We start from the raw sequence: 71,353 nt of genomic DNA, 5'->3' as shown, positions 1-71,353 counted from the left end.
CAACTTTTACACGGGAAGACACCCGAGGACACCAAAACCTGCATATATATATATATATATATATATTGTCAGGGTTTCTGGGAGAGAGGAGGAGATGACAGAGGAGACGGAGAGCGAGTGGGAGGAGGGGCAGAAGGATGAGGAAGAAGATGACGGAATTCTGAGGGAATCCACGAGTCTGAGCAGCGAGTCAGAGGATTCTCAAAAGGGGGTTACCTTAATCAAGCAAAGGGGAGGAGAAGGGAGAAGCGGAGAGGAGCCCAGTGGAAGACAGAGGAAGCAAGAGACGTCTCAGCCGGAACGGAGTAAAGGGGGTGGAGTCGTCAGCCTCTCGGAGGGAGCAGGATTAGGAGAGAACAGAGAGAGGGGGTTGGAGCAGGGTGTTCAGCCGGAAAGGGTGGAGAGCAGAGCAGGGGGTGGTGTAGCGGTCGAAAGAAAGGTCAGCAGCAACGTACGCGCGCCAAGTTCAAACGTAGAGGCGCGCGGAAGTGGAGAGAGCTCAGGGGAGGAGCCCGGCCCTAAAGCCAGAAAGAGGGGGGAAGAGGCGGCAGAGGATTCAGCCTCAGGCGAGTCACGGAGAGAGGGAACCCAGGGGGGCAGGAAGACCCTGCGGAAAAGAAAGGAGAGGAAGAGGTGGTCTAGAGCCAGGCTATTAAGTTGGTGCGGAAGAGGGGAGGAGTCAGAGGGGACTTCAGCGGTCTAACGTGGCAGACGTACGGCCACAATGCTGAACAGTATGAGAAGCAGAAATCTTCAATAAACTTTTCCTGTAAATAAGCTGCAACGGAGTGAGGTCTCTTGTGAGCTGGGACCAGTCCTGGGTGGCCGTGACAGTAAGTCCCCTCTCTGAAAGCAAAAAATTTTTTTTTGCGAAGCTCACGAACGGGAGCAGCCATGAGCGCTGAGGAGCAGCTGGTTGCATTGCGGAATCAGGTTACCGCTCTCACATCGGCAGTCATTGCTTCGCAGAAGAAGAATGACGACTTGGAGAAGACGTGCCAGGATTTGCAGGCAAGGTGGGAGCGCGCGGACAAGGCGGGGGCCCCAGGATCCAGAGCGGAGGGCATTGCGCTTGGACGAAGGGGGGGTGCCCTAGTTCCGCATTTTAATGGCAACTTGCAAGACTATCCCAATTTCAGAGCGGACGTTGTATATGCACTGCACTTACTCCGTCACGATTTTAAAGATGAGGAGGAGAGAGTGGGGTTCATTGTTTCGCACCTGCATGGGGAGGCCAGGGCTTGGCTACGCAATTTGTGGCGCGAAGATGGACCGGCCCGTCGCGATTCAACTGCGTTCATCAAAGCGATGGATTCTTGTTTTCAATCCTCTGTGGATGTGGACATTGCGCGCCGTCAAATGCACGGGCTGAGGCAGGGGAAAGCGACTGTGCGCCAATACCACTCTAAATTTTTTGCATTGCTCACCGCCTTAGATTGGCCAAAGGACAGTAAACCGGTCAGAGATCTTTTTTGGGAGGGATTGAGCCCCCCCATCAAGGATGAGATCGCTAGGGGGGACAGACCCCAGACCCTAGAAGACGTGGTGCAACGGGCTTTAGCTCTTGGAATTCGACATGAGGCGCGTCCGTGGCACGAGGAGGACGGGCCCCAAGCGCGTGCGCAAGCAAGGACTCTCCCTTTTGTGCACAGGGACTTCAGCCGTGCGCACCCCTCGCCAATGGGGAAGGACAGAGAGGAGCCAATGGAGATTGGTGGTGCTAGGGCTCAGAAGTCATCCCAGAGCCCTGTCCCTGGTGCAGCCAAAGCGAAGCCTCCTAGAGGAACCAGGAAGTGTTACATCTGTGACAGTGCGCACCACATGGCGAAAGAGTGCCCCCAGAGGCTCCAGAAGCACACTGCAGCGCTGGCAACTGTAACAGCAGAGGTGCAACCAGGGGAGCAGCTTCAGGGAAACGACAGTGCCTGGCTGGAAGCAGAGCTACTGGGGCTCAGCCAGGCGGATCTGTAGACAAGCCCCCAGCATCACTGCAGAGCGTGGACCCTTTGCCTCCCAAACCGGCAGTTCTGCTCACAGCAACACTCCAGTTGCCTGATGGGAGACTCCTCGAGGTTCCAATAACGATCGATTCGGGAAGCAACGCCGACTTCATGGGACTGCAGTTCGTTAAGCAGCACAACATGGCGCTCCTGCCTGCAACGACGCCTCTGAACGTGGTCACGGTGGACGGCAGGAAGTTGCTGGGGGGGCAAGTGGTGCAGCAAACCCCTCCCATGATGATGCAGATTGGCAACCATCGAGAGCTTATTAGTTTCAATGTCACCCACTTATCGGACACACCCATCGTGTTAGGCATGAGTTGGCTGGAGAGGCACAGTCCCGCGGTTGCGTGGTACCAGAGGCAGATCAACTTTTGTTCATCGTATTGTGCTCAGCATTGCTTTCAGACCGATCAGGGAGGAGAAGCTGAGCAGCCATTGCATCTGGGTATGGTGCAAACAGTGCCTCACAAGTACCAGGAATTCTTGGAGGTTTTCTGTGAGAAGGAAGCTGACAAGTTGCCGCCTCATAGACCTTACGACTGCGCGATTGATTTAGTGCCAGGGGCGCAATTGCCTGCTGCCAAGCTGTACTCCATGTCGGAGGACGAAATGCAAGAGCTTCGGGAGTTCATAGACCATAACCTCAAGCGAGGTTTCATCCAGGAATCTAAAGCAGCGGGAGGCAGCCCTGTTTTCTTTGTGAAGAAGAAGGACACGCCCCAAAAAAGGCTTATAGTGGATTACAGGTTCATCAACAGCTTGACTAAGCCCAAAGCTTTCCCCATGCCCAAGATTGACGACCTTTTAGCGACCGTCAGGAGGGGCAAGATTTTCACCAAGCTGGACCTACGTGGAGCTTACAATCTCATCCGCATCCGGAAAGGGGATGAGTGGAAGACCGCCATGTTCACCCCTCTGGGCACATACGAATACAGAGTCATGCCTTTCGGCCTCCAAAATGGCAGCCACGTTTTTCAAGCATTTATGCACCACGTGCTAGCAGGTCTCCTCTACAAGAAGTGTGTCTGCTTTCTCGACGATATCCTGATTTTCTCGGAATCGCCGGAGGATCACGATAAGGACGTGAGGGAGGTCCTGCAGAGGCTGAAGGAACACAGGCTGTACGCCAAGTTGGAAAAGTGCCAGTTTGATGTCAGAGAGGTTGATTTCCTTGGCTACAAGTTGTCCGACGAGGGACTGGCCATGGACAGGGCTAAGGTTCAAGCGCTGTTGGACTGGAAAAGCCCTCGAAATCGGAAAGAGGTCCAGAGGTTCATCGGCTTTGCCAATTTTTACCGCAAGTTTATTAAAGGTTTTGCGAACGCGACGGCGGCGATCACTGACACCCTCAGTTCCAAGAAGAAGAAGTTCGTCTGGACCGAACAAGCGGAGCGGTCCTTCCGGACGCTTAAAGGTCTTTTCGCCTCCGAAGAGCAGCTGCTCCACGTGAATCCCGGCAGACCCATGCGGGTAGAGACCGATGCGTCAGACAGAGCGGTTGGGGCCGTTCTTTTGCAAGAGGATTCACAAGGCAACTGGCGACCGGGTGCGTTCTACTCCCGGAAGCTCAGCAAGGCGGAGCGCAATTATACCATATGGGACAGGGAGTTGTTGGCCATTCATGCAGCTTTCAAAGCGTGGCGACACTTCTTGATAGGAGCCAAGCACACGGTGCAGGTCCGCACGGATCACAAGAACTTAGAGTATTGGCGGACGGCTAAGTTGCAGACCCAGCGACACATGCGCTGGGCGGAGTTCTTTGCGGATTTCGACTTCAAAATAGAATACATCCCAGGAGACTCCAATGTTATTGCAGACGCGCTGTCCCGAAAGCCGCAATACTTGGAGGAAGCAGCTCCAATCGCAGCAAAGCACATTTTCGCACCGCAGGCGTGGACGTGCGCTACCATCGCAGTCGACCTGGACGCGGTGCGACGCGCGTTGCAAAGGGATCAGTTTGCACAGTCTAAGATGGAGGAGCTACGCGGAGGGTCGCGACACACCGATGAGTTTCAATTACAAGATGGACTTTTGACTCGTAAGGGTGCCCTTTACGTGCCCACCGACGATCTTCGAGCCAAGGTTCTGCAACAGTTGCATGACGCCCCTAGTGCAGGCCATTTCGGCAAAGAGAAGACGATGGAGTTGGTGGCTAGAGACTTTTGGTGGCCCCAGATGAGAGGAGAGGTGGCGGACTACGTCGCCAGGTGTGATATCTGCCAGAGGTCCAAACCGGTGCACCAGAAGCAGGCGGGATTGCTAGAACCGCTGGAGACACCGCAGCAACCATGGGAGAGGGTAGCGTTGGACTTTGTTACAGACCTGCCCAGCTCCAGAGGTAAGACGGCGGTGTTAGTGGTGGTGGACTTGTTCACCAAGATGGCGCACTTCATCCCTTGTGCCAAGGTGGCGACGGCAGAACAGACCGCAAAGCTCTTCATCGATCACGTCTTCAGAGTGCATGGACTTCCGCAGTCCGTCTTGTCCGACAGGGGGCGCCAGTTTGTTTCCACTTTCTGGCGAAAGCTTCTGGGCATCTTGCACGTCAAAATCAACCTGACATCGGCGAGGCATCCACAAACCAACGGTCAAGCGGAGAGGGTCAACGCGATCATGCAGCAGTACCTGCGGTGCTACGCCAACCAGCGACCTGCGGCGTGGGTGGACTATCTGCCGATGGCTGAATTCGCCTACAACAACACGAAACACGCTTCCACCGGGGTGACGCCTTTCTTCGCGAACAATGGCCGTCATCCCAGAACCTTCCCGAGATTTGCGGCACCAGGAGGGGGGGGGCCTCAAGATGCCGACCAGTTTGCAGCGGAGTTGCAAGAGGTGCACGAGGAGCTGCGGAGACATTTGGAGCTGGCAAAACAGGCGTATAAGGTGCAGGCCGATAAGCACAGGAGGGCGGGAGAGGACATCCAGGTTGGGGACTGGGTGTGGTTAGCAGCCCACGCGATGCCGGCCAGGTCATTGGCCAAGAAGAAGTTAGGACACAGGCAGCTAGGGCCATATCAAGTTGAGGCTAAGATCAATCCGGTGGCTTTTCGTCTAGCCCTTCCGGAAGGTTCCAGGGTGCACCCGGTCTTTCATAGGTCGGTGCTCACTCCCTACAAAACCCCACACAGGTTTCAAGAGTCAGGAGCACCCCCAGAGCCACGTAGGAGGGCGCCTGAGAGGGGGGAATCGCCAAGACCAGGACCTCTTAACGAGGTCACAGAGATACTGGACTCGAGATGGGGGGAGGAGGGAGTTGAATATTTTCTCGCCAGGGAGGGCACACCAGCCGCTGCTAATAGTTGGGTGCCAGGCTACGAGTTAGACGAACCCCTTTTGAAAGAAGAGTTCCATGCACTTTTCCCACATAGACCCATGCCAGCTGAGTACTTTGATGACTGGCTTTTCACACCCACATTGTCAGATAGCACGTTCAGGGGTTTCTCTTCCCCCGAGGAAAGAACACCAGAATCAAGCCCGCCCAGGGGATCGTGCTCGGGGGTGGACACGGAAACCCCTTATTGGTGGGAGGAGCAGCCAGAGGAGGAATGGCGTAAGAGGTGGCTGATAGGTCCTTGGCGGGCAGCACCGGAGGAAGTAGCGATGGAAGCAGAGACTGAGAAGCATTTGGGGGAAGAACCCGACTTCGAATACGCTTACACAGAACTGCCAGCAGAGAACATTGACGTAGACGACCTGTATCCTGAGCCTACCCCCGAAGAGCCGCAGTTTCCACAACCGGTCCCCGGCGAGCGGGAGGGGGGAAGGGGGGGCTTCGAGGGGGGGATGGATGTCAGGGTTTCTGGGAGAGAGGAGGAGATGACAGAGGAGACGGAGAGCGAGTGGGAGGAGGGGCAGAAGGATGAGGAAGAAGATGACGGAATTCTGAGGGAATCCACGAGTCTGAGCAGCGAGTCAGAGGATTCTCAAAAGGGGGTTACCTTAATCAAGCAAAGGGGAGGAGAAGGGAGAAGCGGAGAGGAGCCCAGTGGAAGACAGAGGAAGCAAGAGACGTCTCAGCCGGAACGGAGTAAAGGGGGTGGAGTCGTCAGCCTCTCGGAGGGAGCAGGATTAGGAGAGAACAGAGAGAGGGGGTTGGAGCAGGGTGTTCAGCCGGAAAGGGTGGAGAGCAGAGCAGGGGGTGGTGTAGCGGTCGAAAGAAAGGTCAGCAGCAACGTACGCGCGCCAAGTTCAAACGTAGAGGCGCGCGGAAGTGGAGAGAGCTCAGGGGAGGAGCCCGGCCCTAAAGCCAGAAAGAGGGGGGAAGAGGCGGCAGAGGATTCAGCCTCAGGCGAGTCACGGAGAGAGGGAACCCAGGGGGGCAGGAAGACCCTGCGGAAAAGAAAGGAGAGGAAGAGGTGGTCTAGAGCCAGGCTATTAAGTTGGTGCGGAAGAGGGGAGGAGTCAGAGGGGACTTCAGCGGTCTAACGTGGCAGACGTACGGCCACAATGCTGAACAGTATGAGAAGCAGAAATCTTCAATAAACTTTTCCTGTAAATAAGCTGCAACGGAGTGAGGTCTCTTGTGAGCTGGGACCAGTCCTGGGTGGCCGTGACATATATATATATATATATATATATATATGTCGTATCTCCGTTTACGTAACCTTCTGGTTATGTAAACTTCAGGATGCACTCACGGCAAACCTGGAAGTATTTTACCAGGTTTTGCTACGCATGTGCAGAAGCAGTCCTCATGTTGCGGAAACCTCAGGATCTGACCCAACCTCCAGAATGGATCTCATCTGCAACCAGAGGTACCACTGTATATATAAATTTGTCAACTGCCCTGGGAATATTTACTGACGGTTGGCTAGAGAAATAACAATTTCAATGGTCGTGATTTACCCAGGCATGCAAGCCTGTTAACATGAGCAGAAAACTGAGGGTAAGTTGTAGTTTGAGAGACAAAGAGACGTGTGCCACCCTGTGACATCTTCCCCCAAGAAGTACAAGTCCCCAAGTTCCTTTGTTCTTGTTGACACTTCCTATGCATAGGCAGCAGGAGCCAGCAAGGCTTGGCCTCTTGACTGGCAGCCTGAGGAAGAGACAAACAGTAATTGAAGGCAGTGAGACCTCAGGGACAGTGGAAGCCGGTGCCCCAAACATGTGAGTTAAAGCTTTGGCCTCCTGGCTCCAGAGCACCTAAAAAGATTTGTCATCCATGCCATACATTCAAAGCGCTCATATCTCACTGTTAACAGCCATGGTCTCCCAGATAATCCTGGGATGTGTAGTTTGTTAAGGGTGCTGAGAGTAATGCGCTCCCACAGAGCTACAATTCTCAGCACCCTTTATACAAACTACAGTTCCCAGCGCACTTTGCGGGAAGCCATAACTGTTGAAATTAAGGAACAGGAAATTGTCTAAATGGCTTTTGTCATGCATGTTTATAATTGAAACACCATCCTGAGCAAATCAAGCATCTAGAAGTGTAAGCAAGTTTAAACGAAGCTAACATGTGTGGATGTTGATTGATGGGGGAAATTTTAAAATAAATAATAAGAATACAGGGCTAGTTCAATTACACTATACCATAGGGTATCGTAAGTAAGGGTATGGGCAAGAAGCAATTCCAGGAGAAGCAGACGGCAGTGGTGAGGAGAGGGAATGAGATCGGGAGATGCTGGGGAGCTGCCATGCTTGCAGGCAAGCAGTCAAGGCACATGCAGGCTCTTCGGTCAGTGGGGCTCAGCACCCACCTGGACAAATGTGCCAAACTCAAGCACCCTGGATTCAACCAGGGAACATGAGCCCTTCAGGGGGCCTCTGGCATTTGAGGATGATGATAACATGGATAGAATACTGCCCTACTTTACAAAAGAGGTTATGTGGAGAAGGTCCATAGCACCTCCAGCTAGTGCTGGGAGTGCTCCTTTCCTGAAACCCTGGAGGGCTGCTGCCAGTCAGTGTAGACAGTACTGAGTTAGATGGACCGCCGGTCTGACTCATGTAAGGCAGCTTCCTGTCTTCCACTGAAACATTAATGGGGAGACGCCTTGCAAGCGGCTTCTTTTCGTAAGGAAGCCTTCCATTAGCACCTACCGTGTGCCATTTGGCTTTCCTTTTTAAAAATAAGTTTTAAAAATTCGTAGAGTTGTCACATTTATGAGTACTATGAGAGCTAATTAGTGTAGAAGCCATTCGCCCTGCGTCTTTTACTTGGAACGCTGAAAGCACCCCAAAAGCTGCCACTCCAGCTGGAGAGAATTGTGCAAGTATTTGCAGTTTGCACAGCAAGAGTAATTGGCAGAAGCGTGAGAATGTTGTAATCTGCTCAGGAACAGGAAGGCAAATAAAAGATGCATTCATCCACCCCAAACGAGCAGGCAGAAGAATTGGCTGGAAGCCTCAAAAGCCGTCCCGTCCCCCCACCAACTCTCTGACACTGTAGGACTGGTACTATTGAAGTCAATTGAACTACTCCACAGTCTCCCTTGCCACCCCTTTTTCTCCTGTGCCGAGTTAACTCTGCTGCTCATCCTTGCTCAAACCCTATCAAGATTGCAACCTAATAATAATAATAATAAGTAATCCAGTCATTTAAAAATAAAATATTGGCCCATGCCCTCCCCTCCAGGAAGCTATCAGCTGCAAGGGAGCTCTTGTGCAACTTATACCAAATACCCCCCTTCTCAATTATGTCTTAGGGATATTTAGCCTCTTGGTTTTTTTCCCCATATATGAGTTACACTTCTGAATGAATGGACTTTATTACGGTCACAGACCAGCATAAGAAAAAAAAATCATATACCAGTATGTATTTTTTGTACTTTTGCCAACCTCTGGGATTTCCCCTTAGGATGATGCTACCTCCATTCTTGGCTTCCTCTGTTTTCCCTCCATTTCCCTCAGCACTGCCCACCTGAGTTGTTATCAGAGGAAATGGCTGTTTCATTAAAGGCAAACTGAAAGCAAGGTTTGTCACCTGCTTTGGCATTGTATGATTTATTATTATTATTATTATTATTATTGAAACGAAAAGCTGCTGGAGGGAACCAGATTAGGACTATGGGGTGGGAATGGTAGCAGTGGGGACACCAATTGGGATCACTGTAGGAGCAGTGGGTGAATGCACAACCTGCTTTGGTCAGCTAGCAACTGGGTCTTTTTAATTCAGTCTAGTGAAGGATTATAGATAAAGTATACACGCACTTCATATTTATATAGCTTGCACCGTTCAAAGCATTTCACTGCATACACTATTTACAGTAATCCTTACACCAGACCTGTAAAGTAGGCCAGTGTTGTTATTGCAGATGGGGAGGCTGAGGTTGAACTAATAGGGCCAGGTAGTGTTTTTGTGACGGAGAGATATGAACCAGCAGCTTCACAGCTCATTCTCTCAAGTCAATACACCAGGAATGGGCTTTGGGAGGAAAGCAGTGATTCCTGCTGACCCACCCACCAGCAGTGCCTTCTTGAGTTGGCTTTCTAGCAGTATAACTTGCTGTTTAGAGGTATAGGATCAGCCTTGTAGGCCAAATTTGACAGAAGGTGGGACTGCCCTTCTGCCAACCGCCTCACATCACAATGACATTCAGGTGCAAGGTGCTTTGAAGTCCCAAAGTTGGGTTTCAAAGCACCTTGCAAGTCGTTGCTAAAAGGAAGGATTTCCCCCTCTGCTTTTGCAGGGGATTCCATGCAAACCCTTTCCTGAAACATTAAAGGGTTTGGCTGGAATGCTGCCAAACTGAGCAGGATTTAACCCTGATGAGCTGGGGTTAAATCCTGCTCAACTTGGCTGTCCGCCACAATGCCAAACTGAACAGCATTTAACCCTACACAACTGATGAGCAGGGTTGTTAATTCCCGCTGCTTTGGCTGCATGTGTTTGTTCTCTGCTGGTAACAGGCACATGCAGCCAATGCAGGATTTAAGTCCATCGGATGATATAATGAGTGATGTCAGCTGATGGGAAGATGTGCATGGTTAGAGGAAAATGGTCTTATAGGCCAACTTGGATGCCCTGGTGGGCTAAGATTAGCCCACAGGCCAGAGGTTCCCAGTCCCTGGGATAGAGGAATTATAAATTATTTTAACCGCAGATACAGCCAGTACTTACAAAATTGCTGCCTGCCTTTTCTCCCCTATGCCAGTTATATTTCTTGTGTTAAACTTTTGTTTGATGCCAATGCTTTGGAATATGGAAGCCTTTCTCCTGCTGTGATTAAAATCAGTCCAAAAGGGAAAAAATGAACACATTAAGTGTTATCTCTATGACAGTTTTTATTACCCCCCCCCTTGTCACAGGCACTGGCTCGGTATGCTACACAACAAAGAAAGCCACACACAAGTGATTAAAGTACTTGTTTCAGTTAAACACTGCTACAACAAAATCCACAACATCATAGTTACATATTTATGGCTCAGTGGTTATCTAAACAAACATCAAAGGGAGAAAACCAGGGTAAGAGATTGCTTCCCCAGGTGGAGAAACTCAGCCGCACAAGCAACAAAGGTCTTCCAAAGCCTCAGGCTAGACTCTACTTCCTTTGTCTTTCATGAACAGAAAAGCAGCTCACACAGCTTCCACTCCACATATGTCCCATCTCAAGGACAGGTTCCAAGTCACTCTGCTGGGCCCATATTCCACACATTCACACACACATCTTTTCTGCAAGGGTTCCTCTCCAGTGAAGGACAGGAGATTTATCTCCCTGCTCCTTCTGCCACCAAGGAACCTACACACCTTTACTTCTGAAAGAGCTTACGTCAGACCCTCATTCCATCACCAGTCCCCATGGAGATTATCACAAGTATCTCCTACCCACTTACAAAAAACACTCAATATTTTATCCTGATAGAACCCAGACCAATTTGCTCCAACCGTATCCTCGTGAAGACAAGCCCAACCATTTTCCAGTTCCCAAATGTTGCCAGAAACCTCTCGCCCTGAAACCCTGTTTTGCTTTTAAGAATCCAGCCTTTTGCTTTTAACAGAAGTTCGAAAAACAAATCAGTAAGTGAGGCTTTTTGAAGCCTGGAGCCGAATATGCTCATCTGTAGATCAAACTCTTGTTTAAGGGCCACCCGGAGAGGCCAGTGCAAAAGCTCACAACCCACCACAATGGCAATTTCTGCACATCACGCTAAACTAAGCCATGGCCTAGTGCAGATGTGGAAATGTGCTGGCTCCCCAAGTGGAAAGGCAGCTGTGCAAAGTGCTGATTGGTGGGTGGCTGTGATCCCACCTTGGATGTAATATGCTATGGGGAGCGGGAGGGGGAAGGTTGTAAAAGTGCCACATCATTCATGAACTTATCCATCCATTTAGCATGATTCATTTGCAAATAATTGCAAAACTGCTGTGAGGAGAACGAGGGATTACAGACATCAGTAATCAGTGCTCTGCTTAGCTGGCTCTGCTGCAAAACCCAGAGAAGCAGTTTCCCCTGGTGTTAAATTACGGAATGGGAATATGTTGTTAACAGGGCATTAAGTACACATCCAATGCATGGCAACTGCTTTTTCCTGCATGTACCATTAAATACCTTTCCAGGTCTGGGCACAAAGCAAATGGGGAGGGGGGAGAAGTTACCATATACCCCTGTTCTGTGACACGCCGCCTAAACATGACATCAGGCTCCCTAACCTATGACTGACCTGTCAAAGCTCTGGCTTCCACCCCTGAATCTTCCTTGCCCCCTCTTTCTGAGCAGCTCCTAGTTGTACCGGCTCTGTGGGCCCAGTTGCTTAGAAATCTGCACCTGCAGCGTGCAGGGTGAGACATCTCTGTGGGCAACAAATGGTGTGTGATGCAGTAGGCTAACAAAACGGGCATTTCTATATGTTCACGAGAATAGATACATCATCATGAAATAGGTATCTGTCATAGTTCACTTCCCTGCTGCTTTTTTGTTGCCATTTCATCAGCATCAGGCCAGGATCGTGCCCACACAGCTTGTGACCCACCTTGCTGAACGCAGCCCACCCAGGATACAAGGCTGTGGCCAGCCAGGTGCTTGATGATGGCAGGTGGGCAGAAATGCCAGGACATGGAATTTGAGCCCCTGATAGGCCTGCTCAGTATAACGAGCAACAGGCTGCATTTGGCTTGGTAAGTCAGTTGGCTCAGGCGTTCCCTTCTGTAGTTGACTGGGTGCTTCCTGTCCTCTCGCACCAGCCCAGCCATCACACGAGCTCGACGGCCTCCTGCTCCCCCCTGTTTTCCTGGTGCACCATGCAGCCAACTTTGTTGTTGAAGAGTCGAGACAGGCTTCCCTTCTGAGAACGCCTGCCCTGGATCGACCTCTTCTTCCAGCGCCTCTTGCTCCGCTTGCTGACCTGCCGTATGTCCCAGATCCTTAGCGTGCCGTCGTGGGAGGCCGTGTACAGTAATTCGTTGTGAATCTGGAACAAAAGTGCCGTATTTTAAAAGGACAGCTTAACCATAGTCACAACACAGCACACAGAAGCAAAGAGGCAGCTTCTCTGTTCCTTTTTTTGTACAACCTATTTGTGGAGCGGGGTTTTCTCCCTCCCTTCTGAGTCCAATCCCAGATTGGGGGGGGGGGGGAGGCTGGTTACAGAGGTGTAAAGCAACCGCCTCCTTTATTATTTCATTGTACAGTGGACACTAGGGATGCGAACGTGACCCATGCGGGATGCACGTTCACAACCCACAGCGTTTGCAACCCACAGCGGCGCATCTGCGCACGCGTGGGTTGCGATTCGGTGCTTCTGCACATGCGCGACCCCCGAAACCCGGAAGTAACCCGTTCTGGTACTTCTGGGTTTTGGCGTGTCTGTAACCCGAGGTATGACTGTATGGTGGTTCAGTTTGCGGCCCAAGGGCCATATGTGGCCCTCAATGCCATTTTTGATTAGCCCTCGGCAAAACTTGACACACACCCCAACCTTCACACTGCCTCCCCAAATCTGCTTTTCAGGGGAGTTGTAGATCACAACATCTGGAGCACCAAAGGTTCCCCACATCTGTGACACGTGACAGGTAAAAAGACACCCACAGTTTTGTCAGAGGCAGGACCTGTTCATGTGCAACCAAAGGGAGCACACAAAGAAAACAGGAAGTACTCCTTTATTCCCCCTCACCCTGCCTCCAGCATCATGAGAAGAAGAAAGTGTGGCAAGCACAGAAGGAACAAAGTCTGGCAGAGGAGGCCTGCTAATGCCTACCACTCAGAAGCAGACACAACACCCAGCCAGAGTCAGTGTGTGAACCCGGCTTCAAACTGTTAGTGGCAGGAGATGCAATTCTAATTTTATTTATACTTAAAAACCTAAGTAATTTTTAACAAAGTGTTTCAAATGTAACGAAACCTGAAGAGGCATCATTAGCTTGACCTCCTGGCTCCCACTTCCTGCGGGCACCATCCAAAAAACAAAGGGCTCTTGACTCACCCCACTCCGTGCAGCACAAAAGAGCAATAGAGTGTTGTTTTTCCCAGGGAGCTGCTCACTGCCATGTGCCTATCTTGGCTCACGAATGTGAGTGCATAACAGAAGAGCACAGCCAATGCCTCTCTCGCTGCTCACTCTGACGGAAGCTTTTGGCCTTCATCTCAGGCATGCTGGGTGCATAATTATGAGAGGGCTCAGCTAAAGAGTCCACTTCTGTTTACTGGGGAGGAATGGGTGAAAGAGCTTTTTTTGCATGTGCCTTAGCTCCCTGAGAGCCTGCAGACTGGGGTTATAGCAAGCAGCCAGGTATGAAGTCTACGGGGGCTGGCTTGAATCCCCAGGTTGCCTAAGCAACATTTGGTTGGATATTGTAAATTAACTTAGGACCCAGTCACCATGGATGGGTCTGGAACTTATTTTAAAGCTGCCTAAGCAAATCAACTTCACAGGGTGACCCTATGAGCAAGGAAACTATCCCCCCCCCCCCGTAGAGCCTTTTTCTTAAGAAGTGTCCACATCCATCATTGCACAACAATTGATGAATTTAGGTACCAATGTCAGTCCATTATTCCATCTGGCTGAGCCTTGTCTGGACCAGCAGGGAGGGGCTTTTCAATGCTCTTTTCTAGCCTACCTGGAGATGCTAAGGATTGAACCTGAGGCCTTCAGCATCCAAAGCATGTGTTATAAAAGTGAGCTATGGCCCAGCCTGCCATTAACAGCTAACAGAAGGAACCCTTAAGCGGTTGTAAAGGAAGTGACACCAAACCATTCCTGACCCACAGAGCCAAGTGTTGTGCCGCTGCTCTTTGTGAGGCTCACCTGGATGCAGTTAATAACCAGCTTGTGACCTCGGAACACTCTTTGCAGGATGCCGGTCTTGGTATTAAAAGCTCGGGCACAGGCGTCACCACTTCCTGTAAACACTGTAATGAAAACAAGGATGAGGGACATTCTCAGAATAACCTTTTTTATAATTTGTTTGCTATTAAAATGTTTGTTTTCTCCTATTTTCAACCCAAGGGGTCAGCTTGGCAGGCAACAAAGCGAAGATTCAAACTACACAAGGAAAGTGTCATTGAATTCATCAGAGCTTACTCCCTGATAAGTGGGTTCAGGGTTGTAGCCTAAAGCGAGTGAAATTCACAAGGAGGGGAACTGAGCCCAACTATCTTATATATTTTGGCACTCCTCAGCTTTACATTTTTTTAAAATTTATAAGCATTCACCAAATACCAAAGATGGAAACTACTGGCACATGCAAAAAAAAAAAAGCCTTAAAATTTATGACATCAATAAGAATTTATGACATCAATTATAAATTAAATCAAAGCTAAACACCCTATATAGCCATGTAATTTCCTTTTCTATCAGTTAGGCACGAAGACCAAATATACCACAGGATGTAACACAAACAATGAATCACTTAACAAGCAGAATGAGATTTTCTTTTCTTTAATTAATTGTTTGAACAACAGAGCAAGTCATTTTTAATCTTAGTGTCTTCTAAAAAGGGGCATTTCTATTTGGAATGTGTTAAATATTCTTTTTCATTCAATTAACCCAGGGCATTTTTTACTTTGAAAAGGTATCCTGCTATAGACCCATAATCACAGGGTTCATGTGATAAACATAATCAAACAAAGGTTGCACTTACAATCCAGACATGCTATGAAGCAAGAAAAGGCTTCCAAAGGGTCCAGAATGGTGCCATGCCTGTCAATTTTAGAGTCCTCTCTTAAAGGTAATTCTTTGCCCTTTACCACCCACAGAGGTAATAGCTCCTCCCAGCACTCACGTGGTATCTTTCTCCTCCCATCTAGCAATGAATTCTTATTAATGGGTCTAGGTGGCAAACAGTTCTGGGTTGCAAAGAGTGGCACAGCCTCTGTTAGGTGTATTGGGAAGGGAAGGTCATTAGGAGTGAATTACACACGACGTCCAATTCATCCTTAAGCTCCTGTTTCTGTATTCAAAGCTAAAACATATCTCAAGAGGTCAAGGCCCATGGCTCAGTGGCAAAGAGCATGTCTTGCCTGCAGGTTAGATTGCTGGTATCTCCAGACTCCTGTCTGAAACCCCGGAGAGCTGCTGCCACTCTCTGCAAACAATACTGAGCTACAGTAGTTACAGGTAGGTAGCCGTGTTGGTCTGCCGTAGTCGAAACAAAATAATAAAATTCCTTCCAGTAGCACCTTAGAGACCAACTATGTTATTGGTATGAGCTTTCGTGGGCATGTGCTCGGGCTCAGAATAAGGGAGCGCTTGACTGGCTATGGTGTTAGGATGACAAGACATGAAGGAATGCATTACTAAAGCATTCTAGAGCCAGCAACCTTTTTGCAGCTCAGGCTGCAAGGGGTAGACTTCTAGCTTTAGTTGCCAAGGATGCTTTCTGGTATGATTACTTCAGGTAGGCAAACGTCCTCTCTACCCTTTCCATTCTAGCATGTCCAGGCTAAGAGGGAAGGAAGCCTGTTGATGAAGAATGGGCATCAAAACACAACCGCAGCTGTTTTCAGCACAAATCATGCCACTTCAGCTGTATGCTTGCTGCACATCCAATATGCAACTGGGGTTGTGTCAGCATGAATAAAGTCTGAAAGGGGTATCGGATTGGGTATATGTAGAAAAAAGGCATGCAAAGCCAGTAACGCCCTCTGAGAACATTTATTACTTTACATCCAATTACTACGTTGTTGGGTGGTTTTTTTTAACAGAGATCAGGAGAACAGTCCAAGTTTGCCAACTGCCAGGATGATTTTGTGCCATCTGGAAGCATTTATTCCTTAAACGCAAAGGCCTTGGTCTGCTGCTACAGAAGGGGAGAGTATGACTATCTCTGGAGGAACAACTGACTGTTCTGCTTTTCTACCAAGGCCAAGGGTGCGCAGGGGGCAAAAAATAAAGAAAGACCCAACTCAGAATACCTATGCACTTATAGCCCAAAATTACCTTTTTTACCCTCAACGTTCAACTGAACGTGGGAGGGGGGAGCATAATATAATTTGCAGTGTGGCTATGCAGCTTAATCTTTTGGACTAGCAAGGTAGGGTACTGCCAGCAGGGGAAGAGCCCCAATTTAACACTTGGCTTTTAACTACTAGCAGCTAATGCCAAGGGCATAATCTGCCAGGCACACCTCTGATGAAAGCCCCATTGGAATGAAGCCACCTGGACCATGGGCAGTGGGAGCATGAGGAGGAAGTTAGCTGCTAACGTAATTCCTCGCCGCCGCAACCCAATATGCTCATTACCTACCATGCAGCTGAAAAGGATTCCAGCCTTCAAGTTACAGAGTCCCCTCTCTGAAGGCCAGAACTCTGGGCTACATGGATCCATTCCAGGGAGTTCATGCCAAACCCTACATGCTTCTACGACAGGGTAGGGAGTCCTTTTAGGCTGACGTGCCAGATCCTTATCTCCCCACACCCCCATGGAAATAGGACAGCTGGCTCGGCTGACCCATCTGTCAATCATCTGATGTCATAATGGCATCAGGCTACTGATATCTGGGTGGTCCTGCCTGTTATTCTAAAGCACCAAAGCTGCAGCAAGCAAAGGCAGCACCGTCTGCTGCTTGTGGCTGGAAAGCCAAACAGGAAGTTTGTGACTGTTGCCATGGGAACAAAGGGGCAGTCCATTCTGTACTGAGCACCGGATGTTAGCTCAGTGGGTTTGTCATATGACCTGTACAGGATGTACATGGGTGAGTTTCTCTCTGTTTGTTGAAGAGAGCAGACATGTTTTCTGGATGACTGCTAAAAGACACAAATAAAGACATGTAGATACGTTTACTGTCTGTGTCTGATTCCCCTCCCTGGGGATATGCAGGGAGGAGGAGAGAAGGAGAAGCAGTTGGTGTGTTTTCCTCACAGCCTGAGGAAAATCGCCGGAACGGACCTCGTGTTGTTTATCCTGCCGGGAGACGCCGGAGGGAGGTCTAAGGAATTCAGCCGGTGCCTGACCAGATAGGCACATACCGATGACCGGGTAGCAGAATTCCAACATTGGTAGCAGAGGATGGTTCCAGTTTTCATCGCCCTCTGCATCAAGAGGTGGCTTCCATGGATGCCTGACCTGAGAAAGCTGATTCTCTGCAGCCAGAAGCTGACCAGAGCAAGCTGGAAGCAAAAGCCACGGAGCCCAGGTATGTGATTTTCGGGCTTAGAAGAGTGAAAGCAGATTGAGTTATTTCTCTGCTTCGAGGGAGCAGCGTATGGGAAACAGCTCCAGTTAAAAGTGAAACCGCATACCAAACATTCCTGTGGTTTTCTTCTCCAAGGGATTGGAATGTACTGTTGCTAAGCGACGCCTTTCAGTGAAGGCTAATCCTCAGAGAGGAGAAGTGAAAGCAACAGTGAATTGTTATGACTACGAAGTCTGAGGAGCTCCTGGAAATTTCCAACGCAGCCAGCGTTGAGAGCTGCCAGGTGCACAGAGTGTAAATAAGCCAGCTATTGGATTTTAGAGGCTTGTGTTTTAAAGAGTCAATGCAAGGACTCAAAATGGATGCCAAGAAGGGGGGAGCCCTGCCTTCTCCGCCCCTTTTGACCAGTGACAATTATGCATCTTGGTCTATTAAGATGAAGGCCCTGCTGCAGAATCAGAGACTGTTTGGGGTGATTGAAAATCCCATTCCAGCAGCACCAACGCGTGCTTGGGAGTCACAGGATGTGAAGGCCAGAACTGCTATAATTCTGTGTGTGTCAGATTCGCAGTTGATACACATACAAGGCTTAGAGCACGCGAGAGATGTTTGGAACACGCTGAGAAGGACACATCAGAGAGATGCAGGTTCTTCAGCGTTGCTGTATTTTGAGAAGCTGACCAACCTGAGGCTAGCGCCTGATGGAGATGTTCAAGCGCACCTGACGGAAATGAAATTTCTGCGTCAACAGATGGTCGAACGCAATTTCCGTTTGCAGGAGGAAGTGTTTTGCTTCATGGTGATCAACAGCCTGAATCGGACTTACAAAACAGTTGCCAGTCAGCTGGGGTCTCTCCCAGCGAATGAACTCACGTCGGAGAGGGTCTTTGCCGTCGTGTTGAATGAACATGACAGGCTTGCAGCCCTGGACGTGAAGGACAGGGGGAGGGAAGAACGGAGTTCTAACACCCCCACTGCTCAAGCTACTGGAGGAGATGCTGTAGCTATGAACGTTGTCCGATGCTACAATTGTGACCAGACTGGGCATCTACAGCGGAACTGTACGAAGCCACGTCGGAAGAAAGGAGCTAAGGCGAGCTCCACAAAGTCTGAGGCGTCAGACAAAGGTCACACCAAGCCAAAGGCAAAGACTGCAAAGGCTTTGATGTCGCTAAAAGCCACACCAGAAGCGGGAAATTTCTTTGTCATCGATACTGGAGCCACAGTTCACATGACGGACCACAGAGGACTATTTTCTACGTTTAAGAAGCAAAGCTTCGCGGTGCAACTAGCCAACGGTCAAGAACTGGAAGCGACCGGAATTGGGACTGTGCATCTTAAAAGTCTGAACTTGACTATAAACAATGTTTATTTGGTTCCAGAATTGAAGTACAATCTGCTCAGCGCTTCGCAGATTGCCAAGAAGGGACTGAAACTGTCCTATGATGATCAACACTGCGAGATCTACAAAGATGGAGAGCTGTATCTTTCTGCCAAAGAGAAAGATGGACTGTATTTGTTGACTTTTGATCGAAGTGATTACATGGAATGTAATTCTTGTGATTCTAACATGATCTCTTTTGCAGGTGTAGCTGAGAAAAACGTCAAGCAGGTCACCTCGAGGGGCAAAAGAGCATTTCAGCGAGTGTATGCTGATGTGATTGGTCCTTTAGAACCATCTAGAGGCAATGCAAAATATTACCTAATATGTGTTGATTCTTTTACAGGTTTTGTCTGGATTTATCTTTTGGAGAGACCGAAAGAAGCCTTAGAAAGGTTTAAAGAGTTTTGTGACAAGGTTAAAAGTATGCATGATGCTGACATAGATTGTCTTTGCACAGATGAGAAGCCAATTTTTCTTTTACAGGAGTTCCAGAGGTTCCTGAAGAAGAAAGGGATAAGACACAAACTTGCAGCTTCCGAAGAAGCTTGGAATAGATGTGTTTGTGTTAGGGTGAACAAAGAATTGCAAAAGGGAATGCATGCGCAATTGCTAAGTTCACATCTGCCACATGAGTACTGGGCTGAATCGCTAATGTCATATTGTTATACCTGGTTGAGAAAGTTTTCAAAAGAGTTGGGATGTTCTCCTTTTGAGAAACTGTTCCACAGAAAACCTTCTGTTGCCCATTTCAAGGTTTTTGGGTCTCATGTGAGAACAGAAGCTCCAGGTGGAGTAAAGAATGCCAGAGGCATTTTTGTGGGTTATGAAAAGGGTCTCTACAGAGTAATTTTGTCTGAATCTGGTAAGGTGATTCTCACAAAATTTCTAGAAAGCGCTCCTGAACAGGAGAGAGTGGTTGTTCACACATTTCCCACAGGTGATGATGATTCTGATGATGATGATGATGATGATGATGATTTTATTGAGTTCAGTAGTACTGATGATGACAGCGATAGCTCAGACAGCTCAGTTGTCACAGTCATTGAGAGGAAGTCTCACACAATGACTAGACCCTCAGAAGAGGAGGATGAACCACTGATTAAGCTTAGTACTGGTTCTCCAGAGAGTCCAAAGGCTGAACCAGAAAGCAAAGAAGAGCAGCACCTCTTACGTAGGTCTGAGAGAGCAACGAAGGGTGTACCACCCAAGAGGTATTCACAAGAGTTTGCTAACTTAGCTGTTGCTGTTGTAAACGACCAAGGTCAGATTGAAGCTGTGTCTGAGTCAGAGACAAAGGCACAACAGAGAGTTGTTAACCAAGGTAATGCAGAAGCACTCATTCCTTGGAAGTCACACAACCAGAGAGGTACATTGGTAAAACCAGTGGCGGGTAGTTCCAAGGGTGGAACTGAAACAACAGGGGAATGTTATAAGTATAACAACTGTTTGTTTTCTTCTCTGGATGACGCTTTGCTCGCAGCACGCATTGATACTTTAGGGGGAGGATGTTATTCTAAAGCACCAAAGCTGCAGCAAGCAAAGGCAGCACCGTCTGCTGCTTGTGGCTGGAAAGCCAAACAGGAAGTTTGTGACTGTTGCCATGGGAACAAAGGGGCAGTCCATTCTGTACTGAGCACCGGATGTTAGCTCAGTGGGTTTGTCATATGACCTGTACAGGATGTACATGGGTGAGTTTCTCTCTGTTTGTTGAAGAGAGCAGACATGTTTTCTGGATGACTGCTAAAAGACACAAATAAAGACATGTAGATACGTTTACTGTCTGTGTCTGATTCCCCTCCCTGGGGATATGCAGGGAGGAGGAGAGAAGGAGAAGCAGTTGGTGTGTTTTCCTCACAGCCTGAGGAAAATCGCCGGAACGGACCTCGTGTTGTTTATCCTGCCGGGAGACGCCGGAGGGAGGTCTAAGGAATTCAGCCGGTGCCTGATCAGATAGGCACATACCGATGACCGGGTAGCAGAATTCCAACACTGCCTACCTGTCAAAGTTGACGGGGCGGGGGGGGTGCTTTGCCAGTGTGTTCCCTTCACCTAATGAGCAACCTCATCAGGTGATGAGAAAAGGGGTTATATCCTGCTACTTTGGGTGCACAGCCCCAGCCCTGTGGGGAACAGAGGGTGCAGCCAATGAAAACTTTTATTTTTGCTTTGTATTTATGTACTTAAGCCTAGATTGGTTTTTTCTTTGTAATGTTGAGTTTATTGTGTGTTTCATAAACTACTGATTTTCGTTATTTTGAATTTACTGACATGTTCTATATTTTGTATATTTGTACTTTTAATGCTTTGAATGTTTGCTGTAAGCCACTTTGGGCAATCAAAACTGAACCCTGTCCTTGTATATCAGCTGACATCACTCACCCATCAGCGTGTCATCAGCTGGGCATGGTTTGGGTGAAATTGCTTTGTAAGCCAAACTGGACTCTCTAGCAGGCCAGGATTGGCCCACAGGCTGTAAATTCCTCACTCATGTTCTAGGAGGTCTTTGGTTTTTCTGTGGTATAGTTTTTCTACAAATGCCTGGAAAACTGGTTTAACCAGAGACCATAGCAAGCCACCAAAATGAGATTTAAAGCAATAACCACCGCTAAGTTTTTGAAAAGATGTCACTCATTCACAATCTACATCCTTAACAGGATATTTCATTGATACTCATCTGCTTTCACTTCTTGCAACATCTGACAGTCATATTTTTATTGTTTGCAGCCAATTTACTTAATATTTACTTTCAACTATTTATATACCACTTAATCACCACAGTTGCTAAGCGGTGCCATTACAAGCTCTGCAACATACACAAAAGCAATTTCACAGGCCTGGTCTAAAAATATAAGTGTGTCTTCAACTCTAGCAAAGTGTGCCAGGTGAGTAAAATGGCATCAGGGATGAGAGGAAAGAAAATTCAAAATCTGAAACAAGATGTGTGACACCCTTTTTATAAGGAGCTAAAACTCTTCATTTCTGCCTATGTCTGTGTTGTTGGCTTACTTAACAAAAGAAGGCGCATAGCATGGGGATGCTTTTCTCCTTCATACCCTCAGGACTTGGATAGTTGTGGCAAAATTCTGCTATAAGGAGGTGGGCGTTCCTGGACTAACATATCTGTTGCCAGTGGACAAGATGAGAAAAGGCAATTGGGAGGGTTTGTTGGAACTTACATATTCCAGCATGGTATTTCAAAGTGCTGACGCTGTGCTTGTGAGCCTTGAATGTCCGGACTCGCTCCCCGGTATCGGCCAACCAGCATTTCACCGTCCTGTCTGCACTCCCCGAATACAAGCGCCGATTCACAAGCTAAGAAAGGAAAGAGGAAAGATCACTTTCGCGAGGGAGCATTGTTCGGAGTCATGATCATTTTCAGCGCTACCTTCCCCCTGCAAAAAGAAAAACGATGACACAATTCAGTGATGTGATTGCAATGTAGAAAGCAGCACAGCTTTTGGAGCTCTAACACAGACCTCTGATCTTATGTTCTGCACGCAGCCAGGGCTCCCAGTGGGCCTCCAAATGGCTTTGAGATGTCAAAGAGGAACAGATGAAATAGCTCTCACTCTGCTAGTATAATTAGGAGCAGATCCTTTAAAGTTAGTGAAGCTCCATCCCTTTGCATATATCTGTAAATAAACCACGTATCATGAAGACCCCACAGTCTCCGCTGTGCCTCATTCCCAAAAGGAAACACAAGTCCTGGGTGAGCACCTGGAACTCCTGAAATATCTCACCATTCCGAGACTGGGGTGGCATGCGACAATAGAGTATTAAAAACAGTTTAAAACAAGTGACACTCACAAGAAAGGAAGGGGTGTGTGTGTGTGTGTGTGTGTGTGTGTGTGTGTATCAGATGGCAAAGGCCAGGGTAAAGAGTTGCACTTCAGCATAACGAATATGCTAGATGCACTTCTGTGGGGAAGGAATTCAATAACTTCCTGAACTTCTTAGAGCAATAGACCTACTTAGAGGGCCACCTCTGCTGAGCTTAACATCCAATAGTCTGTGGGAGAGGTAATGACTGCACAGTGGTACCTCGGAAGTCAAATGGAATCCATTTTGGAAGGTGCAGCTTTTGATTGGCTGCAAGAAGCTCCTGCAACCAACTGAAGCCACGTTGGACATGCAGGTTGCAAAGAACGTTTGCAAACTGTAACACTCACTTCCAGTTTTGTGGCATTCGGGAGCCAAAACGTTTGAGTCGCAAGGCATTCGTCAACCAAGGTATGACTGTATTTGTTTCTCAGAAAACGGAGGTACAAAGAATCCCTTGTATATGTTTCTAATTTAAAAGGCAGTGGATTAGAATGACTAACACAATGACCTGGCTAACATAGACTGGAGGTGGCAATTCAATTCAGGATTATAAACAAGCTAATCTATATGCGTTTAGTTAATAGCAAGCAGTTTTTTAAAATGTAGGGTCAGATACAAAACTCTGGGCTCATCTACACTTAACATTTCGCCCTGTGCTTTCTAGGCAGAGGTCCATGTTTTAAAGTGTGGTGTCAGAGCACCTCCCCCCCCCCCCCCCGCTTTCCTCAGTAAAAACTGCTTTTTAACACTGAATCTGAACAAGCAGCAATTCGGGTTTTCTGCAGATTGACATTTCCTCCAATGCAGAAGTAAAAAAGCGGGTTTTCATGGGGAAAAGCACCAGGCCAAACAAAAAAGTGCTCGAACACATGGCTTTAAAGAGCAGACATGTTCCTAGAAATGGGGCACAAAAGGAAGTCTGGATGAGCCCTCTGAGAAGCTGCACACTCCGTCACCAAAGCTAATGTCTCCTACCAATTCATATTTTCAGCTATTTTCCTCTACAGAAAACATACATAGGCAAGAAACCCACAAAACAGCAAACTCTCTTGTTCAGAAAACTTCAGTTTGGTGCAGGTTCCCCCTACCCCTCCTCCTGAAGGAATGCTTGCTTCCAGAAGAGATCCATTATTTTAAATAAAAGAAACATTTCATGCAACCTCCCACAACAGTCATTTGGCTAATGGAATGGAAAAACAACTGCAGCCGTAGGGCTTAAGGTATCCTATATCGTGAGGCACATACCAAGTGTGTTACAGGAAAGCCTATACACGGTTTTTGCTTCATTTATGTCAAGATAAAATAAAGTGGCCAATCTCTGCGAAACGTGCTTTTAATTTCTTTCATTAGAAAGACGGGCATGCCTTTCATCGACAAGAACATAGATTAATTTCCCGTGATTAGCAAGGGAAGGCAGAAGCGGGAAAGAGCCCTTTCCACCATAGGTTTCTTCCAAACTTATCCAAACCCCAACAATGCCTGATTTTTTAAAAAATAAAATAGCTGGGGAGACACAAATCCCAATTATAATCTGCCTGTGGCTTGAAGAAGCAGCAAACGGCTTTGTTGCTGTGTTTTTCTTGGCTGGCATTGGAAAAGGCTTTGTTCACTCTGGCTAATTTCCCAACAGAGCGGCTGTTGGAGAAAAGCACAGCAGATCACGGAAAACAAGGAGTACAACTGCGCTCGTACCTCTTAGGGAATGTCTGCAGAGTGGCAACTGCCTGAGCTCCTAAAAGACAGATGCTCTAGCCTTCTGTGGCATTCGCAGGCTGCATCGTGAAGCTGGCTAGGCAGGTCCCCCGCAATCACTTCTGCTGTGTGGACAGCTAGAGAAGCAGACAGCATGGAGGTGTCCGTCCTTTACAACAGGGGTGGGAAGCATCTCTGGCCCTCCAGAGCTTGATGGGCTCCCACTCCGTTCAGCCCCAGCCAGCATGCTCAGTGGTCAGGGATGATGGGAGGTGCACTACAACATCTGGAGGGCCAGAGGTTCCGCAGCCCTGCTTTACACCAGCAGAGCTTGCAACCCTTTGTTCAATGGCGCCAGCAGTATCTTCATAGCCCAAAGAAAGGGGGAACTTGGTGGAAACTCATTTGACAAATTTCTCAGGTCATGTTGACAATACTACATGGGATGGCTTTCATCCCATTTCACTTGCTTCATGCCGTCCCATAAAACATGGAGGAAGAACCTTAGCCATTTAATTTCCAGCAGGCCAGTGCAGCTTCTCCTCTCACTCATCCCTGGCCATGTTCACATCAACATGTTTCATGGAATCACAGATAACACTGTCCACACATGAGTGACTCAACCCTGGAAAGCTTAAATTGACACCTACTCATTTCCACTACTGGACAGGCGTTTGCAAAAACAACATGTAAAAGACAAGATTATCTCTCTCTACCTTGTAGTTATCCCCCTGCATGGAGCAAGTAACAGCTGCTTCTGGATCAATGCCTTGCTAAACCATCCATTCAAAGTGCCCTGTGTTAAACGCAGTCATGCAGTCAGGTACAGTCCTCACGCTTATTCATTTTTATAACATTCTTCCAATGAGATCACGACGTCAGTTAACCTCTGCAACAATCCTGTGAGGTAGGTGTCGGAAGCTTTTGGGCAGTACACCCAAGACACGTGACTTATTCAGCTTCTCAACACTGTGACCTGATGAGACACAGCTGAACATGTGGATTCATTCCACTAAAAGGCAAAACACCGCTGACATGAGGTAACTGGGTTCTGTCCTTAGCATTTGTTTTGTGACAACTCAACATGAAGAAAACACCCATTCGTGCTGCAGTCACTGAGTGGTGATGGACATGTGTTTGTGAGCCAGCTTGGCAACTTTCTCAAGGCTGTTCAGTGAGCGTCATTGCTGAGCAGGATTTCAACCTGCATTCTCTATGCCCAAGGCCAGCATTACTCACTCTACTAGTCTACAAATCATAACATTGAAGAGACCTTTGTGGTGGATAGAACATGCTTACAGTGATAATTTATCTCCCGCTCCAACTTTCTGTGGTCCCTTCCCTTGCAATTATACAAATATATTTTTCACAGGGTTGCATGGCTTTTCACAGCTTCCCACATGGAACCATGCCTGCACATCTGCCTTTTTCAATGGTTACCGCACCACAAATGTCATGGGTCAGTGACAGAGCAGCTGCTTTGCATGCAGAAGCTCTCAGGTTCAATATCCGGTATCTCCAGAGAAGGCCAGGACAGAATGCTGTCTGAATTCCTAGAGAGCCACTACCTGCCAGTGTATACTGACCTAGATGGACCAATGGTCTGACTCAGTATAAGGATACTTCCTATGTTCTTCCTAGAATTACTCCCTCTCTCTCTCTCTCTCTCTCTCTCACACACACACACACACACACACACACACACACACACACACACACTGTACATAGCTCTTGCCTCAATGCAAGGAAAATAAAATCCCAGAGTAGTTGACAGACATGCTCCACATATATGCAGCTGTTCAAGGCTATTTCTGTATCTATCTGACCAAAGAAACCTAGAAGAGAGTTGCTCAGAAGTTCCTTCTGACCACAGTTCTCAGGGATGTGCTCCATCCCAGTCAGATGCAGAAGACTATCCCTACTTCTTTTCTTTGTCATGGAGCTCTTCAGTTCATCTCATTTGTGGACACACTCTGACAGTTGCTTTACTTTTCCTTAATCTCTCCACATATGTATTGCAATCTGTCAGGAAATACCTTATTTAAGCATACTGGGATAAGTTAACAGCCGCTACTTGGGCTAACTTACATTAGTTCCATTACTATAGAAGTCTTTTATCACACTGGCTTCCTCTGCTGTTTTCTCTTCCCAACAAATGCTACGCTAGTTGGTTGCCCAGTTGCTCCAAACAGCAACTCTGGCCTTAGTGAATGGCTACATTCGCACATAATGCTAAGCCTTAACCATGGCTTGTACATGAGTCACCTTGCATACATTCAAAGAAGCCATGGTTCATTCTCTGAAGCTTGGTTCATTTTCCAGCTGCTCTTGCCTCATGCCTGTAGCTTGGCATGCATTTGGGGTGCTGTGGTCAAACAAACCAAGGTTAAGCAAGACACCTGGATTCCAATGTGCCACCAAACAATCTATGGTGTGTTAGCCAACTACAAAACACATCTGATTGTACCCAGAAACTGTGGTTAGTCTGCTGGGCTGGGTTCAGACATTCAAACAAAGGACACTTTGGTTAAACAAACCATGGTTTAGTGTTATGTACAAACCAGGCCAATATCAAGTCACTTACCTCTAGGCAAATGACAGATCCTTGATGCTCTTTGAACACTCTCAGCTGCTCGCCAGTCACGATGTTCCAAGTCCGAATGGTGTAATCAGTGCTGCCTGAAAAAAGCTCCCTGTTTGGAGCATCAAGTATAAGACATAAGACGGCCCCAGTGTGTCCCAGCAGGGTTTGGTGGCAGCGCCCACTGGACACCCACCAGACCTTGACAGTGCAGTCTGTGCTCCCTGTCACCAAGAAGCTCCTGCTCAATTTCTCCTCCTCCAACTCTTCCTCTTCTGAATCCTCAAGGACATCCTTGGAGGAGTAAAGAGCCAATGTCAGAACACAGTTCCGGTGGCCTCGAAACTCCTGGATTGGCTTCTCCTTATCCACACTCCAGCACCGTGCTGTCCTGTCATAGGAGCCACTGAAGAGATAATCCTTGAAAACGAGAATCCTGTTGGGGGTCGGGGGAAATAAGCCACATGTCAAAAGAGTTTGAAGTTTTTCCCCAGCTCCTTCTGCCTGCCCTTATAATGTTTGTGCTTTAGACTCTCAGCATGTAATCCTATACATCTCTACTGAAAAGTAAGTCCCACAGAATTAAATGGGGCTTACACTCAGGTAACGGGACGTGGGTGGCGCTGTGGATTAAACCACAGAGCCTAGGGCTTGCCGATCAGAAGGTCGGCGGTTCGAGTCCCCATGACGGGATGAGCTCCCGTTGCTCGTTCCCTGCTCCTGCCAACCTAGCAGTTCGAAAGCATGTCAAAGTGCAAGTAAATAAATAGGTACAGCTCTGGCGGGAAGGTAAACGGCGTTTCTGTGTGCTGCCCTGGTTTGCCAGAAGCAGCTTAGTCATGCTGGCCACATGACCCGGAAGCTGTACGCCGGCTCCCTCGGCCAATAAAGCAAGATGAGCGCCGCAACCCCAGAGTCAGTCCCAACTGGACCTAATGGTCAGGGGTCCCTTTACCTTTTACAATTAGGTAAATAAGATTGCAATCTTAATAATCCTTGTAGCTTTTTCCCCCTCGGTTTTATTAGGTGTATGCAGAAGTAAACATAGTACCCCACATGAATATATATTTTATTCCCCAAATTTGCATACTGCTTAATCACAGTCGTCTCTAAGGGGTGTACAGAGGATCCAGTAGAATAAAACTAAAAATGAGGAGGAGGAGTTTGGATTTGATATCCCGCCTTTCACTCCCCTTCAGGAGTCTCAAAGCGGCTAACATTCTCCTTTCTCTTCCTCCCCCACAACAAACACTCTGTATGAGTTAAAACATTACAGTAATGTCATAATTCAGTTGTGAAGCCTGCTGGAATAAAAATACTGTGCTAGTTCCTTGAATACCCAGCTACTTTTCCAGAAACATATTTATATCTAGATTAACTGAAATGGGGTCAGATCAAATTCTGGGGCAGCTGAATTCTCAACCTTATCCACTAATAGCCATGGTTGCATGCCAGCCATAGTTTCCTAGATGGTGGCTGTTTCTAAACAAATTGTGGTGCAGCTGTGTACTGTAAGTGCTTGGCCACGTGGACAGGTGAACTTTATCACAGCCCTAGATTTTCCCAAGTACAATAAAACTGAACACTGCAGATGACCAACCCTAAAGACAGTATAGTAGCCCTAAGGGTGGTCCTCTGTATTCCAGCCTAGGTTGCCAATTTAGTATCTAGAAATTCCATTTGCAAAAAGAAGAAGTACATTTGGCAGCTGACACACACAAAAAAGGATCCCTTTCTTGCTTGCACACAGAATGCACGTTTAGCATAACAAATCATGGTCTGGCTTTAAGCTTCTCTGGGGGGTAATTAACAGCAGGGCAAAATTCCAAATCTTTAAACAAAGCTATAGCTGTATCCCCCCTTTCTTTCTTTTTTACTACTAAGAATATGCTTAACACAATGCTTTTTAATCTCTTTATCAGGTGCAGCTGTTGCCAATTTCATTCCCAGCAGAGGATTCGGTTCAGTTCCTCCTTGTTCTGCTGTCCGTCTCTCTTGCCCAGGCTGTGGCTGCGTCAGCATTCTTGCTGGAATAACTAATCGCATACGGCCAAGAGCATGTGTAGCAGAAATTTAGGCAATCTATTTGTGCAATACAGCACAGGGAGGAAACGACTGGTTTTGAACAGAATCAGAAGTAAGGATGGGGGACCTAAGGAGGTTAGCTGAGGAGCTAACTAGCATCAGATTACAGGTTGTGACAGGCAGAGAACGCAGGGTGAGGGGAGAAATCTAGGCAGCTCTAAATAAAAGACTCTGTGGTACCTACCTGTTGACAATCGATGTGTGCCCTCGGTAAACCGCCAGGCACTGGCCTGTCATCACGTCCCACTTTCGAATTGTGTGATCCGCACTACATGTAAAAGCAGCTTCATTTTCTAAGTGGCAAAATGTGATGTAGCTTTCATGTCCTGGGGGGAAAATATACAGAACTAAAAATGATCAGTACAAATTTACCAAAAGCTACAAAAGGTATTTTTGTAACAGGAACTTGTGGCTGTCCAGATGTTGTTGGATTTCAGCTCCCATCACCCCCTGGGCAGCATGGCCAGTGTCCAGGGATGATTGCAGTCCTGCAATCTCTGGAGGATGACAGGCTTCGCTGCCCTGGTCTTGTAACAGGAAGGTTTGCATCACACTCTTAAATCGATTACAGTGGTACCTCGGGTTACATATGCTTCAGGTTACATACGCTTCAGGTTACAGACTCCACTAACCCAGAAATAGTACCTCGGGTTAGGAACTTTGCTTCAGGATGAGAACAGAAATTGTGCTCCGGCGGCGCAGCAGCAGCGGGAGGCCCCATTGGCTAAAGTGGTGCTTCAGGTTAAGAACGGACCTCCAGAACGAATTAAGTACTTAACCCGAGGTACCACTGTACTGTGCCAGATCTGAAAGAACCTTTGTACTGGTCTTATGCTAGTCTGTCAGGACTTCCCTTAAAGGATTCCTGGGAGGTGTGATTGTTAGTGCCTGGAATTCTCTACAGATATGCAACCACTTGAAGAACTACAATATCCTGGATTGCCAGGAAAGGGAGAGATGTCTGCTAAACCTGTTTTGAATCTGTGATATAAATATGTCCTTATGCAGGGTCCCCCCCTGCAAGAACAATTGCTGTCCTTTTAAAACATGCTTTCTACTATCTCATACAAACCACAGCTCTATGCCTCAAAATTCACACTCCAGTTTTATAAAATAAATAATAAATGTTGGAAATGTAAGGAAAAAGAAGGTACTTTTTACCATATGCGGTGGGAATGTAAGAAAGTGAAGGGATTCTGGGAAATGATTTATAATGAGATTTTTAAAATGTTGAAATATACATTAAAAAAAACAGAAGCCCTTTTACTTGGTATTGTAGGCACAGAGATTCATAAGCATGATAAAAAATTGTTTTTATATGTGACAACTGCAGCAAGAATACTATTAGCCCAACGATGGAAGCAGGAAGAACTACCAACAAAAGAAGAGTGGCAGATGAAATTGATGGATTACTCCAAGTTGGTGAAATTAACTGGGAAAATTTGGAACCAGCAAGACCAGACTTTCCTGAAGGACTGGAAGAAATTCACGATATATTTGAAAGACAATTGTAATCAACTGACATCGCTTGTAGGGTTACAAGAAGTTTTGTAAGGAGAACCTTATTAATTATTGCAAAAGAGGACTAAGGAGTTTATTTAGGATTTGGATTTTATAGCAATAACTATAATAATAAAATGCAAAATTAGAAAGGAAGTTAGAAAACCATCGGTCCATTAAGATGATGGAAGTCCTAGGCAGTGATAGCCAAAGGTCTGTTATGTTGTTCAAGATGGGATGTTATGTTTGGAAAACGTGTAAAAACCAATAAAATATATATATATTTTAAAAATTCACACTTCAGCAATCCAGTGGTGCTGTTAGGTAATTTTTAAACTCTGGACTCAATGGTTATGGGGTCTGGGGTCCCTGCCTCTCTGCTCATTTTCCTGAGTGCAGAGCCCTATGTAGATGGGCTGGCATCACGTGATGTCTTGCTCTGTTAGCACTGACCCCCATTGTCCTGTGTTTTTCACACAGAGAGCAATGGGACCTGTTCCCAAGTCAGTTGCACATAAGGATTTCAGCAAGAGAATGGGTAGGAATTAAACCTCCCCCATTCACATTCTCTGCATGCGTGGGAAGGATGCAATCTATATGAAAGATGACTAACAATTTACACTTTTGAAATTCAAGCTTCTTCTGACTCAAGAATGTTTTTGCTGTTTCGAATATGGTTTTTCTTTTTTTTAAGTCCACCAAGTTCCTAGTTTAATAGGCACTTCCTTCTACCTACATGGTCAGCTTCCATGTTCTTTAATCATTTTGAGGTCAATCTATGGAAATTGTATAAAAAGTGGCATTTCTCATTGTGAAGATGAAAACAAACTTAAGAGCAGACAATCAAGCTGTTTACATGAGCCTTTAGTGATTATTCAGTTGCAAAAGAAACAAACAAAAACTAAGTGAATACCTAGAATTGGCTAAACTGACAGACTCAATAAGAAATCATTCAAAGGAGAGAATGGGATGTTTTTTTTATAAAATATATGAAAAATGGAGGTTCCCAGACCATCACTTGGCTTAGCATAGATTTAAATCCCACTGACAACCAGAATGTTTCTCCAGACTTACCAACTGGATACAGAAATTTAGAAAAGGGAATTATCAAGTAATGTTCATGGGTAGCAGGAAGTCATGTTAGGAATCAAGGAGTCAAGCCAGAAGTTGCAAAAAGATGGTTTGCACTCTCTACGAAGAATTGTATTTGAAAATGCTTGGTTTTGAGGCGCTTTTTTTTCATTTCTTTTTTCTTTTTCATTGCTGATATGCTTTTTCTTTTTTCTTCTTTTTCTTTTAATATACTGATTATTTGATGTGTGTATGTATGTATATGAAAAAAAAATTAAATTTAAAAAAAGAAATGCTTTTAAATAAATAAATTTAAAAGGAAAAAACCTGCATCAAAACTCACAAAAACAACTCCAGGAAGAGATTTGTTTAAATACATTCTAAGTCAGAGGTTTTCAACCTTTTTGAGTCCACGGCTCCCTTGACCAACTACATTCTTTCTGCAGCACCTATGTGGGGCTCTGGAACCCAGTTATGTCCCCCCCCCGGCAGAGCTGGCAGCCCCTCACCCCTTGGAGAGTGTTCCCTCAGCTTCCGTTCTTCTCCCCTCTCCTTGGGAGTCTCCAGGCAGCCAATTTTGCTGTCCCTGGTCTCTGAGCCCCAAAGAGAGGTGCCTCCTCACACTGCCCAACTGGCAGAGATGGTTCCCCCCACACACACTCATTCATCCCAAGTTGCCCATATTGTATACAGTGGTACTTCGGGTTACAGACGCTTCAGGTTACAGGCTCTGTTAACCCAGAAAAAGTACCTCAGGTTAAGAACTTTGCTTCAGGATAAGAACAGAAATTGCGCGGCAACAGCGGGAGGCCCCATTAGCTAAAGTGGTACCTCAGGTTAAGAACAGTTTCAGGTTAAGAACGGACCTCTGGAACGAATTAAGTTCTTAACCCGAGGTACCACTGTACTGTATTTGTGGTAGGTTTTAATTTTTGCAAGCCGTTTGGGGAGCCAATGTCTTGGGTAGCATACAGACGATACAATAAAATGGCTTCTCCAGAGTCAGTCTTGAATGAAAAGGTTTTTAAGCAAAGGTTGGATGGCAAAATGTCATCTTGCATGATCTAGTGGATTCCTGCATCACAGGGATTGAACTACAGGGCCCTCCAAGTCTATGATTCTATGAAATTGCTTCACAACAATTTATATGTGTGTGTTGTATGTGTGTGTCTTAAATATATCATCATCTGCCTTCTGCCATGAAGAAAAAGGTTTCCCATCCTCATTTGAAGGCATCCTCCAAGGATTCCAGCATGGAAGGATCTCAGCCGTCTGACTAAGCAGACAGACACACTAGAGCTTGCCAGGTCTGTTATGGGCTACCACAACCACACAGACATTAATATCACTTAACCAGAATTTGGGAGGGGCTGTGTGATAGACAGACCATTGGGGTCATCCTCCAGAAGACCATCAGCCAATCATGGCAGGGAAGAGAAATGGCTAATCAGGAGAGAGAGTGAGGACAGTAGAGAGAGAATTTGACAGTTTAACTGCCACATGGAGTCTGGCTAGGGAAGTTGCTTAGGGATTTTGAAGGAGGTAAGGACAGTTTGCAAAGCCTCATAAGGCTACAGTTTGTCAGGCAGGATAAACCTGTTTAATTTTGTCATGTGAAAGAAGCGGACTCAGAAAGGGCCAGGTGTCTTTTACAGAAAGAGTGAAAGTGGTTAGCCATTCTAGGAGGAAAGAGATGTATTAGAAATAGCTCTGTTGTGGGGAATTATAAGTAAAGTTATTGCTCAAACCTGAAACAGCATTTCTGATGGAAAAAGTACTGTCCCTTTAACCGTAAAACTGCTTTATCCTTCATTAAGCGCTTGTTAGTAAAAATACAGTTCCCACTTCCATCGTGCCTCATTTATACCTAGTTTGGGAAATAAGTTGTCAGCAGAACACCAATATTAAGAATCTTTGCAGCTGATTTATGTTATACAAGTGCCCTGCCACAGATAGAGAATCCCTGAATTCTCTTTTTTATATATATTAATTTTATTATTTTCCAAATTTAAACAAATCACTCCAAATTATTTAAATTTAATACAATTTTTAAAGTAATTAAGTTTCCTGCTCCTATTACAAACATATGCCCATTGCTTCCTGATGTTGCTGCTGCATTCTTCTTTATTCACCTTCTCATCTATTAATTGTAATCCATTTACATAGCTAGCCTTTGTTTCTTCCTTGCAATTAGCAAGAATCCTTGAATTCTCAGTTATCATAGACAGGGAGGTTAAATCACCCCATATGCGGTCATTTTGCCCTGCTCCCATCTTCAGTGAGGGAGTTTGCCACAGGCTGCACCCCAGAATCAGTGGCTAAGGGAAGGTTTACCCTACCTTGAAAATGGGCCCTGCACTGGCTGTCCGCAGTGCTCCAGAGCCGTGCAGTGCCATCTTCACTACCTGTCAGGAGCCACTGGCCGTCTGGGCTGAGGCTCAGCCAGTTGATGCCTCCCTGGTGATCAGTGCAAACTTTCAGTGCTGAACTACTGCTCCCCATCTTGTGGGTTCCACAACAAGGCAGGAGCTGGGGTGGAGAGTCTCATGGGGTCCAAGCCAAAGAAGGATCAGGAGTAGACCTTAAAACAGCAGGCTGCATCAAGCCAACTCCAAGGATCATCTTTGGTGCAAAAACAAACAGTAGGGGGATGCTGTGGTCTCTACGAAAAGTGAAAAAACGTATTAATAATGATAAGAGCAACAACACCACAATAACAACATCTGATACTAGATCGCTCAGGGACACAGCCATATTAGCCAGAAGCTTGACCATTAAGCTGGTCAACCCCTGCACCTCCCCCATGAGTAAACCCATTATATTAAACATTTCGTTGTTTATTGTAACATGAGAATAACCCTGGAAAATAAACCCTGGAAAATTTCTGGAAACTTCGCCTGGTTAAAAACATGGCCAGACTTTTGACTAAAGCCCACTGGAGTGACCCTGTTTTTCCACATGTAAGCTTTCAGCTGAAACAGTATTGAACTCTACAGCTCTATGATTCTACTACAGTTATTCCCAATTTGTATGCCAGAGCATTCTGGTATAACTCGGATGAACTACTTACTGCGCCTAAAGGAGGCTTGTCTGAGGCTCTGGGTGTGCCTTCTTTGAGAACAGGTAATTCTGATCAGGTGTGATTGAATGATCTGATCATGCAATCATATCAGATGCAGACAAACAACATAATTGCTTCCCCTTCCCTGCTGTCTGTGATTTTCACTGCTCTGGGCATGTCTCTTCTCAGATGCAAAAGGAGAGGAGACTTTGCTACCAGGGTTCCTTAGCAATCTGGAGTCTGGGAAGCTGCCCTGCAGAGTTTAGGCAAACTTATATTGAATGATGCACCTACATCACATGCCAGACCTTGGAGAATGGAGGGCTATAGTTATGGCTAAGAGTTCAAGCAACAAACTCTGTAGTTTATTCCATATGTTTTTCCTCCCTCACCGCAAATAGTGGTTGCTACTCACAAGTGTCCAAAAGCTAAAGGGAAGACAAATTATTTTGACGCTAGCTGCTGTCATTTTAATAAAAGCCACGGCTGTTGTGCCAAAGGTTGTGCCAAAGAAAATCAAATTCTGTGACCAGAATAGACATTGCAAATATTATGCATATCCTTAGTTTGCATACACTTACCCTGCTTCAAAAATCCAGGTTTTCAAAATGCTTGGAATTCTTTGGCAAAGGTTAAAGGATACTGAGAATATGTGGGCTGGGTGGGGGGCGCAGAGCTGCCTCAGATTAGTAAATTCCTTTGTGGAAACACACATACAAAACCATTTCTGCAATAAATCTCAGTGGGAGGGCAGCAGGGGTGGCAGTTATTTATCCCAGCGAGTGGCCCCCCCACGCCTTGATCCCAGGAGAAAATAGTCTCTAGAATGATACCATAGGGTTTGTCTTTAATCTGCACAAGGCTGCCCGGGCTAATATCTCCAAGCCAAAGGGAAGCCTGTCATAGCAAACTCTGCCCACACAAACTGTGTAAGCCAAACACAGCCCACCAGCAAAATCTATCACAGCCCATCAAGAACTCAATATGCCTCCTAGTTTGCTTCCTGCCTGGGAATGGCAAAGATAAAACAGTAAATTGTGAAGCACCTGGCAGCTCTATTCCAGCAGCCAGAAGAAGTGGCAAAAGGAAAGCATACAGATAAGGCTCCATCCATCTTTCCATTCCATCATATGGCAGTAATTTACTCCCCCGAGGGAGGGGCTGTAGCATGCAGAAGGTCCCTGGTTCAAACCTCAGCATCTCCAGATAAGGATAGGAGAGTCTCATGTCTGAAACCCTAGAGAGCTGCTGCCAATCAGTGCAGACAATACTGATCAAGATAGGCCAATGGTCTGGCTCCGTATAAGGCAGCTTCCTGGGCCCTGGGTTCCTGACCACAGTGAACTGCTCCTATTATCTTGAATGCAGCCTGGTTCAATATGAAAACTGGCCACAGGGTGAAGCTTAGCACATTCCTCCTCAAACCACGTTTATTTACTTTCTTACAGTATTTATATGCTTTCTTTCATTTAAAAATAACCCACAATGCAATTTACAGTAAAGAAATAAAGAAGGAGTCTAGCATGTGGCCCTCCGAAAGCTGGTGGACTCCCAACGCTCAAGGCCAATGGCCAGGGATAATGAGAGTTGAAATCAAACATTGTCCGGAGGGACAGAGTTTAACCGCTCCTGCTGTAAATTGTATTTCAAGGCTTGATTCTTGCACCCACTCTAGGAACAGAGGCGTAATATACGTGCAGCTATGAGGAGGGTTTTCCTAGTGGTGCAGCAATAATTGCACAGTCCCTTCCAGCTATACAATTCTATGATTCTATGTGCAACATCAACACTGCCTTTCAGCCTGCCTCGTGTGCTATTTATGTGTTGGTAGAGCATGGTGCTGATAACGTCAAGGTCGCAGGTTTGATCCCTGTATGGGGCAACTGCATATTCTTGCATTGCAGAAGGTTGGAGCAGGATGATTCTTAGGGTCCCATCATCCCTGATAGACCACACTAGCTATGGATTTTAGACTCCAACATCTGCAGGCCCACAAGTGCCCCAATCTCTGCCCTACATGAAGGCCTTTAATTTTTAAAATCAAAATTATTTCAAAATTGAGCCCACACCCAAGGTGGTGCAGATATTTTATATTCCATCTCAGGTATCCCCTAAGCCTCAATTTAATGCCACAGTCCTATACATGTTTTCTCAATAGGCAAACCCATTAAACTCAGTGGGGCTTATTCCTAACTCTTAAAGAGTACAGGATTGTAGCCTAAGGCTCAGGTGTGAAAGCGCCTTTCTAGTTTCCAAGTCCACAAGCACAGGGAAAGGGGTTTGCCAGGGGAGAAGCAACCCAAAATAGGTCTCCCTTATGGAATCGCTTCCCCCTTTGAGCGCAGGATATTAACCTTCCTAAATGGGGTATGTGTGGAGAAATGGACCCCTTCGAGGGCGGGAAAACTCCGGGAGCAGCCAAGACCCCTTTCGCCTGCCTCGCCCAGGAAGGGAGACAGCCAGCTCCTCCCCATAACCATGTCTGCGCTGCTTCCCTCACGCCACCGCCTCCCCACCCCCCATGTCTGGGTGGGCTGAGGCTTCCCTCGCCTCCTCTAAAAAGACACCCCCCCGGACTTCCCTCACGGCCCCTCTTTAAACAAAAAGAGAAGCCTCAGGGCTCTGTCTGTAACCCTCGCCCACAGGATACGGGGCAGATCCTGCCCGCTCCCCTCCCCCTCTGAAGAAAAAGGGGGGCGCGCGTACACACACACACAAAACTAGCAACGCCCCCGACCCAAATCCGCAGCGCCCACCCCCCACGTCTCTCCTGTTTCCTTTGCCTGCAGTCCTCCTCTCCGCTTTGTTTCCTGTCCCCCCCTCACGCAGCCCCCGTCCTCACAGCATTCTCGCTTTCTCAAAAGTTTCCCTCAGGACCCCCCCCCCCAAGGCTCCCCTATAACGTCAACTGTTTCCCTCGCCACCGCCACACACACACGAATTTATGTATTTCTTTTTCCTATCCTGAGGGCAGAAAGAAGAAAAGAAACCCCCTCCTCGTGTAAAAAAAAAGCACATCGCTCTCCTCTCCAGGGTCACACAACTCCCCACGACTCGACGGCGTTTGGGTTTTTGATTGGGCTGCCGCTTCCCTCAGCGAACCTCTTCTCTTCTCCCCCCTTGGGTGCCACACGTTGGGTGCCTTCCCAAGACCCCCTCAGTGGGGAGTGGGTCCTTTTTTGTAGAATGAGGAGGGGTTTCTGAACCATATTGGTGAGGCTGGTCGTAATATCATGAGGGAGCAAAATAGTACAAGGGTGCGAATTAGCCCCACACGGTGACCCCCATGACCCCAGCTGTGCCTGCCTTCTTCCCTCAGAAAGAGCCCCCGTTTGAAATGTCCCCAGAGAGAAGCACCCATCCCAGCTGTGCAAGTTTCCCACCCGCAGGGAGTCACATCTCTCTCGCGCCTCTGTCCATTTCTCCACAAAGCTACATCATAATTCATTTTCTAAACAATAAGGCAAAGCAAGTCTGCACACCCCCAGCTCTCCCACACGGCACCATTCCCATGTTTCCGCCTAGCAATCTCGCAGATTTTCAAAAAAATATATAATTATTATTACATGTAGACACAGCACACAAGAGTTGCTCGCTTACTTCAGTTCAAATCCCCATCCCAAGGGGAAATCCTCTTGCTCATGATCTCTGGTGTCGTTGGAGAGAAGCCAAATCAGCAAACACGCACACCCCCTTTCGCCTTCAGAGAAGCTTCATCCAAAAATGTTATCTTTTTACGCACAAACTACGGCCAGGCGAACAAGCAAAAAAAACAAAATTAAAATCAGAAAGTGCAGGGATCCGTGCTGTAGGGTCAGGCTTCTTCACATTGTTCCAGGGGGGTGGAAGGAAAAATCCTAGAGGACACAAACTCCAGAGAGCAAACCAATCTAGTAACCGCAAAACTCATTTCCAGGCAGATCTCTTTTCCTTCCATGATAAGGGGAAAGAAAAAGAAAAAGAAAAAGAAAAAGAAAAAGAAAAAGAAAAAGAAAAAGGAAAGAAAGAAAGAAAGAAAGAAAGAAAGAAAGAAAGAAAGAAAGAAAGAAAGAAAGAAAGAAAGAAAGAAAGAAAGAAAGAAAGAAAGAAAGAAAGAAAGAAAGAAAGAAAGAAAGAAAGAAAAGGGGGTGACAGATTGCTGGGTTAATGGAGCCAAATAGTTTTGCCTGGACTCTCAGGCAGTTCCTAAATCCTAACTTTCTCCAGTGGCTTTTTGCATTGTAATAAGAAGGTGCCTATGCAGATCCTGAGTCCGAGTTTAGCATAATTCATTGGGGCGTCTGTTGCAGCACTGCAGAGAGAGAAAAACGGTTTTTAAAAGTCTTCCTGTTTAGAGAGGCTAGCTGCCTTTTGTCTCCTGTTCTTACCCCCTTCAGTTGTGTGTGAAGAAGGCTCATCTGAACTGCTTGCCAAGATCCCTGCAGGACTCCGAAACCTCTCTCTCTTTCTCTCTCCTTTTACCCAGTTCTCCCCCAAAACTTTTCCCCTGTTTCTTAGATTAATACAGTTGTGCAGAGCATAACTTGTCCGTCTTTTCACGCTCTGCGGGGGATCAAATACCACCCCTCAGATTTCTACAAGGTCCTAAAGAAAGCTGAATTAAATAGCAGAAACTACTAGGATCTGTAGCAGAAAAGAGTGCTGCAAGACTCTTCGCTGTTTTTACTAGGATTTAAACAACAGATTCTTGGAAATGCATAATGCCTTGCGGTATATAAGTGATATGGAAAGTTTTGTATCTCAAGGTGCTAAAGGAACACACACAATATGGAATTCCTAGGAAGGCAAGACGTGAGGGCAATGGGGAGTGTGAGGATGAGCAAGATAAGCTTTGGCCGGATCAGAACTTGGGCTTTATCAGATGTCAGTCTAGCTCAGTGTTGCCAATCAGAGGATTGGCAGCCACTCTGCAGGGTTGCACTGCACTGCAGTTTTCTTGGGGGTGTATGGGGTGTTAGGAGAGAGGTAGTACCTCTGGTGGGGGTCATGTCGTGCTCCTTCTGGGGTAGACTGTCCACCTTTGGTCCCCGCCCTGCACTCAGCTCTCACCCGTGGCTCCGAGAAGCTGTTAGCATGCGGCATTGCCCACACTCCAGGAATGGCTTTGACTGGCTGGCTAAACCAGGTGAAGGTAGCCAATGGATCTCAAACCCTCAGTGAGTTAGGGGCTTCCTCTACATGTGAAGGCAGGCTCAGGCGGATTGACCGAATGAGACCAATGGTGGGTCGATTGGTTAATAAGGTGGTTTCTGCATGAGCTGTAGAGGGAAGTGAGGGGCAGATGGGGCTCGTCAACCTGGGGAGGTAGCCCATCTGGGAGGAGGAAGACTCTGATCCTAAACCTCCGCTGCTTTGTGGGATATATTCAGAAGAAAAGGCTAAGGAGTAAACCCTACACAAATCCGGAATGGAGTCCCTAAGAAGGTTGAACGCTTCCTTCCGGCAATTCCTGTAGCCAAGCTGGTGCCAAACATATTGCTCTGCTTTCCTTTGGACCACATCAGCCAGGCCAAGAGGGGCTTTTTTTGTTATCTGGGCAGCCCAGGAGGTCCATACACACTGTACAGACTTGTACCCCCGGGGAGGTCACTTGGGTGCTGCTAATGCAGCTGTTTGACTTCACCCCTGGAGGCACACTCCATTGTCTCTCAAGAGAGATGGATGCCAACAACTCAGTTTTCTCACTCCTACCTGATGGTTCTGGGAATTAAACCTAGGAGAACTATTTGCATACAAAGTGATTTTTCATACAGAGAAAAAGTAAGAGGTGACATACACAGAGGTGTATAAAGTTATGTATGGTGCAGAGAAAGTGTATAATGAAATGGGTTTATCCCTCTCTCGTAATACTAGAACTCAGGAACATCCAAAGAAGCAGAATGTTGGAAGATTCAGGACAGAAAAAAGAAAGTACAGTGGTACCTCGGGTTACAAACACCTTGGGTTACAAACACCTCGGGTTACAGACTCCAGTAACCCAGATGTTGTACCGCAGGTTAAGAACTTTGTCCCAGGATGAGAACAGAAATCATGCACCGGTGGTGCAGCGGCAGCGGGAGGCCACATTAGCTAAAGTGGTGCTTCAGGTTAAGAATGGTTTCAGGTTAAGAACAGACCTCCGGAACAAATTAAGTTCGTAACCAGTGGGACCAATGTAGTTAATTCATCCACTGCATAGTTAAAGAGGCAGTTATGACTACTGACTTTAAGGACTTTAAAAGAGGACTAGTCTAGATCAGGAGTAGGCAAACTAAGGCCCATGGACCACAAGCGACCCACGGGAGTCGTTTAACCGGCCCACGAGCTGCCCCCAAACTGAGCCGCTCCCTCGGCAAGTCCCCGTGCACTGTGCTAAACCAGCATGTCATGGGGACTCACTTCTGTGGCACTGAAAATCGCGTCTGTGCAGAGGCAGATGCCGGAAATTGGGTGTGCTCACGCACACACGCAATCCGGCCCCCGGAGGGCTATCCACTGGAGTGAACCGGCCCAGGCGAGGTAAACCTTGCTGCCCCCTGGTCTAGATGAAGAAGAAGGCTGATGGCTGCATTCAGCTTCTCTGCTGGAGCCGGTATGCCTCTGAATACGTTGCTGGGAATCTCAAGCAGAGAGAGCATCGTTGCACTTTGGTCCCTCTTGTGCATTTCCCATAGGCATCCAGTTGGCCATTGAGAGAACAGGAGGCTGGGCTAGATGGACTATGGGCCTGATCCTGCAGGGCAATTCTTATGCCAGACACCCCCAAGCTTTGGCCCTCCAGATGTTTTGGCCTACAACTCCCATGATCCCTAACAGGACCAGTGGTCAGGGATGATGGAAACTGTAGTCCAAAACATCTGGAGGGCCAAGTTTGAGGATGCCTGTCTTATGTTCTTATGTCTGTCATGTTATTGCAGGGGAAGCCCAATTCACAGACGCAAATCCTCACTTGATGTTGCAAGAATCAAGTGAGGAAATTATGCGTGAATCGACCCATACATTCCACACCAGGTGGGTGGACTAGGCTGGTTAATGGGGCAAGTGGGCTGCTCTGAGTAGAGCTTGCTGAAGAATCTACCAGAGGCCTCTTCTTCCTGCTTTATTTTGCAGGAGCCACTGAGAGGCTGGAGGGCCAGGAGGACAAGGCAGCCAAATTAGTCCCAGCTGTGCCTCATTCCAGGTCAGGAAGTCAGGAACACATATTCAAGCAGCAAGTCTGAATAACCGTGTCATGCGGTGGCTCATAGGTCCATGCCATAAATCAGCCCTGCAAATAAAATGTATGCCTTAGTGCAGTCAGCTGTGCATTAATCTGTAGCACCAATCTGATATAGCTGGCTGTCTACCCTAATTACTCACTTTAAAGGCTGGATTTCAGCCATCGATATAATAAAACGGGTTTGCTCCCATTTCACCAAATAGTAGGAAGTTTCAGGGGCAGCTCTGTAAAGGATCGGTTTCCTTGTGAGAGAACAGTCTCCATTATCTTTTTATGTAATGTTATATTTACAAAAATAGGAAATGAACATGAAGAAGCAGGCAACAGCCAAGACCAGTACTGCTGGGTTTTAACCCATGTTGGTTCCCCCCAAATCAAATAACATGTCATTTGAAACCCTCCCACACCTACAAGGCTGTTTAGCATTTAGCTGGGGGGAAACAAAATGTGATTTCGGCCTCCTTCACTGCTTCTCTCCAACTGTTTCTGTCAAATTCCCACCAAAACAACTAGAGTGTGTTCAGTAGCAGGCTGCCACCAGCCATCAAAAGCCATCAGTGCTAATTTAAGGAAGCACCTTTCAGCCAACAGTGCTCACTGAAGAAAGATCTTTTAGCTATTGAATTACAAGAGTCTAGAGAAATTTTTATCCTCTCACTTGACAGCTATAACAACAGTATTAAGAGTAGTTCCCTTGCATCTGAAGTTTTGACTGAACAAACATTACCTCTGGCTAATCTGGCTTCTTTTTCATTTGGTGAATAAGCATTTAGACTCCCACGGCAAGCTTCAATTGCAGCTGGAACAAAATAAAAGAGGTAAAAAAAAAATGGCATTTGATCCTGCCTTGTTTTGCTTTCAAGAGGCAAAAGGTTTTGGACAAAACCACTATTTATGTTTACAAACAAAATAAACAACCTTATTAAGTTTTAAATGGAGAGAGGATAAAACTACTTCTGATTCCTGTTTTGTGGGGCCAAATTCAAGATGATTAGGAGTGCTATGGTCTTCTGCAGACAATAAAGGATCTTTTGTTCTTTCTAGGAAGTGGAGCCAGCAATGTTTTAAAGGCCTAAGCAGTCAGTCTCAAGCCCCTTCTTAAGCTGATCATAAACAACGAAGTGCCCAGCCATTGGAATTAACTTTCCTAGAGGATTAGCCCCCTGCACAGTGCAAGTCTATCCCATGTGATAAAAGCAAGAGGAGGTCAGTATCCAGAAACAGAGTCTCCAAGTTGCTCAGACTAGTGAGAAATCCTGACTGGGAAGCCATCATCTCACCTGCTCTGGTCTCCTGCTGTTAAGAAGTTTTGTTACACGTGAATGTCTGAACCTTTGTGCGTGTCTACCCTGCCTAAGGACCCAGCAGAGACACCCACCTGGGAAATGAGACCAGTTGTTTGGAAACAGAATGTGCATTGCTTAAATGTGTGTGGTAAAATGGTAAAACCAGCACTTTGAATTGGGCCCCAAAACTATTGGCAGCCACTGCAGTTGGTCCAGAATCAGCGTAACATGTTCTCTGTTGGCTGCTGAGGAAGAAAGAGCCCTTTCTCTATGACCAGCATGGACATGCAGAAGGCTAGCAGAGAAGGGATGGGTGGGTGATTCTTTCTCTCCTCAACCAGTCCACTTGGTAGAAGCAGTGGCATAGCATTGGTTGCTGACGTCCAGGGCGGGTGGGTATGTGTCGGGCAGAGGGTGTCAGCCCAGCTAATGCTGCCAAAGTGATCCCACCCCCACCGGAGCAAAGCAGAGCTGTAATGAGCTGCCTGGCTGGCCAGTGTGGCCCTTAGCAGGTGGAGAAGAGCACTAGGCTAGGCCATGCTGGGGGCACCCACGTGGGGGCGCCTGCTTCACGCCCGCTTGAAAATTGTGCGCCTGGAGCCACAAGCCGCTGGCATCCCACACGCTATGTCCCTGGGTAGAAATGTTTTTCCTAGCCAGTTAAGAGGTTATAAATACCTGCATTTCTATGCAGGCTTCAGATGACAACCAACATGGAAATTCAAGCTTCTAGCCTCATGGCATGCACGCGCGCACACACACACACTTGCAGGCTTCTAGCTTTTGTGGACTTACTTGATCAATAATAATAATACAATAATAATTTATTATTTATACCCCGCCCATCTGGCTGGGTCTCCCCAGCCACTCTGGACGGCTTCCATAGAAACCAAAAATACAGTAAAATATCACACGTTAAAAACTTCCCTGAACAGGGCTGCCTTAAGATGTCTTCTGAATGTCAGGTAGTTGTTTATAGCTTTGACATCTGCTGGAAGGGCGTTCCACAGGGCGGGCACCACTACCAAGAAGGCCCTCTGCCTGGTTTCCTGTAGCTTTGCTTCTCGCAATGAGGGAACCGCCAGAAGGCCCTCGGCGCTGGACCTCAATGCATTGAATGTGTTAGAAAACCCATTATGGACTCCTGGACACCACCGTTCCTCTTCTATTGTTGTACTTATTGCAAAAACGGAAAGTTGTCTCAATACACAAATCTTCCTCCCTGGATTTTGGATATTACATTTGCTACCTCTAATTATAAAGCACCCTTTTCAGCGGTGCATACATGGCTGCTGGTACAGCTGTTTTAGGAAAGGGTTACCGCCTGCAGCCAGCTCCAGTCAAGCCAGCCATTTCCCAGGGATATTGTTGCATTGTTGGAATTTGAAAAACAACACACACTCATTGTAATCATCTAACCTGTTCCCTACTTTGGTGGAAGCTCTTGCTTCATATGCAGTGAACTGGCCTCCTGCCCAGCCTTGTCTATCTCTAACAATACATTCCTGAGGGGCTAAATCTAAGCACAAGCCAAAGGATATAAGTGTAAAAGTATATAAACAGGTCTTGGTCAACATCGCTCTTGTTTACACCAGAGATAAATGAGGAAATGGGACCCAAATTGTGAAATTGAAAACAAAATGAAGGAGCAAATAAATGAAATCTACCAGTGGCTGTTTCACATTTCAAAAAGGAATCCTCGTTTTTAGTTTGCAAGATTTGTTTGCAAACTAGCAACTGAAATGGAATGAAGATTGTTGTAATTATTTTTTCAAAGTAGGAAGAGTCTTATAAATAACTGCAGGTTTTGTTGTTGTTGAAAAAAATCACATAGGGACAAAAAGAAAGATGACTGATGAGTTGGAAGATGAAGGTGAGCAAATATCATTTCACATACTTAGAACTTGGTTGCAGCTTGGTTGCATGCTGAGTTGTGATCAGGTCCAGGGGTACAGCACTTGTCCAAGCCTGGATGAGACAATCCACCTGTCTCATCCAAGGTAGGTCTGGAGGGTGGAGCCACATAGACAGGATCCCCGCCCCCCAGTAATTGTTTTGTTGTCATTTTTCCTACATACTGGAACAAGACATCCCATTTAATCCAACAGTGTTGCAGAATCAAAATATACATAAACTCAGTGCTGGAGACCATTGTAGGAATAACAATTCCCATAAAGTAGTGGATAGGATGTTTCCCTAGTGGCCATCCATTTGCGGGATGGTACCATCATGGTCCATTTTTAGGTGCCGGGCTAATACTTCTTATTGACCCAGGATTTTGGCGGTTAAGTTAGCTGCTTCTGTGGGGTAGGGCTTGTACTTACAGCATTGTTGGATGAGCATTTTAAGGAATTCTGTATTGCACATTGATTTGTAATTTGGCATTTAATTACGTTTACCTGCTTGCATTTTACCTTGTTATGATCCTTTGATTGAGGGAGGGTAGGTGGGTGTCTGACAAACACAGAAGGCTGCTTGGAAGGATGAAGAAGAAAAAGTGAAATGTTTTGCTGAAGTGAGAAATAATCGTTCCCTTCTCCTGCGCGAAAGATTGCAGTTAGCTGATTCATAAGCATCTGTTTCCATTCATCCCAGACTGCGTGCTCTGATACTGCTGGATTCCTTTCCAGCGCTGACTAGGGGTCCAAGGAGCGGTTTTGCTGCTAAACATAGCATATATACCCAAGATGACATGGTCTGAATATGGATGGATGCGGGAAGGAGCCTTTTATGAACTTCCTTTAACTCATCTGGTTTTGCAGACAGTCCTCCGACTCAACTTACACAGTGTAATCAGCGGTTTTGCTCTGACGAATGGAATGTGCATCCATACTCTGTCCTGCTCCAAGTGAAACAGGAGAGTCACTGCTGTTTCTGACCGAGCAGAGAGAGCCCCTGTTCCAGTCATTCTTAAACCTTTGAGCAGTCCCCACTTCCTTTCTCTTCCTTCATGATCAACAGTATCCCAGGGGTCAACAGCCTGATACCCAGGGGCCCACCGAGGCCTTGTGCCTATAGGGTGCCCTCTCCCTGCTGAAATCAGGCTGAATAGAAGCCCCATCTCAGCCAGCTTGTTCTTCTTACTTACAGTAGTGGTTGCTGTCCCATCAACAGCAGGGAAGCCAGATTCCATTGCCATTCCAAGTACCTTTTGTATAGTATTTTCCGCTCTATAGGACGCACCAGACGATAATATGCACCTAGTTTGGGGGGGAGGAAACAAGAGGGAAAAAAAATCTGAATCCCAGAAGCCAGAACAGCAAGAGGGATCTGGCTTCTGGGATAGTGTCTTGTTGTTCTGGATAACCGCTGAAGCCTCTCCTGGGCAGCAGGATGAAGGCTCCCCCTGCCCGGAAGAGGCTGCGCGTGGGTAAGCTGCCCTCTGTAGCTTCCCCCATCTCCCGCAAGAACTGTGCGCTCTTTAAAGGGAGCACGGTTCTTGGGGGCTTTTCTGGGATGTGGGGGGAAGGGACAGGGTCGTGCGCTCTGTCCCTTCCCCCTACTTCCCGCAAGAGCTGCGCGAAGCCTCCGCAGGACAGCAGGGAGCCCTCGTCCCGCTGCCCTACGGAGGCTTCACGGGGGCTATCCAAAAGCCAGAATAGCTAGAGGGTGCGCTGTGCAGTGCTCCCTCTAGCTGGTCTAGCTTTGCGCGAAGCCTCTGCAGGGCACAGGGAGCCTTCATCCCCTTGCCCTGCGGAGGCTTCACGGGCTGTCCCAGAAGCCAAAACGGCGAGAGGGAGCGCTGCACAGCGCTCCCTCTCCCTGTTTTGGCTTCTGGCTTAGCCGCGCAGCCTGCATTCGCTCCATAAGACGCACACACATTTCCCCTTACTTTTTAGGAGGGGAAAAGTGCGTCTTATAGAGCGAAAAATACGGTATGTCATGGGATTGCGCCATCTTGCCCTTCACCTAGGGCAAAGAAATGAGTTGGGCCAGCTCCGGAAATACTGCTTGTGGTACAATGGTGTTGCCTTCCTCTCCCTCTTCACACATGGCCTGACATGTGCGCCTGTACAAGCAGCGGCTAAATTCACACGTAGCAAAAACCTGGAACGACTTACTGCGCCTGGGTGCGAATGAGCAGCATGCTGGTGCACAGTGATGCCTGGATCCTCCCACTTTGCTCCTCCCGGGACGTAAGCTGGGTAAACGAAGCCAGGGAGGCTGTGCTCACATTACTGCTTTAAAATGCAGCTGCGTCATTATATCTCTCAATTCGGATTGAAGTGGATTCGGGCTGGGCTAGGGGAACACATCAAAACACAGTCTTTCGACTCAGCTACACTGGCAAAGAAAAAACAGTTTATATATATGCGTTGTTTATGCGTTCTTAACACTGTGACTCCAGATGGCGCTGTGGAGTTCCATTTTTGACAACCCGATTTCTCATACAAAGTTCGCAATGAGTTTAAACCGAAACGCTTCTTTGATGTGTCTAGATCCAGCCTCTCTTAAGAAACAACCAAGTGGACACAGGATTGATAAGGTTTGTGTGTTACGTTGTATGTCTACTGCTTCCCAAGCCAGCAGTGAGAGTGCACTTGGTGCAAAGTAAACAACAGTGTAAACAAAGCCAAAGATTTAACTTCTCGTTCTATTGCTCATGGTCTGCTGTTCCCTAACAAGCCCCCGTCACTAGCCATCCTTAAGCTGTGATTCGTTGTTGGCTTACAGATCGTGGCTTCTGACGCGACAGGAAGTTGGTTATCCTGGCCGGTTATCCTGCTAATGGCAGGGGAGGAACAAAGTGGGAGACGTGGTAAAACGTGCTGTAAGAAATTGGGTAAACCAGTCATCAACGTGGATTCTGTGATGGAGGTGAGTGATGTGTCACATTTTGTTTACCTTTTTTTAAAGACGGGTGGATAGAACCAGAGGTGGAGGAAGGGGGGTGCGGTAGGTGCTGGCTGCCCCAGGTGTCATCACTGAGGGGGAGGGGTGACAAAATGACAAAAATATGAGTTTAATTTTTTAAAAATATATATTAAAAATTGGGCTCGCGATATTTTTTAGTTCAGTCAACAAACGCAACAAAATGTTCACGTTTAATGAGGGTGGATTTCTGTATTGGGGTGGGGTAGGGGAGTTATGTTATGTTGTAAATAACATTTCTAATAAAAAATGAAAAAATGAAAATGAAATGCAGCTGGCACTGGGTGCAACACTGCAGGGGCTGGCACTTACCACGGGGTCTGCAGTGTGCCCAAGCCACGCGTCTCTCCTGGGAGTGACGTGGTGGCTTGGGCGCCTGCAGGCTCGGCGCTGCCTGAAACGGCAGCGTGGATTTTGCACCTGCTCACCGCATCTCCCTCAGCCACCCTACAGCTGAAGGGGAGGCTGCAGAGAGGCTCCATGCAGCGCGCCCGCCCCCCATGGGCGGCTTGCCCTCGGTTGCACCGGGCACCTGAGCGGCTAGCTATGCCGCTGGATAGAACTGGGTGGATGCGCTGAGACAGGCACATGTTGTGCTGAATGAACAGAGAGGTGTGCAAGGTGATTCACTGCAAGTACACGATGGCGTGTGAACTGCCCCATCTTTGGTACAAGTCCCACGAGATTCCAAGAGACATTATGGAATGTGCCAGCTTGCCAATGGCAAACCCTAACCATTAAATGTTGTGAAAGTGACTCAGTGGGTTTGGGGGGGAGGCCATCATTGCTAGGGCCGGGAAGGATGGAAAGCAGTTAAGGTGCCTTTCAAATTCCACTAGTACCCCCAAAGTATCTGTGAAAACCTCAGGGTTTCTTTCTGTAAACCCAGAAATAACATTTCTGCCACATTTCACCCACCTTTGGGAGCTATAAAGCACTAAGCCAAAGTACAGCCTGAGGTTTTCCATTCCATTATATGATTATTAATTGCGGTGGGGAGGAATAAAGGCATGAAAGTTTGCAGAGCACCCCTCTTCTACCCAGAGTTGAGAACAAATGGAATTATAAAGCTCACAGCAGGAGCACCAAATTGCCTCTGGAGACCTGGGTTCAGTTTGCACGTCAATCAAAAAGAGACACACATGAATTTGGACCAGCCATTTTACAGTCCTGCTCATATGGTCAGCAGCCTTGTTGCCATTTTTTCAGGAAGCAGAAGAACCACTTTACACAGCAGGGTGCTGGGAGATGCCACGCTGCGGTCTGTTAACATTTCCTGTGGGAAGTCTCCAGGCCAAGTCACAGTTCAGAGCAAAAGGAAGATGGCCCTGCCATGTTTCCACAGGGGACAAGTGCGCTTACACACAAACACACACACACCTGAAGTATGGGCATGAACATGTTGCAAACTGGCTACGGAAAATCTTTATCAACCTGAAGGCACAGGGCCCTGCTTCCGAACTTCTTGTTTCTTGGAAAGGTGGGAAATGTGAACCAGTATGTGGCAATGGGTGGGTTTGAAAGAGGATTAGACAAATCCATTGAGAATAAGGCTATCACAGGCCCTCCAAGTGTCCTTACTTTCCATGGTCTTGGATTTACAGACACCATCCTGGTTTCTGATTTGATCCTGGAATGCCCCACTTTTCCTTAGGACGTCCCTATTTCCTCAGAGAAATGTTGCAGGTAACAGAGTTATGCAACCCCTGAGCCAAGGAGATAAAAAAACTATACAACCTTTAGAAGACATCTAAATGCAACCCTCTATGGGGAATTGTTTATTGTTTAAAGTTTTATTATGTTTTGAAATATGTTGGAAGTAGCCCAGAGTGGCTGGGGCAACCAAGTTAGATAGGCAGCGTATAATGTTGTTGTTGTTGATGATGATGATGATGATGATATTGGAATAAAGGTAAAGGTAAAGGGACCCCTGGGATTGCGGTGCTCATCTCGCTTTATTGGCCGAGGGAGCCAGCGTACAGCTTCCGGGTCATGTGGCCAGCATGACTAAGCTGCTTCTGGCGAACCAGAGCAGCGCACGGAAACGCCGTTTACCTTCCCGCCGGAGTGGTACCTATTTATCTACTTGCACTTTGACGTGCTTTCGAACTGCTAGGTTGGCAGGAGCTGGGACTGAGCAACGGGAGCTCACCCCGTTGCGGGGATTCGAACCGCCAACCTTCTGATCGGCAAGTCCTAGGCTCTGTGGTTTAACCCACAGCACCACCTGCATCCCAGATATTGGAATAGGAAGTCCCTATTTTCACTGGAGAAATGCTGGAGGCTATGCTATGAATGGCCACAAGCAACAATGCTTTCACTGTTGGAATCAACATACCTCAAAAACAGCTGCTGGGGATCACAACTGGGGAGAGTGTTGTTGTGTTTAGGTGCTGCTTTTGGGCTTGCCATAGGCATTCGGTTGTCCCCTGTAAGAATAGGATCCTGGGCTAGCTAGATATTTGGTCTAATCCCAGCAGGGCTCTTGTGTAAAGAGACAATGTCACTTTCAGGAGAGAGGGGGGAAAACACCAAACAAAAACAAAGCATTTTACACTTTGAGTTGAAGCAAAAAGAAAGCTCCTTGAGTTCTCCTCTGATTACTATTATTACAGGTTCAGATGATCCCATTGTTTTTGTTTCGTCCCGCTGGCCAAGATAACCACGTCCCACTGTGCGAGTCTCAGCACATTCTGCTCCCTGCTTAGTTACATTTCGGAGAAATTGCGATGCTGGAAACTCCAGTCACACGGTCAAACCATTTCAAGTGTTGCAGTATAAACAGGACCAGACTAGGTTACGACCGGCTTCTAAAAGAGTTCTGTTTTTTGCTTTTTGAAATTAGAACATAAGGAATATGGATGTGCGGGTTTGCCTTTAGAACATATTTGTACCCTGGATGGTAAGCAAAATTATTCCTGAAGGAAGCTGGGGGCAAGGTGGAAAAGAGAGCTCTGTGTTGCGCAGCTGGCAATGGCTTTAGGAACCAGCACTACCGTCATTAGGGACGCGGGTGGCGCTGTGGGTTAAACCACAGAGCCTAGGGCTTGCCGATCAGAAGGTCAGCGGTTCGAATCCTCGCAACAGGATGAGCTGCTGTTGCTCAGTCCCTGCTCCTGCCAACCTAGCAGTTTGAAAGCACGTCAAAGGGCAAGTAGATAAATAGGTACCTGTTCGGCGGGAAGGTAAATGGCGTTTCCGTGCGCTGCTCTGGTTCGCCAGAAGCGGCTTAGCCATGCTGGTCACATGACCCGGAAGCTGTACGCCGGCTCCCTTGGCCAATAAAGCGAGATGAGCACCGCAACCCCAGAGTCGGTAACGAATGGACCTAATGGTCAGGGGTTCCTTTACCTTTATCTTTACTACAGTCATTGTGAGGCTTCTTTCTATGTGGCGCCTCTCCAAATGTGTACAAAACTAGCTGATTGATGCTAAGTAGTGCCTGGAATGATAAAGAAGAGCACGTTTCCTTGCTCCTATTTCCCCTGTTTTATCCAAATTAATGTAAATTAATGCTCAACAGAAACAGATGAGATTCTCAATTTGTTTCCCTTTATTGTTAGTTTGTGAAATTGCACAGCTGCAGTAAATGCTTGAGATGCAATTACAAAAAACAAAACAAACAACAACAAGGCTACTGTACTGCCCAAATCTCTCTTTTTTTTTTTATAAATATTTTATTAGGTTTTTAATAAACAAATTTCCACTTTCAAATACATACTTCCATGAATCCAATAGACTTCCCCCATCTCCCGAGCACTGCATTCCCTGTATAACCAAAACCTCAGCAATTTGTTGACTTGTTTTGTACATAACAATATATCTTCCATTTTATCGTGTTATCTGATGTAAACATTTCGATACAATTGCATTAATTTTTAATTTCCACACAATAAAAATATTTCGTTACCTCACTTCTGTCTTATAGTGTCTTATTTATCAATTCAGAAATTTGCCGATACTGAAGCTATACCTTCCTAGAAAGGAGCATTTTTTAACATTCATACAACTTATAATGCTTTTTCAAATAGTCCTTAAAATTTTTCCAAACTTCCTCCGTTTCTTCTTCTCCCGAGTCTCGAATTCTGCCAGTCATTTCAGCCAACTCCATATAGTCCATCAGCTGCGTCTGCCATTCTTCCAATGTGGGTAGATTTTGTGTCTTCCAGTGCTTTGCCAACAGAATCCTCGCTGCTGTAGTAGCGTACATAAAGAAAATTCTATCTTTCTTGACCATCCTCTGGTCTACCATGCCCAGAAGGAAGGCCTCCGGTTTCTTAGGTAAGGTGAATCTCAGCACCTTTTTTAGTTCATTATGTATCATTTCCCAGAAGGCCTTCACTTTCGGGCAGGTCCACCAGAGGTGTAAAAATGTCCCTTCCTCTTCCTTACATTTCCAGCATTTATTGTCAGACAGGTGATATATCTTTGCAAGCTTGACTGGGGTCATGTACCACCGGTATATCATTTTCATAATGTTTTCCTTCAAGGCAGTACATGCCGTGAATTTCATTCCGGTGTTCCATAACCTTTCCCAGTCTTCAAACATAATGTTATGCCCCAAATCCTGTGCCCACTTTATCATAGAGGATTTGACAATCTCATCCTGTGTGTTCCATTTAAGCAGCAAGTTATACATTCTCGAAATTAGCTTGGATTTTGGCTCAAGCAACTCTGTTTCTAGTTTCGATTTTTCCTCCTGAAAACCCACTTTTTTGTCTGCTTTAAAAACTTCCTGAATTTGAGCATAATGCAACCAATCTCGCACCTTGTTTTTTAACTTTTCCATACTCTGTAACCTCCATTTATCTCCAATTTTTTCAATTATTTCCCAATATTTAGGCCAGTGGGCCTCCATATTGAGTCTTTTACGTGCTTTGGCCTCCATCGGTGAGAGCCACCTCGGAGTTTTACTCTCCAATAAGTCTTTATATTTTGACCAGACCATGAAAATTGCCCTTCTGACAATATGGTTTTTGAACAATTTATGAACTTTAACCTTGTCATACCACAAATATGCATGCCACCCAAAAGCATTATCAAATCCCTCCAGGTCAAGGACATCGGTGTTCTCCAATAAGATCCAATCCTTCAACCAGCAGAGGGCTGCGGCTTCGTAATATAACCTCAAGTCCGGCAGGGCAAACCCCCCTCTTTCTTTCGCATCTGTTAGTATTTTAAACTTTATTCGGGGCTTTTTGCCCTGCCAGACAAATTTGGATAAATCCCTCTGCCATTTTCCAAAACATTCCACCTTATCCACGACCTGGAGGGACTGAAACAAAAATAGCATTTTCGGCAATACATTCATCTTTATGGCAGCTATTCTGCCCAACAAGGAAAGTTTTAATCTTGACCATGTTTCCAGATCTCTTTTTATCTCTGACCAACATTTCTCATAGTTGTCCTTAAATAAATTCAAATTTTTGGAGGTCAAATGGACCCCTAGGTACTTTACTTTTTTAACCACATTTAGTTCTGTTTCTTTTCTGAACTCCTCTATTTCAGTAGTTGTCAAGTTTTTTGCTAAAACTTTAGTTTTTTGTTTATTCAGCTTGAATCCCGCCACCCGACCAAAATCAGAAATTAATTCTAACGCTCTTTTAGTACTAGAGGCTGGCTCCTGTAATGTTAATACCAAGTCGTCTGCGAAAGCTTTCAGTTTATATTGTTTCTCTCCGACCACAATTCCCTGTGTCAACTGGTCGTTTCTGATCATGTTCAGTAGCACCTCCAGAACTGAAATAAACAGCAGAGGAGATAGAGGGCACCCCTGTCGTGTCCCTTTTTCAATTTTAAACTCCTCTGTCACCACGTTGTTTACTATCAATTTGGCCTTTTGTTCTGAATAAATTGCTTCTATTCCATTTTCAAACCCCCGCCCTACTCCCATCCTTTCCAAATTTTTCTTCATAAACAGCCAAGAAATGTTGTCAAAGGCCTTCTCCGCATCAATAAAAATCAACACCGCTCTTGTGTTTGAATTAATCTGTAAAAACTCCAAAATGTCAATGATGTTTCTTGTGTTGTCAAATAAATGCCTACCAGGGAGAAAGCCTGCTTGGTCCTTATGAATAACTTCATTTAAGACTTTCTTAAACCTACTTGCCAAAATGTCTGCAAAAATTTTATAATCCACATTTAGGAGTGAGATAGGACGGTAGTTTTTAAGTTGAGTTTTTTCAGATTCTAGTTTTGGGATCAACGTGATGAAGGCTTCTTTCCACGTTTCCGGTGCCTTCCTCCCCTCCATAATCTGATTGCAAACTTCCAGCAATGGTTGTGTCGATGAGTCCTTCAGTACCTTATAATATTTGGAAGTAAGCCCATCAGGTCCCGGAGATTTGCCCAGTTGGAGGTTCTGAATGGCGCATTCAATTTCTTGGGTTGTAATATTACAATTCAGGGTTGCTCTCATTTCCTGGGATATTTTTTGTAATCCATTAGTTATAACAAATTGGTCCACCTCTGAGCTTTTTTGTGGCCTTTGAGAATAGAGTTCTTTAAAATATTTCTGGAAGGACCTTCTGATTTCTTCGGGTTTCTGAACCATTCTCCCTTCAATCTCTAGATTTGTAACTGTGTTAAGTTTTTGTCTCTTTTTCAACTGCCAGGCTAACAATTTTCCACATTTGTTTGCAGATTCAAAGGATCTTTGTTTCATTTGTTTAATTTTCCATTCCACCTCTTGATTTATCAGTTTCGAATATTGTGCCTGGAAAAACTTCACTTCTCTCAATACTTCCTTCGATTTGGGCCTGGATCTCAGTTTTCTCTCTCCTTCTCTTATTTTCTCCAAGATCTTCTCCTTCTTTTCATTCCAGAGTCTTTTTGTAATCGTGTTCTGTTGTATTAGAAACCCTCTTATCACTGCTTTGCTTGCGTCCCAGATTATTCTTTTTTCCACATTTGTCTTTAAGTTTATTTCAAAATAGTCCTTTAAAACTTTTTGGGCCTTCTTAACAATCTCCTGATCTCTTAACAAGGCGTCATTCATTCTCCATCTGAACGATCCGGTTGTATTTAGTCTCAATTCCATTCTCAAGGCGTTGTGGTCGGAGCAGGTTTTTGGGCAGATTTCCACTTTTCTGGTCTTAGGTGCCAGCCCTCTAGTTATCCATATTTGGTCGATTCGCGTCCATGTCATATGGGCCTCAGAAAAGAAAGTTCCTTCTTTCCCTAGAGGGTTCTTGATCCTCCATATGTCGATCAAATCCAAATTGTCAGTCATTTCAAAAAAGGTTTTTGGAAGTCTGCCATCTTTCGTTATATTAGCACTTTGTGACTTATCCATATTCACTGAGGCGACACCGTTCATATCTCCCAACATGATAATGTTGTTATAGTCCAAATAGTCCAGCATAATCTCATGCAGCTTCTTAAAAAATTCCGATTTTCCATCATTTGGGGCGTAGATTCCTAGGATTAAAAACTTTTCTCCTTGTGTCTGGATTTCAATTGCCAAAATTCTGCCCTGTTCGTCTTTAAATACAAATTTTGGGGACAAGTTCTCCTTTGCATAGATCACCACTCCTCTTTTCTTAACTTTATCCGATGAAATAAATTCTTGGCCTAACCTTTTATTAATTAGCACTTTTCTATGGAGTCTTGTCACATGTGTTTCTTGCAGGCAAATAATGTCCAATTGTTCTTTTTTCAAAATATGAAATACTTTTCTGCGTTTTTCTGGAGAATTCCCGCCATTTATATTCCAGCTAAGAAGCTGTAGAGACATCCCGGTCTACTTCTTGTATATCACAGTTGGGTATCTAATTTGTCTTCCTTTTCCGGAAGCTGTGGTGCCGGGCCGCCTCCAGATGGTGTGGATCCTGGTGGTAATCCCGGTGGTGGAGGCCAAGAATCTGCGGCTCTCTTTTGGAGGTCCTCCTCGTTGTCGTGTAGGAACTTCTGGTGGTCTTCTGGCGTTTTGATTCTTACCTTCTTTCCTTTATAGGTAAATGACAGACCTTGAGGAAATTCCCACCTGTATGGGATTGCGTTGTATCTTAACAATTTGGCCAAGTCTGTATATGTGGCTCTAAGGTCCAACAAATATTTAGGAATATCTCTATAAATTTCTGCCCTTTTACCTTCGACTTCCAGGGATTTTTTAAAGTGTTGGCCTAATATCTTGTCTCTTTCCTCTCTTGTTCTCAAACAAACCAAACAGTCTCTGGACTTATCTTTTTTAACCGATCTTCCCAGTCTGAAGGCCGTCACGATCTTGAAGTCTTTATCTTCTTCAACCCCCCAAAATTTAGAAAACAGCTCCGTCAAGAATTTCTCTAGGTTGCCCTGTTCCAACTCTGGGACAGCCCTCAGCCTAAGATTACATTCCTTACTTTTCAGTTCCACCATTGACAGGTAGGCTTGCTGTTCTCCTACCTGTCTTCTCAGAGGTCTTACTTCCCCTTTGATCTCTTCCACCTTCTTGCACGCTTGCTCAGCTTTTTGATTGGCTTCCGCAGCTAATTTATAGTTCTCCGCCGTAGCTCCTTGCAGTTTCTCAATAGCCTGGGTATGCTGCGAAACCTGATCTGTTAACTTGCTGATAGTAGATGTAGCTCTATCAATTTTAGATGACTGATCGTCCACCTTCTTATTCAAAAGTGCCAATTGTTCCAAAATTTGTTTCAAGACTGGATCAGTTCCTCCAGCTGCCATTTCTTCTGTAGCAGGCGTTTCAACTTCCTCCTCCTGCGCCGTCAACACAGTAGGCACCGAGGATCTACGATGGTGAATCAAGGTTGTTTGGACCAGCTGCCCAGCTCTCTTGTCTTTTTTCTTTTCTTTAACTTCCTCAGCTAAAGCTTCCTTAGCTTTAGCTGCTCTTGTTTTCGCTGGGCCACTCATTCCCCAGCTGCTGTTCAAGGTCAAATAGTCTTTCAGTCCATGAGAAAGGCAAGTCCAGAGTATAAACAATTAAACCACAAAAAATCCCAATAAGATACAGTTCCCAGGCTACTATGTCTCCGCAAATCCACTAGGGGGGGTTTTCAAAGGAAAGAAAGTTTCTTTTCCACCATCAAAGCTCCTATTTCGACTGAAATCCCCAAGTTCAGAAAGGAGGATTTCAGAGAGTTCTGTTTCGAATTAGTGCCACAAGGTAACAGAGAGGTTTCAATAACAGTATTAAAGCGATAGTGTATCCATCAGTGCAACAGTTTATGTTAAAAGAAAAGTTTCTGCAGCCTGACAGTACTCATTTGCAACACTGGCAGTCCAATAACTCGGTTGTCCCCTTCAATTCCACGTCACTTCACAATAGGAGGAAGATTCTCTAACACACTGGACTAGAACATTTATTTCTTCACCCTTTTTCGATTTCTAAAAACACACAGTCTATTAATGCCCCTTCTTATTTCTTTCAAAGTCTCTTTTTAACACTTCAGCCCGCATCGGGTTCTTTGCTTTGCTCCGATTAGCAGGACCGGAAGGCGGACTTCCTGTTACTCGCCTCCCGTTTTCAGCCAAAATAGACAAATTTAAGTTGATCCTTAATCAGTTCTTTGGTACCCCTTACTCACGGGTAAATTGCAGCCAATCTCGATGTTTTTCAAGAAGAAAGGTCGGCGCTCATCAGCAACAGCAGCGCGGCTTCACTTCCGCGAAAAGAGCGATGAACTCACAGCGCCGCTCCCCCGTTCACGATCCGGAGCCTCTTACGAGGTCCCTTCCTCGCTTCTGGGGGGGCTTCTGGCACCCGCCGAGTCCCACGGCCACAGGCTCGCTCTGCCTGCGGTTTATCTGGATGGGTCTCCGCTTCGCCGTAGCGGAAAACCCTTTTTCGCGGAGCCCCTCTTCACTGGGTAAAGAGGACCGCCATTGCTGTTTTGCGCCGCCTCCGGAAGTCTTTCTGTACTGCCCAAATCTCAAAGGAATTGGTTTTTAAGAGGAAACCTTTGCACTCAACTGGAGGCGGTTTGCTCCTTGTGCGTTCCTTCTGCTTTTAAGGCAAGTGACGCCGTTGCTGAATTTTTAACTCAAATGGAATTCCGCAGCACTTTTGAGTTTTCGCCTCTCACTGGCACTTGAGATGGAATTCTGGTGGGAATCCACTAGAAACTGACCGTGGTTCCAATGGATTCCGGCATAAAGGCCTTAGTCTGTGATGATTGGGGGCTGACTGAGGGCGGTGGCGCAACGGTCCATAAAATAAGAGAACCACAGAACCATAGAACTGTAGAGTTGGAAAATACCCCATGCAGGAATTTCAACAAAATAATAATAATAATAATAATAATAATAATAATAATAATAATAATAATTTAATTATTTATACCCCTCTCATCTGGATGAGCTACTCTAAAGCATCCACGACAGAAAGCTATCCAACCTCTGCTTAGAAACCTCCAAGGAAGGAGAATCTGCCGCTTTTCCACTGTTGAACACCTCTTACCATCAGAAAGTTCTTCCTGATATTTAGTCAGAATCTCTTTTCTTGTCACATTACCCACACAAGATCACGGAGCTCAAAAGATACACTATGTTCAGGGCCGTGCTTTCAGAGAGACCCCAAAATGTGTGTTTTGTGGCGCTGTGCAAGATTTCAGCTCTGAAAAAGCATGGGGGGGTCAGGGAGGCGAGATCTGGGCATGAAATTGTGTGAGGTCATGGTGCCCAAAATGGCCACCGTGCTCTCGCAAGGGAAAATGGAACATCCCAGTTTTTTTGGAACATTTGAGGGGTATGCCAATGATTAGGCAGAACCACCCTCCTGACACCTGCATCGCCATCCGCTTACCAGGATGGGGTGGGTGGGGACGGGGTGGTTGCAAATTTGGGGCTGCAGAGACATACTGGTGGTGGCACCAGAATGGCTCTTCCAGTGCAATATCTCTCTCTCTCTCTCTCTCTCTCTCTCTCATTTTTTATCAGTTTTTTAACATATCATTTTCAACAGTAATTAAACATACTTTTACATCTTATTCAATTTTTTGACTTCCATCAGTCCTGTCTGAAAATTTTCCAGTCTAATCTCTTATTATGCATTTCTTATTTTCCCTATTACATTTCAATCTCATAACCAATATCTCGATCTTTTTCTACCTTGTAACACTTTGCATATTTCTCCTTACAAAACTTCTTGTAGTCCTACTAGCGTAATTTGTTGATTACAGTTGCTCTTCAAATAATTCACATACTTCTTCCAAACTTCTGTAAATCTCTGGTCCCACATGTTTCAAATCTTTCATGTCATTTTGTCCAATTCTATCTACCCACACTGGAAGAATGGCAGATGCAACTGATGGACTATATGGAACTGGCTGAGATGACCGGCAGAATCCGAGACCTGGGAGAGGAGACGGTAGAAGAAGACTGGAAAAAATTTAAGATTTATTTGCAAAAATATTGTAAACTGTATGAATGTTAAGCAGGATGCTTGATTATAAACAATTTGGCATCATTAAAATAGATGAAGTGAATTAGGTAGATAAGTTAAAATGTAAGAAAAAACAAATTTTTGGATAATTATTTGGCTAAATTTAATTTTTCAAGGAGTATAACTAAGGTATCTAAAATTTGAGATATAACATGGAAAATCAGACAGTAAGGATGGAAGTAAGGTGATAAATTGCTGGCTAAATTTTATAATGTGGAAGGTAGGAGCAGGAGATGTGAGGAGGTCCTAAGGAGATAAGAAAATATGTCATGTTATGTAATAATTTTGTTTGTTTTTTATATTGTAACTTAAAAATTTCAATAAATATTATATATATATAAAAAAAACATTTTGTCCAATTCTGCATAGTCCATTAATTTTGTCTGCCATTCTTCTTTCATCGGAATTTCTTCTTGCTTCCATTTCTGGGCTAACAATACTCTTGCCGCTGTTGTTGCACATAAGAACAGTTTGACATCTTGTCTATTAATGTCTTGGCCTATAATTCCAAGTAAAAATGCTTCTGGATTTTTAAAAGAATGTATATTTCAACATCTTTTTCATCTCATTATATATCATTTCCCAGAAGTTCTTTACTTTCTTACATTCCCACCACATGTGATAAAGCGTTCCTTCTTTTTCTTTACATTTCCAACATTTATTATTTGTCTTATACATTAGTGCAATCTCACTGTCGCACTGCACCATCCAGATAAGTTGCAGCAGTGCTGGTGTTCAGAGGGCAGATCTGCCCCTCCACAACACTGATATTGGTAGGTTGGGCCCAGAAGAAGAGACTGTGCCTATAGGAACCACTGAGAAAGATATCCTGCCCACGTGGCACCCAGAACTTCGGCTCAGCATTTCTCCTTGTGCTATGCAAGCTGAGGACAGCAGGCACGAGTTCACTTGCAGGGCAGAGTCAACCTAAGGTTAGCCGCAGTGGAGGAAAGGGATTCATTACAGAATGCATTCAGCATGGATGCCTTCTGTCCTGTTAAACACCCGCATTTTGCAAGAGTCAGCTGATGATTATTATGATTATTATTTCAAGCACGGAGCGAGTTCTTCCCGTTTTAAATCACTGGCTTTCTCTCCCACTTTATTGCTCTCTGTTCCTAGTCCCAAATGACAACCTCCTCAAAAAGACAGAATAAGAAGAAATAGGTCACTGTTCTATTGAAATCACGTCTGCGAAAAAGCCCAAGCTGTGAATTGCTGACGGATTAGCAAGGCAAGAGGTCATGCTGGAGCCAGAATGTACGGTTCTAAACAGAAATATTTAATGGCACTTTGAGCAATTAAAAAGAAAAGGAGACTAGTGAGCTACGCTGGCCCTGAACGGAATGCAGTTTGTAGGGAAAATAATTTTAGGAGAGTGCGGACTCGGGCACAGAGCATCAGTGCCTGAATCTTGCATGTTGCAGCCCAGTCAGGGTGGCATGAGTCATTTTCTTCCTCTGCCCCAAGGCAACCTCTTTGCCTTGGTCACTTATTAAAGGGGGGGGATTTCTTTCTAGATGAGGACATAGAAATTTTCTGACATTGCTTCGGAGACAACTCCCTTAGCCACGGCTATGCAGACAAGCTTTGCAAGGGGGACAGTAGAGAAAGACAAGAGGTTTTAGCAGAAGATGGCTAATGGTCAGAGGTAATTGGTTCTAAAACATCTGGAGGGTCATAAATGCTCCATCCTTGATGTAATTGGAGGTGTAGTTTCTTCAGAGTGCTGGAATTTGTGGCTCTGTGTGTAGCTCATTATTCTTTGGAGAAGACTATGACTGCTTACGGGATGTGGGTGGCGCTGTGAGTTAAACCACAGAGCCTAAGACTTGCTGATCAGGTCGGTGGTTCGAATCCCTGTGACGGGGTGAGGTCCCATTGCTCGGTCCCTGCTCCTGCCAACCTAGCAGTTTGAAAGCACGTCAAAGTGCAAGTAGATAAATAGTTACTGCTCCGGCAGGAAGGTAAACGGCGTTTCTGTGCACTGCTCTGGTTCGCCAGAAGTGGCTTAGTCATGCTGGCCACATGACCCGGAAGCTGCACGCCGGCTCTCTCGGCCAATAAAGCGAGATGAGCACCGCAACCCCAGAGTCGGCCATAACTGGCCCTAATGGTCAGGGATCCCTTTACCTTTATGACTGCTTACATGGCATAATGTGCCCTATCATGTGGATAGAATATGCTCAGAGGCACTGTGTTCTTGATGTCTGACAGGGGAAGTCTTCCATGGCTTCTTGCCCCTTTCTAGGTCTGGAGTCTTTCTTCTGCACCCAGGCCCCTCCACATCTATACAGCCAACGGGGTGAAATGTGTCATGAAGTGGACTTTGACCAGCCATAAAGGTCCGTGATGGCTTTGGGACATGAGTACACATGCTCTCTCACACTGGCCTACCTCACAGGGTTGTTGTGAAGACAGAATGCAGTAACTCGGGTGTCTGTCAATTTTTTAAACATAGTCTTCACCACCTCGACTTTCTGTGAACTCTCCAAGCGCAGTTCATGGCTGCTGCCAGAGCACGGCAGATTTCCTTGATCTTACAGACATCGCTCCCTGCTTTTCGTTTCGTTGCGTTCCTGTCAGCCTGCACTTTGCTGCAGTTCAAAAGCGGCATTAATGAGCAGCAGCAGCAGCATGGCGTTGCAAAGAAACCCTGCATGTTCTGCTGATTTGAGGCTGGACTGTCATGAACAACAGACACCTCCCTCTTCTCTGTGCTCACAGACAGGGTGAAGTCCAGGGCAGTGGTGTGTGTGTGTGTGTGTGTGTGTGTGTGTGTGTGTGTGTGTGTGTAGGAGCAGAACCTCCATTTGCCAAGAGCTAGCTGCCCATCTGCCCTCTAGAACTAGCAAGCCAGATAAGATCCCCGTAAAAGTGACGGATCAAAGTAGCTAATTCATCAGACTCTCCAGGAGATTAGCAAGAGTGGCTTATAGCAGCATCGCCGCCCGCCAGCATTTGTGGGCATCCATCATGCAGATGAGTCCAAACCAGCAGTGGGGGAACTTTTCCAGCCCGAGGGCCACATTCCCTTCTGAACGACCTTTCAAGGACCGCATGCCAGGGGTGAATGGGATCAGAGACAAAAGCAGGCAGAGAAAGTCCTCGGAAGTGGATTTAGGGCAGTGCGAGCGGTACAGCTGCAGGAGTGCACAGCCGAAAAAGGCGCCTTCCCAGCACCTGGTAGGGGGCACCAAATGGCCTCATAACAGGATGGCATATTACTAAGGCCCACCCCCTGAAGTCTTGCCCATTTCCCCTTCGCACAGTAGGTTCGTTTCTTCACATGCCAACACATGACTCTCTCTATCCTCTCTGTCTCTAATATAGGAATGGAAGGACACATCCCAGCCCAGCAGAAGCTCTTGGAGTGTAAAGTGGGGGCCAGTGAGGGGTACTGCCTGGGCAGAAATCCAAGGGCCAGGGAAAGGGGCCTGGAGGGCCACATTCAATTCCATGCCTTATGTTCTTCACCCCTGGTCTAAACAGCCAATGGATGATCTTGCAGAGAATATCATGCAATGCCTTTAGGAGCATGGTCACTTAATGTTGACTCCCTCCTATGCTCCTTTGAGACCTCATACCAGGGTCAGTATCAACAGGTGGCTTCCTCTGGCAGTTGCCCCAGCACCTTGCAAGTCTCCACACCCCACCCCACCAATACCAGCACCAGGTTTATATTATTATTATTATTATTATTATTATTATTATTATTATTATTATTATTCAGCAAGGCACTCCAAGTAGCAACTAATAGCTGGACTTCCCTGCCATTTTGACTTGTTCCCATTCCCACCAGTGCAGCCGTGCTCTCGATTTCAGAAGCCCATGTCGTGTTGAAGTCCATCATGAGTCGATTTCCTTTTTCATCTTGCTCCTTCTTTTCTGAGAGGGTGTGTGCTCACCTCCACATTTAGAAAGAGGATGTCTAAATGTTCTTATGTGACAAAAAGCAGCTTTCCGTGCCTCTGTTAAGGGTCATCAAACCCCGTAATTATATTTACATCATTAGAGTTCAAGTAACAACCTCCTTACCCATCTCTGTATCCCTTGCAGTTTATTGTGAGCCTTCAGAATGCACCATTCTATGAACAATGGCAACTTCTTCTCCCCAAACAGACTCACCTTCCTACCTCAGTTGGCTGGTCCACGGCGGCTACCCATACAGTGCTCTATCAGGCCCTGGACTGCTTAAGCCAATGACCTGCCTGGGCATGTGGAGGAATGCAAAAGAGGCACATCAGATTTCAAGTCTTTATTATTTCACATTTCTAGAGACCAGGAAGGAAGAGTCCAGACTCTCCGTTTTCACCAGGCAGTTAGCTAAAAATAGTTGACAACCCTTCTGATTGACTGGATGTTTGCAAAGGCAGCTTGCCACTCATTGCAGCTGCTGTAGTCACCTCTCTCAACCACATACATCTGGCCACGATAGTTAGGTTCCTCATACAACACCCATCTGAAACAGAAACAAAATGTTTTCTAGTCAAAACACTCCAAGCCACATTCAGAGATGGTTATGGTGCCATATTGGTTTCCTCCAAACAGTTGGCATTTGATGTTAAAAGTTGATCACGGCTAAAATTCTGGTGGCTCCGAGGTGGAGAGATGGACCTGCTCCTTTTCTGGAGGATTGGTTAACCAAAGGTTTAGAAAGCAGCAGTGATGAAGACATTAAACCCAACATATGTATGTCTGGGAGATGGCAGACAAAAAGCAGAAAGAGTTGTTTAAAACAACTGATCACCGTTTATTCACCTTATACAGTTTAACAAATGCATTACCTTTTCCTCAATGTGAATTAGTTCGCACATCTTCCATTTGCTTAATGTTTATCTTGCACATATGTTTGTATTTAATGTGTTTATTTTAGATCTCTGTTGATTATTTAATTGTGTTTGGGTGTTTTGGAGATACTGAATTTGTAATATGTTTTGTTATAAGTTCATTGACCTAGACATCAATCAAATTTACTCGCTCAGCCAACCCCCAAAAGTACTTAATGTTGGGAACGTTAAGATGAAAAGGCTGCAGAAAATATGCTTTAAGATATCCTCTTTTTCATAAATATATCTAATAAGCGACACAGGGCTTAGAGGCCAATCCACATAATTTCTGGCCAGAGGTTCTATATGAGCACTGGGGTACATGCCCCACCACATATGCCCTATTCTAGTTGTGCAGAAGAACCCATTGATCAAGGCAGGTGGTTTTCTCAGCACCAAGGATAGCGCCTAGTGAGCAATTTGCACTAAGAAAGGCTGGAAGCTAAGCTAAACCTTTTGAGCCTCTGTCTGCTGCCCATCTCTCCTAGGCCAACACACTGACCTACAGACGGGCTCCCTGCCCTGCCCACCTGCTGCACCTCCTGTGCCACTGGACTTTCAGGGTACTGTGGGAGGCACCTGGTTCCTCAGGCCCAAAGGAAAACACCTGTGAGGGTTTGCCTCTGGTTTTATAGACCCTGGGTGCTATGGAATCTGGCAATGTGGACTCCTGTCTGCCAGCCTCAGGTTCAGTGGTTCCTTAACTCCCTGCTGAATTCTGGGGTCAGGACTAGGGTTGCTACCCATCCTGTATAATATGGGACCGTTCTGTATTTCCATGTAATATAAATGTGAATAAATCCTATTTCTTAAAGCTATGACAGTCTCCACTGTGTTTTGATTCTCCAAGGAACACAGATCCTGGGTGAGCGCCTGGAAACCTCTGGAATCTTGCCACGGCTTGGCAGAGATTGGGGATGGTGCCCAACTTTTGTAACAATAGTCGCACCTTGGTTGTCAAACGCCCTGGAACTCAGATGTTTTGGCTCCCGAATGCCGCAAACCCAGAAGCGATTGTTCCGGTTTGCGAACGTCTTTTTGGAACCCGAACATTTGGTGGTGCTTCTGCAGCTTCTGATTGGCTACAAGACCTTCCTGCTGCCAATCAGAAGCTGTGATTTGGTTTTCAAATGTTTTGGAAGTCGAATGGACTTCTGGAACGGATTCCGTTCGACTTCCAAAGTACGACTGTATATCCGTCAACCGAGGATAACACTTCATGCATCTGATGAGGTGGACTTTATTTCATGAAAGCTGATGCTGTAATAAATCTGTTACATCTTCAAGGTGCCACAGGACTTTCACCTGCATGGCTGTTAAGGATTTAGGAAGCTGCCTTGCTCCAGGCCAGATGCTTCCTCCATCTAATCCAGGGGTCAGCAAGGCTTACTAGTCATGGGCTGGATCACTCCTGCGGAGATCCTTTGTGGGCCGGGCCAGTACAGCACAACACTGGAAATCACTTCTGCGCATGTCCGCAGCGCCTGAAATCGCTTCTGCACATGCCCAGACGTTGAAAATTGCGCCTGCAAAGAAGCGATTTCTGGGCATGTGCAGAAGCGATTTCCGGAGCTGAGGAAGAGAGTTCCTGCACCGCACTGGGACTCACAGGGACTCACAGAGCAGGCAGCTCAGCTCGGGGGTGGCTCGGGGGCTGGTTAAACAGCCTCCATGGGCCGTTTCTGGCCCATGGGCCTTAGGTTGCCGACCGCTGATCTAATCCACTATTGCTTCTCTTGTCTATAAGCTCTCCAGGGTTTCAAACAGAGGGTCCTTTAAAATAAAACAACTAACAACAGCCTTGCAGATGTCAAGCCTTGAAGAAAAGGCTGCTCCCTGGCCACAGACCACATCTGGCAAGCACTTTGGGCATTTCACAGCCAGAGAGCCCAGAACGGTTGTCACCATCCTGCTTCCCCACCTAGCCGCAGGAACTACCACCATCCCAATCCAGTCTGTGGCCCGTAGCATCTGTCAGAGCACCAGGTTGGGGGAGGCTGCCTTTGAAGTTCTGCTTTTTGCCCTCGTAAGAGATGTTCCCTTGGCACGGAAGCACGAAGCAGCATGAACCAGAACTCCAGCTGTGCCTCACACAAGCCAAGCACTCTCTGGCTCGGACAGAGGGCTCCAGCTCTCTCCCAGGCACGCACATCCAAGTCGTGCCTTCTGATTGTGTTTGTTTGTCCAAAGAAAGCGCATGGTACCATGAGGTCAGAGAGATAGTGGGGGAGGAGCGAGAGAGAGAACGAGCCAATGACATCATAACACAACAACTCCATCACTGGTGAAAGGGTGAGACACACACGATGATTTTTGTGTTTTTTTCCACCCCCTCAAGAGAACATTTGTTCCTGGTCAGAGCGACGATGGAAATACAACCCTGCGTGATCTCCGGTTTTCAGGGGAAATGTTTTTGGGACAGAGGGAGGGACAGCAAGACTGTTGGCCTCTCCTAGTTTGGCACTTCTAGAGCAAAGGATCAGAAAGCAAGAATGCGAGAAGGAACTATAGTGGGGAAGCTATAATTGGTGTTAATCTTTTCCAGAATAAAGAGGCTTGTTAAGCTGATTCTCTCGTGCCACATGCAAATGTTGTTGTTGTTTTTGCCTCAGATGAACATTTATGACGGAACTGCTGGATTGGATATTGCTAACCTGCAATTATTTATTATTACTACAGTAAGGACTCCACACATAGACCCAAGCCCAGGGTTGGTGGAATGTCAGGGGAGTAGAGAGCTGGGTTTTGGTTTCTTTTAAAAGGGGTACCCTGTAGATATGCAAAAAAACTTAAAAATCAATAAATCAATAACCGTACATGGCTTTTTTGAAGAAAGCAAATGGAAGCTGCCTTACAGTGACACAGACAATTGGTCCATCTGGTTCAGTGTTGTTTATGCTGACTTTGAACTGATCAGCAGTGCTTGCAAACCCCATTTTTTCAACCAGACACATCTTTTCCTGCCCCACATCTGACATCAGGTGTAGAGGAAGTGGATATTAAGTCCTAGACCCAACCTTGGAACATACAAGAGAGACGAGAAACCCACTTAGGAGTAGGTTTAACCTGTATGGGGGGATGACTGAAGAAGGGTAGGGAAGTGGTAAAAGCTACAGAAAGCAACAGGGGCCTATATCTGCGAGTGACTATTCTGGCATGGAACTGCAGAGTCAGAGCTGTCATCATCTATATTAGGGTGGTGAGCCCCCTATCTCCTTCCAGATTGGATGGACCAATTCCCATCCTTGCTGACCTTTAGCCATGCTGGTTGTCAGGGGCTGATGGGAGATGGAGTCTGGCAGCAGCGGTGGGCAATGCATTTCTGTGGATTCTGCCACCTGAGGCAGTTGCCTCATCTTGCCACAAGGGCGGGCCAGCCCTGACCCCAACAGATATTGCTTCCCCTGTCAGTTTCCAGAGGGGACCCAAAGTCCAGCACAAAGCAAGACATCTCTCTCTCTCTCTCTCTCTCTCTCTCTCTCTCTCTCTCTCTCTCTCTCTCTCTCTCTCTCCAGCTTTCAGCTCACATACACAACTCTGGCTTTGTTCTCTCATCTATCAGGCAGGTGAGGTGGGTAGCGAAAGTCCTGCCCATTTGTTTCTATGGCAACAGAGCTCACCCTTTCGAGATGCAGACGATGGGTACTTAACTGGCCAGTCAAAGGAACTGGCATTGACAAACCTTGACAAAGGAACTTGTTTGGCAAGTTTCCTCTTATGTACTCTATCCTCACAGATGCAGTTGCAGGTTCAGAAGGGATCCAGTTTCATCCAGACTGACCAATCTAGCAACTACATCAATAGCAATCTGAATTATCCAAGTGCTGGTGGTTACGTAGTGGAAATGGCACCATACATGCACACACAGAGACACAGAGAGATGAGATAACAACATGCGCAGGGGAACCCAGAGAGGCAAATGACTCACCCCAAAAAGAAAACAGCGAGATGGGGGCTGAGTATGCTCAGTGTGCAGGGAATAGGAAAATGGTGGCAGCTGGAAGACTAATGGAATGGAGTACTCTGAAGAGGGCTAAAAGGAGGACTCCATGCTGCAACCCTTTATGGAAGGTTAAAAGGTAAAGGGACCCCTGGCCATTTGGTCCAGTCGCAGACGACTCTGGGGTTGCGGTGCTCATCTCGCTTTATTGGCCAAGGGAGCCGGCGTGTAGCTTCCGGGTTATGTGGCCAGCATGACTAAGCCGCTTCTGGCGAACCAGAGCAGCGCACAGAAACGCCGTTTACCTTCCCGCCGGAGCGGTACCTATTTATCTACTTGCACTTTGACGTGCTTTCGAACTGCTAGGTGGGCAGGAGCAGGGACCGAGCAATGGGAGCTCACCCCGTCGTGGGGATTCGAACCGCTGACCTTCTGATCGGCAAGTCCTAGGCTCTGTGGTTTAAACCACAGCGCCATCCTTATTGCAGGTTACCCTTGTATTATTTTGACAACTGTAAGTTACTTACGCTCCATCCCCATAGACTTTGATGGCGTTGATCCAGTTTTTGGCCCAGCCTTGCCTATGCAGGCAAGAGCAATCTTCGGTGAACTCCTGGCTGCGACCACTAAAGTGCCTGCCCTCGAATACTTCGATCCGGTAATTCTCGCCATGCTGTTGGCAAAGGCAGGTCAAAATTAGCTTCATGAAACAGCAGTGGCAAAACCCAGAGACACCTCGCTTTTCCAAATTCATACTAAAGAGCTTGGTGTTGCGAAATATGTGTAAAAATGTATATAGAAATATAACATTTGCACCCTTCTCTTCTTCTAAGGAGCTCCAGGCAACAGAGAGGTGTTTTTTTCCCCTTTTCATTTTGACCCACAGGTGAAAGACAGAAATGTGCCCCAGGCCAGCCAGTGAATTCTGTAGCCAGCAAAAAGCAACAGATGGAAAATAGGTTCAGCATCAGCCCTCGCCAGCCAGCGACTGTTTCATAACTTTAATATTTATTTTGTCTACTGATTTAAAAATTGGTATTCCACTTTTTGAAATCAAAGCAAGATCTCAAGAAGGTGGTTAGCAGCAAACATAAATATATATATATCAATGAAAATGTATTAAAACATTTATTTAAACAAGCAACACGTTGTCCCCCTCTCCCATACTATATACAAAATATGCCAGTGATTTGTGCCCTAAATACAGGAGAAGTAGTGCAGTGTAGTGGTTAGAGTGTCAGCTTGGGATAGGACGATGTTTGCAATTTATTACGCACCCTTACCTTCAGGTCCCAGGGTGGGCTACGACAATTAAAACACAACATTAATATTAAAAAACAGTTTAAAGCAACTCTAAAATTCAGAAATAAGGTGGGTTCTAAAATACACATCTCCAGTGTCAAAAGCCAAGATAAAGAAATGTGTCTTCAGTTAGGTCTTCAGACTCAGGTTCAAATCGGTTCTGAGCCATGAACCTCACTAGGGAATTCTCTCCCTCAGACTATTTTGCAGGATTGTTGTGAGAATCAAATGGAGGTGGGAGAGAAGGACCCGTCATTTTACAATATGAGCAACATGCCTGTAAAGATGTGGTCATGATAAGTTCTCCAAGCAGTTAGTACTTTTCTTATTATTGTTTTCAGTGAGTAATTTAATGCCAGACTATGAAAGTGTTCAAACTTCTGCTGGGATGGGGGAAGGGGTTGTTCTTGTGACCGCCCTACAGATTCACGGCATAAACACACACAGAGAGTTTTTCAGACCATCCTCAAGTGCCCTTTAGCATAAAACTTGCACCGGAAGAAATACAAACCACGAAACCACCACGCACAAGGTCAAGAAAACAAGGCCACAAGAATGCCACTCCTGACATTTGCAAGAGAACCAGGCATCCATACATGGGAAATGAATTAAGAACCCCACAAGGAACGGAACTATGAGGAGGAAATTCCAAAACACACATCTATTTGAGACTGTTTCCCTTAAAACAAACAAACAAAATAATAATCACATTTTCCTTGTTCCTAGTCAAGTCTGTGGTTATTTATACAGGATAGTTGTGACTTTATTAAGCAAGGAAAAGAAACACACACACACACGCCGCCCGCTTTGGTCTCCAGTATCCTGTCTATGCAATTCTTGGAAGGTGAATTGAGGTAAATTGCTTTGGGAATTTCCCTCTCCTGCCGCCGGTAGGTTTGGTAGGTATTTGTGAGGGAGTCTGCAGACAGGTATAAAGTTCTTTTTAGAGAAAAAGAAAAAGAGCCAGCAGACGGAGGACATATAATATATTTATAAATGGAATCATATATGAGAAGACTTGGCTGAGGTAGAGGAAGGCTTGTGGCATTCTTTTGGCGGTGGAATCTCAGATATGCCTGAAACATCTGATGGCAGTCCAAAAAAACAACCAAAGAAGAGGTTCTCCCCTGTTCCCAGTCTTGTACATACAGATGCACAAATACACAAATACACACACCTTCCACTGCAATACAAATTTAGGCTGAAGGCAGGAAATGGTAGTTAAAAATTGATGAGGGTACTTTGAGGGAGGGCTCCATTCCTGTGGTGTGTATGTGTCTTATTGTATTAAAAATATTTTTTTTTTTTGCTCTTCAGCTAGTAAGCTTGTAGAATGCCTTACAAAAAGGGGCAGCAGGAGAGCTAACTCATTAGCAGCACAATCCAGTACACGTCTAAAATAAGCAAGTCCCATTGAGTTCTATGGGTTGTTTCCAACTTAATTAGAGTAGAGCCACTTAATTTAATAGGCATAAGATAGTCCTGCCCATTAAGTACAATGGGTCTACTCTTGAGTATGCATCACCACCCACAGCTATTGCCAGGAGATTGAAGTAGGACATATCTAGTGGATTTTAATGATTGGGTGGGGTATTCCTTCAGATACCGTATTTTTCGCTCTATAAGATGCACCTGTCCCCTCCTAAAAAGTAAAGGGAAATGTGTGTGCGTCTTATGGAGCGAATGCAGTGAGGCTACCCCAGAAGCCAGAACAGCGAGAGGGAGCGCTGCGCAGCGCTCCCTCTCGCTGGTCTAGCTTCTGGCTTAGCCGCGCGAAGCCTCTGCAGGGCAGTGGGGAGCCTTCATCCTGCTGCCCTGCGGAGGCTTCGC

The 71,353-nt window shown here is 46.2% G+C and overlaps 2 protein-coding genes across 5 annotated transcripts in view; both read right to left on the bottom strand.

Moving 5' to 3' along the window:
• Positions 1 to 11,841: 11,841 nt before the first annotated feature.
• Positions 11,842 to 43,234, bottom strand: WDR86 (WD repeat domain 86). 4 transcript variants are annotated; one of them, XM_081882622.1, is made up of 9 exons: positions 43,192 to 43,234; positions 42,639 to 42,710; positions 38,314 to 38,458; positions 33,992 to 34,314; positions 29,266 to 29,407; positions 27,000 to 27,432; positions 22,078 to 22,213; positions 14,190 to 14,293; positions 11,842 to 12,356 (listed from the first exon to the last, which is right to left on the bottom strand). In XM_081882622.1, exons 4-9 carry the CDS (start codon positions 34,152 to 34,154, stop codon positions 12,138 to 12,140), a joined length of 1,197 nt encoding a protein of 398 aa, XP_081738748.1. In that variant the 5' UTR covers positions 34,155 to 34,314; positions 38,314 to 38,458; positions 42,639 to 42,710; positions 43,192 to 43,234; the 3' UTR covers positions 11,842 to 12,137. The 4 variants fall into 4 exon arrangements, with proteins under 4 accessions (XP_081738748.1, XP_081738749.1, XP_081738751.1 ...); XM_081882623.1 differs by lacking the exons at positions 42,639 to 42,710; positions 43,192 to 43,234 and adding an exon at positions 39,081 to 39,638; XM_081882625.1 differs by lacking the exons at positions 38,314 to 38,458; positions 42,639 to 42,710; positions 43,192 to 43,234 and adding an exon at positions 39,081 to 39,638.
• Positions 43,235 to 63,172: 19,938 nt separating this feature from the next.
• Positions 63,173 to 71,353, bottom strand: part of CRYGN (crystallin gamma N) — a 12,905-nt gene continuing 4,724 nt past the window's right edge. The window contains exons 3-4 of the mRNA XM_081882752.1: positions 68,749 to 68,894; positions 63,173 to 63,914 (exon numbers count right to left, since the gene is read on the bottom strand). Coding sequence (XP_081738878.1) covers positions 63,779 to 63,914; positions 68,749 to 68,894 — 282 coding nt within the window. The 3' untranslated portion in view covers positions 63,173 to 63,778. The remainder of the gene's footprint in view (positions 63,915 to 68,748; positions 68,895 to 71,353) is intronic.

This window comes from Podarcis melisellensis, assembly GCF_964234715.1.
Source record: "Podarcis melisellensis genome assembly, chromosome: 12".
NCBI lineage: Eukaryota > Metazoa > Chordata > Lepidosauria > Squamata > Lacertidae > Podarcis > Podarcis melisellensis.
The sequence above is the reverse complement of the archived record's forward strand: the minus strand, read 5'-3'. Positions and strand labels throughout refer to the sequence as shown.

Coding starts and splice junctions, on each gene's coding strand:
- WDR86 (XM_081882622.1), bottom strand. CDS start 34,154: ATGGGGAGCAGTAGTTCAGCACTGAAAGTTTGCACTGATCACCAGGGA. Junction 27,433..29,265: donor CACACATCGATTGTCAACAG/GTAGGTACCACA, acceptor GACCCCCAACAG/GATTCTCGTTTTCAAGGATT. Junction 12,357..14,189: donor TGGTTATTAACTGCATCCAG/GTGAGCCTCACA, acceptor CTTTTGTTCCAG/ATTCACAACGAATTACTGTA.